Source organism: Bos grunniens, chromosome 1 (assembly GCF_055505025.1).
Source record: "Bos grunniens cultivar Pamir isolate PY7600 chromosome 1, Bosgru_T2T1.0, whole genome shotgun sequence".
NCBI lineage: Eukaryota > Metazoa > Chordata > Mammalia > Artiodactyla > Bovidae > Bos > Bos grunniens.
The window spans coordinates 73804122-73874412 of NC_141165.1; the positions used below are offsets into that span (position 1 = coordinate 73804122).

At 39.2% G+C, this 70291-nt stretch overlaps 1 protein-coding gene and 2 long non-coding RNA genes across 11 annotated transcripts; 1 reads left to right on the forward strand and 2 right to left on the reverse strand.

The window, feature by feature from the left end:
- Positions 1–3960: 3960 nt before the first annotated feature.
- LOC147379626 (uncharacterized) lies at positions 3961–14465 on the reverse strand. Its single transcript, XR_015162328.1, has 3 exons — positions 14158–14465; positions 13939–14021; positions 3961–4135 (listed from the first exon to the last, which is right to left on the reverse strand). It is a non-coding gene; the product is annotated as an uncharacterized LOC147379626 (long non-coding RNA).
- A 4694-nt stretch (positions 14466–19159) lies between these two features.
- On the reverse strand, positions 19160–23364 carry LOC147379627 (uncharacterized). The gene is made up of 2 exons (XR_015162352.1): positions 23050–23364; positions 19160–20544 (listed from the first exon to the last, which is right to left on the reverse strand). It is a non-coding gene; the product is annotated as an uncharacterized LOC147379627 (long non-coding RNA).
- Positions 22220–59736, forward strand: KLHL24 (kelch like family member 24). 9 transcript variants are annotated; one of them, XM_086396156.1, is made up of 9 exons: positions 22220–22936; positions 26876–27009; positions 28610–28651; positions 31121–32101; positions 42770–42954; positions 44113–44231; positions 47794–47982; positions 48904–49092; positions 54717–59736. In XM_086396156.1, the coding sequence occupies exons 4-9, from the start codon at positions 31182–31184 to the stop codon at positions 54915–54917; spliced, it is 1803 nt and encodes a 600-aa protein (XP_086252282.1). In that variant the 5' UTR covers positions 22220–22936; positions 26876–27009; positions 28610–28651; positions 31121–31181; the 3' UTR covers positions 54918–59736. The 9 variants fall into 9 exon arrangements, with proteins under 9 accessions (XP_086252282.1, XP_086252275.1, XP_086252320.1 ...); XM_086396149.1 differs by having other exon boundaries at positions 22220–22433; XM_086396194.1 differs by having other exon boundaries at positions 22220–22433; positions 26876–27005.
- Positions 59737–70291: the final 10555 nt, after the last annotated feature.

Below are 70291 nucleotides of genomic sequence, written 5' to 3' on the forward strand. Positions count from 1 at the left end.
TTCCTGTAATATTTTAGGAGATCCTAAAAGTATGTCTGACAACGTTCTTTAGAAGGGAGAGAGGTATTTATTACTGGCTTTGAGCATTTGGCCAAAATTCTGAGACATCAGAAAAATCTCATTTCATACCCTTTTATATAAAGAACCATTCAGTTATATTTCTTGACATGGTTATTGGTTACTTCAGCGTGTTCACATTAAGAAAAATTCACTGAACTGTGTGCTTATACTTTGTGTATTTGGGTTGTTGTTGTTGTTTTGTTTTTGTTTTGTAGGTTATACCTTCACAAGGAGCTTCCCTGATGGCTCAGCAGGTAAAGTATCTGCCTGCAATGCAGGAGATGCAGGAGGCACGGGTTTGATCCCTGGGTGAGGAAGATCCCTTGGAGGAGGGCATGGGAACACATCCCAATATTCTTGCCACGAAAATTCCATGGACAGAGGAGGTTAGTGGGCTACTGTCCATGGCATTGCAAATAGTTGGACATGAATGAAGCGACTGAGCACACACATACTTGCATAAAAATTTACTTACAGGAAATGATCCTGAACCCATGGTGCACTGAATTTTGTGCCAGACCTTTTACATATCTTATCTCATTTAATCAGGTTGACTGTCATTTATTAAGCACCTACTATATTTTCCTGTGGTCATGTATGGATGTGAGAGTTGGACTGTGAAGAAGGCTGAGCGCTGAAGAATTGATGCTTTTGAACTGTGGTGTTGGAGAAGACTCTTGAGAGTCCCTTGGACTGCAAGGAGATCCAACCAGTCCATTCTGAAGGAGATCAGCCCTGGGATTTCTTTGGAAGGAACGATGCTAAAACTGAAACTCCAGTACTTTGGCCACCTCGTGTGAAGAGTTGACTCATTGGAAAAGACTCTGATGCTGGGAGGGATTGGGGGCAGGAGGAGAAGGGGATGACAGAGGATGAGATGGCTGGATGGCATCGCTGACTCGATGGACGTGAGTCTGAGTGAACTCCGGGAGTTGGTGATGGACAGGGAGGCCTGGTGTGCTGAGATTCATGGGGTCACAAAGAGTTGGACATGACTGAGCGACCGATCTGATCTGATCTGATATGTCTGCACTGTTATATTCTTTCTTTTTTTATATATATTCTTTCTTTTAATGTTTATTGAGATGTATAATATATATACAGAATATGTTCAGTTTAACAAATAGTTACAAAGTGAACACACATGTAAGTACCACCCAGATTAAAAAAATACATTGCCAGCATCCTAGAAGCCCTTTTCCTGATAACAATCCCCTGCAATATCCTTCATATGAATTATTTGATTTAATCTTCACAAACAATCCTGGGAAATTATCAGTGGTTGAGGTTGCAAGCTGGAAAATTCCCAGTGCTCACCTAGATCTGGGACACATTTGAGTCTGATCAGGCAGAATTTGGAAACCTCACTAAGCACCTTGGTCATTTAGCAAAGACCCCAGAAGGGATTTAGGTCTTTCTCTGTCTGACCTATTTTACGTAATAGAATGCCTTCCAGGTTCATCCGTGGATCAAGCATCTTAATCAGAAATTGAAGCTTAAGTCCCTGTTTATTTTCTATAATAGTAGGTTCTGCTCTGCTCTCAAAACCCAGAGGGTGGACCAAGCTCCTGAGGTCCAGTTCCTGGATGTATAGCTCCTACATTTTTCTGCTTATTTCCTTAGCTCTGAATTCCTAGACGTGCCTGGCCACTGGCCATTAGAACTTACTTCTTTACTTGCTCCATCCTCATGAATCCCTAGGCTCTGGTTCCAACTACCCAGGATGTGGCTCACTCATTCAGTCTACAAACATTTATTGAGCACCTACTGTGTATCAGGCACTAAGCAAGGTGTTGAAGATACAGCCATGAACAGGACAGACATGGTCACTTTCCTAAATAAGTTGTAGTCTCATGGGGGATACAGACAAGTCATAAGACACTATGATCAGTCCTATGCACAAGCAAGTCCAGGGGCCTTTGAAAGTGCAAAGGGTGGATGCTTAATTTAGACTTCAGGTTTAGGAAAGACTTTTCAGAGGTAATAAAATCAAAACTGAGACCTGAAGGATGAGAGGAGTCAGTCAGAAGGACAAAAAGAGTAGTAAAAGTTGTAGGCCTGAAGTTCTCAAAATGCGTTTCCAGACCAGCAGCAGCAGGATCAACTGAGAACTTGTTAGAAATGCAAGTTTCCAGACCTACAAAATCAGAAATCCTAAGTATTGGGCCCATAAGTATTTGTGATTCTAAGACACCATATAATTTAAGAATCACTGGACTTCCCTGGTGGTCCAGTGGCTAAGATTCCACACTCCCAATACAGGGGGCCCAGGTTCAATCCCTGGTTGGGGAACTAGATCCCACATGACACAGCTAAAGATCTTGCATGCCAAAACTAAAGAGCCTGCATGCTGCAACAAAAAAGATCCTGCATGCCGCAATGAAGATCGAAGATCCAGCATATCGTAATAAGAAACAAAACATCAAAAGGCCTGGAGAGATTGTGGCTTCCTTCCCCTACAAAAGAATCATACCCCAGTTATGAGAATGATGATTGCAGTGCCTTATCTGAGATGGCAACTCCAGGCCCAGTTCAGTCGAGTGACAGAAAAACAGAATAGAGAAGGACTACCATTCATTAAGGGCTTCCGAGGTGGCGCTAGTGGTAAAGAACCTACCTGCCAATGCAGGAGACATAAGAGATGAGGGTTTGATCCCTGGGTTGGAAAGATCCCCTGGAGAAGGGCATAGTAACCCATTCTAGTATTCTTGCCTGGAGAATCCCATGGACAGAAGAGTGGGCTTCAGTCTGTAGGGTTACAAACAGTTGGACACGACTGAGTGACTAACACTTTCACTTTGTTTCAAGGGACTTAGGCTTTCAGATGCTGACCTAATCATATCTATAAACAAACCATAACCATGAGAATAGTCACGATATATTACTAAGAAATATAAAAAAGGCGGAATAAAATTATACATACAGAGTGATTCTAATAATTTTTAAATGCTGAATAAAAAGACTAGAAGGGAACACACCAAAATGTTAAAATAGCTTTCTTCCCATCTAATACTCATAAAACAGGTCAAATTTAAGAGAATGATTTATGTGACAACATGTTTTTTATTGCAGGGGTCCCCAATCTCTGGGGTCTAATGCCTCATGATCTGGGGTGGAGCTGATGTAATAACAATAATAGAAATAAAGTGCACAATAAGTGTAATGAGCTTGAATCACCCCAAAACCAGCCCCCTGACCTGGTCTGTGGAAAAACTGTCTTCTGTGAAACTGGTCCCTGGTGCCAAAAAGGTTGGGGACCACTGCTTTTTAGTACTTTAACAGAAAACTAGAAGCAACTTGAATACTCAGCATAATGAAAAGGGATAAATAAATTATATTTTGATCATGTGATAGAATGTAAAGCAATCATTCAAAGTGACAGTTTAAAAAAGTTTTTTTGTCAAATCCTTGGCTCTGGCCTGCACACAATCTGCCCCCAGAGGCAGGGCCCACATATACTTCCAAAATTACGGTGGAAGGCAGGGTCACAGAGAACAAAAATCACCCATCTTTTCTGGGGCTTCCTGGAATTTCACTTCCAGATAAGGTCTTAGCTTTCCTCTCTAACAGAATTCATACCACTGTTTTAGATATAAACATGGACCCAGAGAACCCCAGACTAACTGGGGTTTAAACAGATTTAAACAAAAGGCAGTCTGTTTAGATCTCATCTCGTGCCAACTTATCCCCCAGCACCCTATCTGTCATAGATGATGAGTTTCCTCTAAGGAGAAATGTGACCAATTAACCTCTGAATCCTGGAGCAGAACATCTTCATTTTTCATTCTCAATCGTGACATTATCAATGGCTACCCCTTGTTCTGCACCAGGGCAGGCCAGCCATTGGACTCTCTATACCCAGAGTCAGCCAGCTGTCCCCCAACAAAATCTGATGCATCATCTGCTTTGTAGGTAATTGTATTGGAACACGTGCACACACAGTATAGTTGTAACCATGAGAACAGTTGTAAGGACTTCCCTAGCAGTGCAGTGGTTAAGAATCTGTGCTTCTACTGCAGGGGCCTGGGTTCCATCCTGGTCAGGGAGCTAAGATACTGCAAGCCATACGGTAGGCCTTAAAAAAAGAGAGAGAGAGAGAGAGAGAATAGTCACGATATTTGTTAAGGGAAAATGTGAGGAAAAAAATATGTATATACAATGTGATTCCAGTCTTAAAGTGCATAATGGAAAGAATCAAATGAAACTTATCAAAATGTTAAATAGCTTCTCTCTCATCTCATGTAACAATCCAGCATAGTAATTATGTCTATTTCACAGTTGCAGAAGACAGGTGACTGTCTTTGAAAAGTGGAATTGTGAGTGGCTTATTCCATATTTTTACACTACTTTCTATATTTTATATAATTCCACCCCTCATTCCTTTCCCCAGAGGTGGGAGGCTGGGTCCTGCAAGAAAAATCCGAAGTTGATCCCTGATGCACAAATGAATGCCCTCTGCCAAAGGACCAGCCTGCCATCTGTCATGAGCCTCTGGGGAAGGGAGGGTACAGGCAGGCACTGCACTTCCCTGAAAGGTCTGGTTCCCTGAAGGCCTAGAAGGACCATCCTGTGGGTGCAACTGTCTGTAAAAATTAATTTTCAAATTAAATTTCAATTAAAAAACCTGAGCCATCCCTGATTAACTCAACTTAATCCAGTTTCTTTTTTAAAGAGAAAAAACTTAACCCAAGGAGAGCTATGCCCGAAATTTGGAAATTTCCTGGTGCTGTCTCTAGTCCTCCAGCCTCAATTTCTGCCTTATCCACTCCCCTGGCTCAGAATCTGTGTGTAAACCAGAGAACCCAGCTTCCCTCTGATGGTTTACTAATCTAATGCCTCTTTACGACCATAGCTCACCCGGATCCTGTTTGAGCCTGTTGTGACCCAGCCCTTGGCTTCTGCCAAGCCCCTGCCTCCTAGCTCTGCCCTTCTGGCTGCCCACCCAGCCAGCACCCTCACACCAGCTCTTGGTCCTGCCCTCAGCACACAAGACAGACACAGCATTTTGTTAGTGAAGGTAACAGTGTGGAGGAGTCAGATTTTACTTCTGGTGGTGACATCAGCAGGAGTTTGGGTAGCTCCTGGCTACAGTTAATGGCACAGAGACTCCCTCAGACAATTTGAGTGCTCAGCAGTTTTGTTCTTTCTAGCTCTTTGTCTGCACTTGCCACTGCCACACTTTTCCCACCAAGCTTTGCTGTTACCATTAAGTATCTCAAATAGAAGTTCTCTGATTCTGAATGGGGTCAGACCCATCAACCAGACCTGAAGTCCCCCAGCTCCCAATAGTTCTTCAAAAAAGGTTGGAAACTTGTGAAATAAAAAAAAAACGAAAGGTCTTAGCACTGCCCGACTCCCTGCTCTGCTTTATATTCACCTCTCTCTCAGCTGCAAGTTCACCTTACACTCCAGGGCAAATTTCATTCCTGAGCAATATGAGGTGCCTGGACCAATAATTCAATAATAACCAATAATAACCTCTACATCCTTATCTTGTGGCCAGTTCTACTCTGAACCCGCTAATAGAATGGGAATGATTTGTAACCAAATCCTTGCCTTGGAACCTCAGACAATCTTGATCCTCGCTTCTTGGGTTCCCAAGTCTACACCAGCCTGGCATCCCAGGGATATCAAGGCAGTTACCTTATAGAAGAGTCATGTCTCAGGTATCTTGACAGGTACTACTGACTACTATTGTTGGTTACATCTTGCAGCCCGACTGTTCCCTTACGTGGTCACAATGTTTCACCCATCATCTTAGTCATTGTCAACTTTAGTATCTGTTTTAAGATGTGCATGCGTGCTCAGTCACTTCAGTCGTGTCCAACTCTTTGCGACCCCATGGACTGTAGCCTGCTAGGCTCCTCTGTCCATGGGATTCTTCTGACAACTGAAGTAGGTTGCCATGCCCTCCTCCGTGGGATCTTCCCTACCCAGAGATCGAACCCATATCTCCTGCGTCTCCAGCATCTCCTGCACTGCAGGGAGATTTCTTTACCCCTGAACCACCAGGGAAGTTTTATGATGTAAGTTTTATCATTATTCAAGTATAATGAGGCCAGCACAGGAGGAGGTGATTGCCATTGAAAAGATTGTTGTTCACAGTTCCCAAAGGGGTACATTGTGCCAAACACGGCCATGTGGGGGAGCAGAAGGGTTGATGAGGAGTGGAGGAATTGAGGGGAAAATGTGGGCAAGAGCCTTCATTATGGTTTTCACAGGAAGGAATAAAGGTAAGCAGGTTTAAGGTTGGCTAGTTTGAATGATTTCAGTCAACTCTGGGGCACTGGGGCTGTCCTTAGTTGTCAGGTACATAGCCCTGGGGGGATTAGGACAAGGGAACAGTGGCCCAAAGCTGAGTCCTGTGAACACCTAATAAAGCAGATGGTTGGGATATAATCTTGAGTTGGTTGGTTCGCGCTTCCAGGAAATTTTTTGCTATTGGTAGGGATTTGCTAACCCTGGGAAGGACAGATGGAGAAGGAAATGGCAACGCACGCTGGTATTCTTGCCTGGAGAATCCCTGTGGACAGAGGAGCCCGGTAGGCTACAGTTCATGGTGCGGTCACAGTCGGATACGACTGAAGCGACTGAGCACACCTACTCGCACGAAGGACAGAAGCTCCCAGTGTCAGCAAAGCTCCCAAAAGCATCAAAATAAAGAGACTTAACCCATCCCGATGCTTAATACACATCCTCACTAGGTATTAATTAACTGTCACAGTTAGTTCAATTGAAACTGAGTAATATTTGAATGAAAGATTTAATCTTGTTGCCAATTTCTCTTTAACAAAAAGTGAAAGGGAGGAATATAAAAATAAAATGAAAAATAAAAAATAAGGGAACACTGATGCTTTTGAACTGTGGTGTTGTTGGAGAAGACTTTTGAGAGTCCCTTGGACTGCAAGGAGATCTAACCCATTCATCCTAAAGGAGATCAGACTTGGGTGTTCATTGGAAGGACTGATGCTGAAGCTGAAACTCCAATACTTTGGCCACCTCATGTAAAGAGTTAACTCATTGGAAAAGACTCTGATGCTGGGAGGGATTAGGGGCAGGAGGAGAAGGAGACGACAGAGGATGAGACGGCTGGATGGCATCACCGACTCCATGGACATGAGTTTGAATGAACTCAGGGAGTTGGTGATGGACAGAGAGGACTGGCATGCTGCAATTCATGGGGTCGCAAAGAGTTGGACACGACTGAGCGACTGAACTGAAGAAATTTTTTAAAAAAACAATAAATTTGTCCTGGGATTCATGTCTGCAGAGTTGATGAGCCTAAATCGCCGTCAGTTTGGGAAGTGATATCTAAGCATGTAGAACTCTAACTCATCTCAGTAATAACATGCTGATATAAGCCAGTTCCACACTGCAGGTCAGTGTCATTGGGACTGCCAAGAGGTCAACCTAGATCAGAGAGAAGGAAATAGAAAGCCGCCTATTAAATGGTAATACACAAGAGTATATTTTTCATGTATATATTATTAAATATTCAAAAATATGTATAAATAGCTATAGAAAGTAAGAAAGTGCTAGTCACTCATGCCCAGCTCTTTGTGACCCCAAGGGCTATAGCCCACCAAGCTCCTCTGTCCATGAATTCTCTAGACAAGAATACTGGAGTAGGTTGCATTTCCTTCTCCAATAAATAGCTATAGATACACTATAAATACAGATACAAAGAAATAAAAGATTGGAAATATATTGCTAGCACGTAGCTCTCTTTGGGTTGAAAGATTATAAATGATATCCAATTTCTTCCTTATCCCTCTCAAGTTTTTTACAGTTGGCACATAATACTTTAAAATTTAGAGGAAAGGAACTTTACGAACTACGTATTTCTTCTTTCTAAAGCAAGAGATTAATAATGAGAAGGTAAGAGGGAGAGTGAGAGCCAGTACTGTCATAATTCCCTAGGGCATGTGATTATGTACTCCAGAAGTTCCTGAGTTGAGAAGTAAAAATAGGAAGAGCTGGGGTTAAATTTGGGGAAGCAATGAGTCTCATAAGAAGGGCTGTGAGCAGGGCAAACTAAGGTGAGGCACAGGAGTGGGGTGACTTAGAGGGAGGGTGGGGCTGCAGGGACAGGTGGCACTGATCCAGGAATTCAGCCGGGAAAGGCTTTGGGGAGGGTGTGGGAGAGTTGTTTTAAAGGTTCAGGCGAGGACCCGAGTTCAGTTTGATCCCAAAGGAAGCAGCTGCGTCCTCCCCAAATCCCATTACCCTATCAAGCAGGCTTTTCACTCTCAGAGTTGGAACGTGATTTCTGGTCATTCGTGACCTCTTATATCCACCCAGCTCTTTCCTAAAGAGTTCTATATGCCCCCAGGAATGTCCTGATTTGGGTGCTTGTTAAAACAAAAGAACTTTTCCACTGAAGTCCTTTCAATCAAAAAAATTCACAGATTTTTTCCTGTACTTCTAAAACTAGACAGGCCTCTAGAAATACTTTAGCCAAACAACTTCATGGGTGCAAAGCACAGTGCTCCTTTTACAGATGAGGAAACTGAGACCCCAGGAGATTAGGTGAGGTGTGCAGTGTGACTAAGTTATGGCAGGGCTCCCTAGGACTCCTCTTTTTTCTGTGTATTTTTTCCATTACCCCATGTTGCTTCTTGTTAAACAGATCTTTGCGAAGATTTGTCAGTGCATCATCATGTCCTGTCATAATAGTAATTATTATTATATTTTACAAAATAATATCTACCATTATGTCCTGATTGAATAATACTTAACTGTTTGTTGGGGTCTATGTGCCCTTACCAGAAGCAGCCATTTAATTCTTATAGGAAGACAGTATTATTATATTTCATACAAAGAAGCTGAATATCAGAGCAGTTAAATAAACCATTCACTATCACTGTGTCAGTGGTAACAAAGTTAGGATCTGAACCCAGTCCATCTGAATCCAAAGTTACCTTCTTGACTCTCCATAAAGAAACACTGTTGGGTATATACATGAATTGGAATATTATCCAGCCTTAAAAAGGAAGGAAATCTTCTATGTGCAACAACATGATGCATGTAAAGGACATTACACTAAGTGAAAATAAACACAGAATGATAAATACCTAATGACATCACTTGTGTGTGGAGTCTAAAAAATGCTGAAACTAGAAGCAGAGAGGGCTTCCCTGGTGGATTAGCTGTAAAGAATCCACCTGCCAATGCAGGAGACGCAGGAGATGTGGGTTCAATCCCTAGGTTGAGAAGATCCTTTGGAGAAGGAAATGGCAACCCACTCCAGTATTCTTGCCTGGGAAATCCCATGGACAGAGGAGCCTGGAGGGCTACAAAGAGTCGGACATGACTGAGCATGCAGCCACATGTGGTGAGAACACTTAACATCTACACTTTTAGCAAACTTCAGGTATACAGTAAAATATTATTAACTATATTCATGTTGTCACATGTTAGATCTCTAGTACTTATTCACCTTGCATAACCGAAACTTTACCTCCTTTGATCCACATCTTTCCATTCTGCCACCTTCCAACCCCAGCTCCTATCAGAACCATTCTGTTCTCTGCTTCTATTGTTGTTGTTTAGTTGTGTCTGACTCTTGCAACCTCATGGACTGTAGCCCTCCAGACTCCTCTGTCCATGGGATTCTCCAGGCAAGAATACTGGAGTAGGTTGCCATTTCCTTCTCCAGGGGAAATCTTCCCAGTCCAGAGATCTAACCCACATCTCCTGCTGTCTCCTGCCTTGGCAAGTGGATTCTTTACTACTGAGCCACCTGGGAATTAATAGTCATTTATATACCTTCCCCTTCCCACCTGGGAAGCCCCTTCTCGCCACTTAAGAAAAGGAAAAGAAGCCGGGAAAGGGGTGGCAGGCACCATGTCCAGCTGCAAAGGTGGTAAGAAGCCCCTGAAGCAGCCCAAGCAGGCCAAGAAGATGGACAAGGAAGATAAGGTGTTCAATCAAAAACAGAGGAGCAGAAGAAACTTGGAGAGTTAAAAGCAAACGCTGCAGGGAAGGGCCCCCAGATCACAGGTGGAATTTAGAACCCTGGCAAAAATTAAGTTGTTCCTTGTGCCTGAGGTGATGATGAGTTTTAATTCTATTCCTGTTTAAACATTTGGATTCCCTGCCATAACCGTTGCCACCTATAGCTAGAATGAAGTGTTGTCTTAGAATCTATTATATGTTTAAGAATAAACGTCTGTGATAAAAAAGGAAAAGAAGAAACCAGTAACTGTCTGATGTTAATTATGGTTAATATGTTAATTATGTTAAATATGTTAATTAGCTTGATTGGGGTAACCATTTCACAATATATATGTACATCAAATCATGAAACTGTACTGTCAAGTAAATCCCAGTAACATTTTTAAAATAAATATAAAAATACCTTGTACTGTACACACACAAAAAATATCTTTGACTGTACAGACAAAAAAATATTCTGTTGGGGCCAATCTCTCAAGGAGCTGATTCTCCATTAAATTCAGCATTCCTTAAATTTCTCTCATTAGTCAAATTGTCTTTTCTTCAAATAAAATGACAACATTTAAGCGTCTTGAACTAAATTCCTAAACCGGATTCATTCTAATCACCTCCATAGAGTTACTAGGATAAGAATTTTTACCTTGGCTTTGTTTTTATTTCACTTGAGTGTACAAAGTACTATTATGATGTATTACTCTAATATAATAATTATTTGCACACTCAAGGAAATAAAAAAGGAACCCAAGGTGAAATTTTATGAGAAGCCTAATGGAGAAATCATAGATACTCCCTTGTGTTTGTTATATTTTCCAATAATATGGCAATCTTCAAATATTTCACATTATAAAACATCACCTCTGGTATTTAAATTGATAAATAAAAAGCAAGGTGCCCTCCAATTCCTGACTAGTGCTGGGGACAAAGATCATTCAGAGTTCATCCTGAAAAGCATCTAAATTTAGAGATTTGCTACCGGAGCAAAACTTTCATGTACCAGTAATAGAAGCAGGCAGCCTTTCCAAAATATGTTAAGTATGTGTTTGCGATGCTGTCATAAACAGGGTCAGAGAATCTGTCCCTGTGTGCTGGTGACCTGGGAGCCCTCACAGTTTTCTAGGCCAGTTACAGAGAGATCTGGGGCTGGAAGCAAAGGAGATTGCACAATAGTTAGCAGGGTGCTTAATTTAATCTCATCAGTTAGGGAAAGGCTTTTTAAAACTTTTTTTTTTTTTTAATTTGAAACATGTATATTTGTGCACAGTTGTTTATTTGTCTTTTAACGTCAAAAGCTTATTGAGGGGCTTCCCTGGTGGCTCAGTGGTACAGAATCCACCTGCCAACGCAGGAGACACTGTTCCACTCTTGATGCAGAAAGATCCCACATGCTGCAGACCAACGAAGTTCGTGTGCTACAACTACTGAGCCTGTGCTCTAGAGCCTGGGAGCCATGACTACTGAGACCAGGTGCCATAACTACGGAAGTCCGCATGCCCTAGACTCCATGCTCTGCAACAAGAAGCCACCTCAATGAAAAGCCGGTGCACCGCAACTAGAGAATAGCCCCTGCTTACCGCAACTAGAGAAAAGCCCATGCAGCAACAAAGAACCAGCAAAGCAAAAAATAATTAAAAAAAAAAAAAAGCTTACTGACAGAAACAAAAAGGTCTCCCTCCACCCCTACTCCTAGTCCCTTGGTCTACAACTCAAAGGTAACCATGGTTTAATCTCAGTGGTCTTTGAGTTTGGATATTGTATGACCAGAAGCAAACCGCTTTTCTACATCTTAAGGGCAATCTCTTTCTTTTTTAAATATTACAAATGCCCAGACAAAAGAAGTTAGAGGACAGGATCCTGGTGAGTGTTCAGAAAGTCTGGTTTTGGGTTCTGGGTTTTCTAAATCGCTTCATTTCTTCATGTTTATTTATCACATCTAGATTATAGAGGTTATGAGTTCTTCCACTCTTCCTTGCTCTCCTTCTTTTGCCTACCTAAAGCAAAGGATAAGGCATTCCTGAGGACATAGCTAGAATTGGTGGGGGAAGGGACAGTAATAATACAGTAATAATTTTGGTTGCTGTTCAGCACTTATTATATTCCAGGAACTGTATTTTTTTTCTCATTTTGTCCTCATAACAATTCAATGAGGTAGGTATTTGTATCCTCATTTTTTTACAGATGAGAAAACTGAGGAAGAAGAAGTAATTTACTCAAGGATATATACAGGTAAGAAACAAAGCTAAATTTTGAACCTAGACTCTTCAAGTCTAAAGCCCCAGTGGAAATACCTGAGATTTCAATTCTTTATAGGGAGACAGAGAATATAACTGTCAAAGTGCTAAGCTAGGTAAAGAACTGAAAAATGATATAGCATAAATTAGGGTGCTCCTGGATTAGCAGTGTGTGGGAACTGCTCTGGAACCTGCATTCAGGTTTTGGGGAGGTTGCATTGTTCACAACAGATGCTTCTGATAGCCTAAAATGAGCACAGTGATAGGCACGCTTACTAAACTGAGAATTCTTGGGTTGGAGACAGGTGTGCCAGCCTCAGCCAACACAGTTTCTTAAGAAACTGGATGGAAAAAAAAAAAGAAAGAAAGAAACTGGATGGAATCTCTCTAGAACAGGAGATGTCTGCTGCAGATATTCGTGGTTAGGTCCAGCCCTGTTTATACCTGCTGAAAGATTTCTGGAAGGCTGCCCATCAAGCAAAAGGGAACCAAAGATGGACAAGACACACTGTCAGAAACTGCAGGCATTTGGAAGGACAGTGCCAGAGCCAGCAGAGGAAGATCAAGTTGGAGTTAGTACATGCCTCTTAAATGTCACGGGGTGGCAAGAAACTGGAGATGGAGGCAAAGTCTGCTGGGACCAGCAGCAGGAATTCCATATGGATTCACAGCCACCTATGACTGAGACAAGATGCTAAGCAGCACTAGAAGTGGCATTATGATCATTGTTTAAAACAGGCAGACACCAGAAGCAGAAGACACTTTCTGTATGTGTTGATACTGTTAGGGGAAGTACACTGATTGAAACCGCCCACCCTGGCCAGGCACCATAGCAACCATTTGTATGAGTTGTTTTATGGCAGGAGATCCTGATAAGGAGTATGGAACTAATAAGCCACCACCAACCAGAAGAGTTCGGGAAAGGTCGAAAGGAGACACCGGTTGTCCGTCCACTTCCCAGAATCCCTCTCACTAGCATCCATCTTGGCTGAGCGATGCGTGCGCCACCAGGAAAGACTCTGAATTAGAATGATTGGCCAAAGACCACCCAGAAACTAATCCCATCACCATAAAACCCAAGACTGCGAGCCACGCAGCAGAGCTGTTCTCCTGGGTTCACTTACCCTACTGCTCTCCACCCGGGTGCCCTTTCCCAATAAAGTCTCTTGCTTTGTCAGCACACGTGTCTCCTCGGACAATTCATTTCCGAGTGTTAGACAAGAGCCCAGTTTTGGGCCCTGGAAGGGGTCCTCCTTCCTGCAACAATACCTGAGATGGTTTTGCAGCAAGTCATGTGACAAGGTGCTATGAGGTGTCCTTTGGCAAATCAGGCCTACCTAGAGCAGTCAGGGCAGGAGTCACTTCCAAAACATCACATTTCTTCAGAGACCAGAGGGCCCACCCTAATTCTCATAACTGAGGAAGTAATCAAGGAAGAAGAGAGGGGGTGAAATCATATGTCCTTGAAAAAAAAAGTGAAGTCGCTCAGTCGTGTCGGATTCTTTGCGACCCCATGGACTGTAACCTACCAGGCGTCTCTGTCCATGGGATTCTCCAGGCAAGAGTACTGGAGTGGGTTGCCATTTGAAGCGGAAACAAACAGGGACTGGCATCCTGTGCCAGGAGATGCAAGTATGCCCCAGTCTCCTGAAGTCAGAGTCCGGGGCTCACGGTGATAATCAGTCATCCTTACCTGCGTGTGCTGTGGCAAGCTTGGTCACAAACAGGATCCAAGGCCACCTAGGTAACAGTTTCTGGCACCCCATTGACTTCAACCTGTGAAAGATGATTTCCAGAAGAAAGCAAGGATTGTCACCCTCCCACTCCATTCCCAGAAGAAACACTTTTGTTTCAGAAGGAAAACTCAGGAGAGAGGGTAGGGAGCTGACTTTCCAGGTGACAGAAAACTCACCTCTTTTCCCAGATCTCAAAATGGAAAATTTTCCAACTATGTCTACCTGGTTAAATCCTAATGCTATTATGTTTGACCCTAAGGTTTAACTGGCCTAGTGGGGTCTATGGCTGTCTCGGCTGGAGTGGGACAACCCTTCCTGGTAACTATAGAGCTGGAGAGAGTCAGATCTCTGCATCCAAAAGAGCTGCAGAGATGAGTCACCTCTCTTACCAGAGAAGGGAGAGGGGTGGGCCTCAAGACTGGAGAGGCTTAGGTGCCATGAGCAAATAGTGTACTGTGTTCACTCATGTCTGCACTTAGCACTCTGAGGAGGTATTGTGTAACAGACTAGCTGAGGTGTTAAATGCGTCTGTGGAGGAAAACAGGGTAGGGTGGGGCATGCTGAGATACTTTGTTATTTATGGTAGTCTCAGTCTTCTGAAGAATGGAACTCTGTTGTTTGAAAGGTGATGAGTGTGAATAATGCAAATTACTGAAAAAGAGATGGAGGCAGAGGGCTAGAGGGGATTGTCTAGGAGGAAGAGATCACGTAGAGATCGTGGAGAGGGAGAAACCCCAAGATTGTGGCTGGAGAAAGGCCCAGAGAGAGGGTGTGTGGTGGGAAAATAGAAGTAGCTGGTACTGAGGAGGAGCGCAGGTGAGGCCACAGAGATGTGCAAGGGGAATTGTTATGGAGCTGTGTGGTGTGAGATGCCATGTATTCTCTCTTTGTGAAACCCTCTTTGTGAAAACCTCTCTAATATCTTTGCTCTTCAGTGCTTTGCAGCTGGGGCTTTTATTGCAGGAGTGGCACAAATGTGCTAAGCACAGAGCTGGTTGAAGAATCCAGTTGCATTCAAGGGCTTGGTATAAATACAGTGCTAGTGTCACATTATAAAGGATGTGGGAGGTGTGCACAATTTCATAACAGGTGAGGGAGAGAGGAGAGGATCAGAACAGTTGGCATCAGAGTGAAACCTTAAAGGACGACCAATATTTCTCCTAGAATTAGAGATGGAGAGACTTCAAGTGCAAGGGACCTAGAGCAGAGGCAGGGTGGTCTAGAGGCAGAGTGGTCTGGAAGCGTGTGGTATGTTTAGGGAGTGATGACTTACTACCTCCCAACCATCATCTCCATGGGGAAGAGGAGCAGGCTGGAGTGCAATAAAGCATGGCTGGAGGAACTCTGGATGCTTGGCCACCTTCAAATCATAAAGGCTGTCATGAACGCCCTGGAGAGTAAAACATGGGCTTCCATGTGGGATGTGCAAGAAGACAAAATAGAGAGCACTATGCTGTATCCCTGGAAGGAGAGGAAACAGTTCTGAAAACTGTCTGATTCCCCTCACTCTTGAGTAGCTGCCTCCTTCAAATGACTAAGCTGACCTGGATTGTAAACACTACATAAAATATATCGTGTTATGGGACTTCCCTGGTGGTCCAGTGATTACAGCTCCACGATTCTACTGAAGGGGGTATGGATGCAATCCCTGGTTGGGGATCTTAAGATTGCATGTGCCATAAATTTTTAAAAAAATTTTTAAATAAAAATTAATAACTCATGTAACAATCAGTTTCAGCAGATTGTGCTGGACTTGACAGCTCAGCTTCTATTCCAGTCCCACCTGAGGACAAGGCCACCAGTGGTGGTGCTCACTGATGTGCAGGGTAGGCATAGATCCCAGGGCCCTCTACCAACCTCGAAAGCACCTCTATTCTGGGGGTTGCCTGAGGAGCTCCCCACCCACCAATAGGCCTGTCTCTTGAGGCTGCTGTCCTGTGAGTTCCCTCGCTCCCTTCCACTCTCAGTGACTGATCAACTCGCAGCCATTTGCCCCAAGAGAATCTGAGGACCTCGCCGTGCAAATCAGTTCAAGTGGATCCCAAGTGGTCTCGAGGCACTTTTTTTTTCCCTCTCAAGTCCCCTTAACCTAAGAAGTAGAGATCCACCTGCCAGTTAACAGATACATACTGAACATCTGTTGCTGCTGCTACTGCTAAGTCGCTTCAGTCGTTTCCGACTCTGTGCGACCCCATAGACGGCAGCCCACCAGGCTCCCCCGTCTCCAGGCAAGAGTACTGGAGTGGGGTGCCATTGCCTTCTCCAACTGAACATCTACTAGGTATCAGTTCAGTTCAGTTCAGTCACTCAGTGTGTCCGACTGTTTGCGACTCCATGAATTGCAGTACGCCAGGCCTCCCTGTCCATCACCAACTCCCTGAGTTCACTCAACCTCATGTCCATCGAGTCAGTGATGCCATCCAGCCATCTCATCCTCTGTCGTCCCCTTCTCCTCCTGCCCCCAATCCCTCCCAGCATCAGTCTTTTCCAATGAGTCAACTCTTCGCATGAGGTGGCCAAAGTACTGGAGTTTCAGCTTTAGCATCAGTCCTTCCAAAGAACACCCAGGACTGATCTCCTTTAGGATTGACTGGCGGATCTCCTTGCAGTCCAAGGGACTCTCAAGAATCTTCTCCAACACCACAGTTCAAAAGCATCAATTCTTCAGCGCTCAGCTTTCTTCACAGTCCAACTCTCACATCCGTACATGATCACTGGAAAAACCATAGCCTTGACTAGACGAACCTTTGTTGCCAAGTAATGTCTCTGCTTTTGAATATGCTATCTAGGTTGGTCATAACTTTCCTTCCAAGGTGTGTCTTTTAATTTCATGGCTGCAGTCACTATCTGCAGTGATTTTGGAGCCCAAAAAAATAAAGTCTGACACTAGGTATACTACAACACAAAATGAATAAGCCATCATCCCTGACTTCAGGAATTTGAGAGAGTACTCAGTTGGGAAAGGCATGTAAATATAGTTGACCCTTAAACAACAAGGATTTGAACTGCAAAGATCCATTTATATGCAGATTTATTTTTTGCAGTGGTAAATACTGCAGTACTACACCATCCAGGGTCGGTTGAATCTGTGTATATGGAAGCAGGGATACAGATAACAGAGATGTGTGGAGGGCTGACTATAAACAGTACACAGATTTTCAGGTGCACAGAGAATGAGAGCCCTTAACTCCTGCATTAGGGTGATGTCACACAATCAGTATGATAACTGCTGGGAAGGAGGTAAGGACCAGCTGCTGTGGGAAGACAAGGGGAGATATTTAGCCCAGAGGGCAATGAGGAGGACTGGAGGGTTTCCAAGAGAGAGGATCCACACGCTGACTCCTGGGAGGAAAAGCAGGAGCTAGCCTAGTAAAGGGGGTGAAAGAGAGGAGAGAGTATAAGAGGCCTAGGGAGCAGGATACAGATGGGAATGGTCTGGAGACAGACAGCAAGAGCTCTTTGGGCAAGAGTCCTGTGGGAAGTTCACTGAGGCTGGTGTTCAGGATTCGGAGTGGGGCCTCAAGGTGCATCAAGAAGAACCCTAAATACACTGCCAGGGAGTTGGAACTTTATGATGGCAGTGAGGCCCCACAGGTGCTTAGCTGCCTGCCTACCCAAGAAAAAATGAAAAGCCGTCCAAGAAAGTAAGTTGTATACTGTTAATCTTATCATTCAATAATAAATACATATCTTATAACATAAACATTAAATAATTATTTAACCATAAATTTATGATATTGGAAGGATGCAGAATAGGGATGACAGCTCCCTTAGTAGGAAATAGCCATATGTCATTCCCTGGTGGCTCAGACAGTAAAGAATCTGCCTGCAATGTAGGAGACCTGGGTTCAATCCCTGGATCAGGAAGTGCTCCTGGAGAAGGGAACGGCTATCCACTACTATATTCTTGCCTGGAGAATTCCATGGACAGAGAAGCCTGGCTGCAGTCCATCGGTTGCAAAGAGTCAGACATGACTGAGCAACTACACTTTCACTTTCATATGGAAAGATAAATGTAAATATCAGAATAGGTCAAACTGGTTACCTATGGTAAATCAGAACTGAGGAAGGATTGGAGACAGAACTACTGTTGCACTATTAGATTTAAAATATTTAACTCTGTAAACCGGAGAAGGCAATGGCACCCCACTCCAGTACTCTTGCCTGGAAAATCCCATGGACGGAGGAGCCTGGTAGGCTGCAGTCCATGGGGTTGCGAAGAGTGGGACACGACTGAGCGACTTCCTTTTCACTTTTATGCATTGGAGAAGGAAATGGCAACCCATTCCAGTGTTCTTGCCTGGAGAATCCCAAGGACAGGGGAGCCTGGTGGGCTGCCGTCTATGGGGTCGCACAGAGTCGGACACGACTGAAGCGACTTAGCAGCAGCAGCAGCAGCAACTTTGTAAATACACTTTTTAGAAAGACAATTGTGTACCTATATTTATATAATTATTTTTAAATGTGTGAATGCCAGCCTCAACACGTAATAACTGAGTGACCTCAGCCATAAAAAGGAATGAAACTGTTCCATTGGCAGAGATGTGGATGGGCCTAAACTGTCATACATAGTGAAGTAAGTCAGAAAGAGAAAAACAAATACTGTATAATATCAAGCATATGTAGAATCTAGAAAAATAGTACAGATGACCTTATTTGCAAAGCAGAAATAGAGACACAGATGTAGAGAACAAACTTATGGATACCAAGGGGGAAAGGAGGATGGGATGAATTGGAAGATCAGGATTGACACATACACACTACTATGTATTGGATACAACAGATAACTAATTAGAATCTACTGTATAGTAGAGGGAACTCTAGTCTGTCCTCTGTGAATACCTAAATGGGAAGGAAATCCAAGAAAGAGGGGATATGTGTATACATATAACTGATTCACTTTGCTGTGCAGCAAAGTGTAAACCAATCAAACTCCAATAAAAAGTAATAATTAAAAAAAATGGGGGGAACTTCCTTGGTGGTTCAGTGGTTAAGAATTTGCCTTGCAGTACAGAGGACGCAAGTTCAATCTCTGGTTGAGGAACTAAGATCCCACAGGCCAAAGAGAAATAACCCCATGTGACACAGCTAGAGAATCCATGCTCCATAACGAAAGATCCCACATGACTCAGTGAAGATCCTGTGTGCTGCAACTAAGACCCAATCCAATCAAATACATATTTTTAAAACATTTTAATTTTGAAAAAACAACTGAGTGACCAGTGCTAAATCCTTATCCTCTCCATGGCTTAACTTCTTCACCTGTAAAATGGGATAACACTCTCTTGCTGGGTAATTATGAAGATTAAAGGATATATACAAAGTACTTAGCACTCTGTTTGCAGCTTAGAAGGAAACCCAATAAATGGTAGGTAATTTCATTTTTAATAACAGATGGAAAAGAGGACTAAAAATCATGTTTAAAAGGCCTGGACACAAGCCTTCTCAGATCAGATCAGTCGCTCAGTCGTGTCCGACTCTTTGCGACCCCATGAATCACAGCACACCAGGCCTCCCTGTCCATCACCAACTCCTGGAGTTCACTCAGACTCACATCCATCAAGTCAGCGATGCCATCCAGCCATCTCATCCTCTGTCGTCCCCTTCTCCTCCTGCCCCCAATCCCTCCCAGCATCAGAGTCTTTTCCAATGAGTCAACTCTTTGCATGAGGTGGCCAAAGTACTGGAGTTTCAGCTTTAGCATCATTCCTTCCAAAGAAATCCCAGGGCTGATCTCCTTCAGAATGGACTGGTTGGATCTCCTTGCAGTCCAATGGACTCTCAAGAGTCTTCTCCAACACCACAGTTCAAAAGTATCAATTCTTCAGCGCTCAGCCTTCTTCACAGTCCAACTCTCACATCCATACATGACCACTGGAAAAACCATAGCCTTGACTAGACGAACCTTTGTTGGCAAAGTAATGTCTCTGCTTTTGAATATGCTATCTAGGTTGGTCATAACTTTCCTTCTAAGGAGTAAGCGTCTTTTAATTTCATGGCTGCAGTCACCATCTGTAGTGATTTTGGAGCCCAGAAAAATAAAGTCTGACACTGTTTCCACTGTTTCCCCATCTATTTCCCATGAAGTGGTGGGACCGGGTGCCATGATCTTAGTTTTCTGAATATTGAGCTTTAAGCCAACTTTTTCACTCTCCACTTTCATCAAGAGGCTTTTGAGTTCCTCTTCACTTTCTGCCATAAGGGTGGTGTCATCTGCATATCTGAGGTTATTGATATTTCTCCTGGCAATCTTGATTCCAATTTGTGTTTCTTCCAGTCCAGCGTTTCTCATGATGTACTCTGCATATAAGTTAAATAAACAGGGTGACAATATACAGCCTTGATGTACTCCTTTTCCTATTTGGAACCAGTCTGTTGTTCCATGTCCAGTTCTAACTGTTGCTTCCTGACCTGCATACAAATTTCTCAAGAGGCAGATTCTATATTACCAGTATTTACACCTCCAATCACTGGAACATGCATGTCCTCTTATTTCATAAAGGCTTGACTGTATTCATAAAGAAGAGAAAGAAAGTGAAAGTCGCAAAGTCTTGACTGTATTCCTAAAGAAGGAAGAGAAAGAAAGTGAAAGTTGCTTTGTCCTGTCTGTCTCTTTGCGACCCCAAGGACTATAGTCAATGGAATTCTCCAGGCCAGAATACTGGAGTGGGTAGCTGTTCCCTTCTCCAGGGGATCTTCCCAACCCAGAGATCAAACCCAGGTCTCCCGCATTGCGGGAGGATTCTTGACCATCTGAGCTGCAAGGGAAGCCCAAGAGTACTGGAGTGGGTAGCCTATCCCTTCTCCAGAGGATCTTCCCGACACAGGAATCAAACTGGTATCTCCTGAATTGCAGGCAGATTCTTTACCAACTGAGCCATCAGGGAAGCCCTTAGGGAGAAAGAGAAGTTGTAATTCTGATATCAGAAACCAAAAACTAGTTAAATGTTTCAAAATTTGGAGATACACTCAACTTTGAAAAAAATAGTGGAAACAAAAAGAGAAAATAATGTCTTTTGGAGCACCTGCTTCAGAAAACAGGGATTTGTGATAACTTTGATTTGCACATGAGTGTAAAATAAAAACGTAATCTTTGCCAACAAAGGTCAGTATAGTCAAAGCTATGGTTTTTCCAGTAGTCATCTACACAACGTGAGCACTGGAGCATAAAGAAGGCTATTGTTGTTGTTTAGTCACTCAGTTGTGCCTGGCTCTTTGTGACCCCCATGGACTGCAGCAGGCCAGGCTTCCCTGTCCTTCACTATCTCCCAGAGTTTGCTCAAACTTATGTCCATTGAGTCAATGATGCAATCCAACGATCTCATCCTCTGTTGCTCCCTTCTCCTCCTGCCCTCAATTTTTCCCAGCATCAGGTTTTTTGATGGTGGTGCTGAAATTGCGGTGCTGGAGAAGACTACTGAGAGTCCCTTGGACAACAAGGAGATCAAACCAATCATAAAGGAAATCAATCCTGAATATTCATTGAAAGGACTGATGCTGAAGCTCCAATACTTTGACCGCCTATTGGGAAGAGCGGACTCACTGGAAAAGACCCTATGCCTTGAAAGACTGAAGGCAAAAGGAGAAGAGGGCAGCAGAGGATAAGATGGTTTGATAGCATCACCAACTCAATGGACATGAATTTGAGCAAACTCCGGGGAGATAGTGGAGGACAAAGGCTGGCATGCTGCAGTCCATGCGGTCGCAGAGTTGGACATAACTTAGCTACTAAACAACAACAGCCCAGGATGACACAGGTGCCAGTAACAGATTTACAGAGAAATTTGGTTTCCCTGCGCTGTCTAGCTACCAGGGTTCTAGTCCCTTTCACTTCTCAGGTCCTCATATTTCCCGATTGTATACCAAAGGGTCAAATGAAAAGATCTCTGAGCCCAGTCCCCCAAAATTTAGAGTTCTGAAAACTCTTGGTTATGAGATTTTGCTTTGGGACGTAGCAATAAACACCTGACTGAGTTTCCCACAAGTCTCCTAAGACGTATGTATTTCCTTAACCGGTATCTACCTAAAACTGCTTCTGAATCAGCAGCCCTTGGATCGGATCTTGTTAAGCCTCGCACCCGACACCCGAACTATAGTGGGAAATCCCAGCGGCAGAGCGGCCACCCTCGGAATGGGGACTACAGCTCCCAGGGTGCCCCGGGACGGGGGCGCCCCTTCGGATTGGCCAGAGGTGCGTGACGCTTAGTGTTTTGGCCCGGGCGGTCACATGTTTCCTTTGTTGTGAGCTGTGGAAGGGCTGGTGGCTTCAAGAGACGCCGGCGTTGGATAGAGTGCTGCGCCGCCGGCTGCTCAGGGACAGCGGGGGCCGCCGCTGTTGGCCACTGCTGCTGGCTTCTTCCAGCCTTCGCCGAGAGGTACCCGGGGATGACAGATCCGGGACTGACCGAAAGACGAGGAACCGGCCAGAGCCGGGGGCGGAGGGGCGGCCCAGGTCATGCCTACGGGGGTGTCTGCAGGAGGGAAGCCAACGGCCGCCGGCCTCTCGAAGCCAGAGAAGGAGGGTCTGAGGAGAGATCGCAGCTGGGACTGCAGGGCCCTTGTCTGCGGCGAGGGGGGGTCTCTCGGAGTCTCCTGGGGGTCGTCAGGCCCGGTTCCGTAACGACACTCTGAAAGGAAGGGCACTGAAAGGCTGGCATTACCGCCCCGGAACCGCGACGCTGCTGGCGCGCCCGCCGGGGGGCGGGTTGGGAGGGGCATGGCCTCTGGGGCGGGGGCTAGCAGGTGCGGGTCAGTCACCCCGCCGCCTGCGGGATTAGGGGCAGCTGGAGAACAGGGCCGGGGGAGAGGGGTCTCGCATGTTGTGGATGGGCTTCGAACGGAGCGCTGCTCTTCTTTAACCGAAGGAAGCGCTGAGAATGCAGAGTCAGAAATCAAGCCTTCGCGTTTGGTGGGGGCGACAGTTTGTTCCAGACTGGGAGGACTGACGGGGTCAAGGTGGGTCCCAGGGCTGGGGGCCAGAGAAGTCCTTTTAAAGCGGTTGCGAAACGTGCTCGGCGCCGTCGCCTGACCGTTACCCCCGCCCCCACCGCCCGGGAGCCTTTGTTTACCGCTGCTTGCCGCGGGGCCCGCGCCGGGATCCGGGCCCTGGAACTACAGCCCCGCGGGAGCCGAGGCGGGCGGGGGAGCGGGGGAGCTGCTGACGGGAGTCCCCGCCTAACCTCGCCTCCTTCCCACCACTCCAGGCTTGGGTTTCTTAATTTAGTTCCTAACGGCCCCGCCCCCAGGCTCTGGACTCTCGGGGCAAAGACTGTTAAGGCCGCGAGGATTGGGGCCCTGCGGGTGCTTGAGGGCGGGACGACGGGGCGTCTTCTGTGTGTTTATTGGCGGGTGTCTTGTCGCTGGGTGGACGTACCCAGGCTGTTATTACCCGCCCCGCTGAAGGTGATCTGGAGGACACGCGGGAGCGCGCGCTTGCCTCTTCTGCAGCTGAGGCCAGAGCGCAGCTGCCGGCGGCGCGCGCTTCCGCGCCCGAGCCTACCGGCGCGAGGACCAGCTGCCCCGCCATCGTTGGGTGGCCGCCACGGCTTCTGTCTGAGCTTGTAGGCAGTTCTGGGGCCCGCGGAGGACCAGATAATTAACCTTCTTTAACTCGGTCCCCTAGTCCGCCCAGATGGTGGAAAGAGCCCTCAGGCGAATTAGTGTTTCCCTGTTCTGTAATAGCGCTTCCCTGGTGGCTCAGACCGTAAGGAATCCGGCTGCAACGCGGGAGACCTGGATTCGATCCTTGGGTTGGGAAGATCCCCTGGAGAAGGGACCGGCTGTCCACTCCAGTATTCTGGCCTGAGGCCTGGCAGGCTACAGTCCATGGGGTCGCAGAGTCCAGTACGGCTGAGCGACTTTCACAGCACCCTAACACCACTTTTTAGAGTGCCTCACAGTCAACTCCTAAGGCAGATTGACTCTTTCTCAGTTAATTTTAGTGGAGTTTAATGATTAATCATTTGCTCTCTTGAATAGCTTTTTAAAAATCGTGTCTTAGTATTTGCAGCTAAGACCGTTTAGGCCCACTAGCGAGGTTGGTTTTTGTTAAGTACGGGAAATAGATTAAAAATCTGCCTCCTGTCACCTAAAATGTGAAATTAGAATTCTGTTTTTTTTTAAAGATAGCTTTGTATGGCTGAGTCCTTTCTCTGTTCACCTGAAACTACCACAACTTTTTGTCAATCGGCTGTACCCCAATACAAAATAAAAAGTTTAAAATTGGAAAAAAAGATACCTTGATAATATCCTCCCTCCACCCCCTCCAGAAAGTGAATTCTGTACCCGGGTTTAGATGAGTTGTTCGTGGAAACAAACATCATAGCTCACTCTTCTATGATGACAGTTATAAAATCTATAAAAACAACTGTTTTAGCCACAGTGTATTGAAGATGTGGTTTTCCTAATCTGATTTAATAGGATACTAGGGTTTTATCAGATTTTTTTTTTCCCTATAAATCTGTAGGAATTCACCCAAGAAAGTACATTTCTGTAGAAGGTAGATTGAGTTCCTTGGGTGAAGAAAGAATTGCATTTGAATAGTTCTCGTTGGTTATGCTTTCTTAATTTATTTTTAAAATTCAAGTTGGAATGACTACACCAAAAGGAGCAGCCTCTGTGATCCTGAACTGCCTCATCGCTTGTGCATTGAAGGCATTTAACATTTCTAAATAAGTACAAGATGGAAACCTCTAACCTTTATAAAAAATAAAACCACCACTCATAAGCCTTCTTATCCAGACAAAGCCTGTGACTTAGTCTCTAAACAGGAAGAAGAAATAATATTCTGAGTTGGAGCTTACTATCAGCTTTAATTTAAACTTTCTTGGCTTTTGTCCAAGTTGCTAAAACTACTTAATGCCTTTTCAAAAACATTGTTTTAGCTTCCTTGTTTTTTTTGCCATTTACTTAAAACCCAAAGGTCAAGCCTGTGAAAAACAAAAAATACTATTTATTAAATGAGGGACTGCAGTTATTTTTGTATATACTTTTTTCTTACCTAGGAATTTGGGACATCCTTTTTCAGTAAATATTTAGGTGTGAACTGTATAAAAATGTAAATAAAATATTCTAGTATATCCTCATAAGTATATGAAATATATAAGCATATATATTTTATATGATTCTGTTTTGACTAAAACAGTATATGGCCACTTGACAATTGTTGACAATTTGAAACCTTTATTCTTTCTCCTGTTAAGAATGCTAGCTAAGCTGCTGCTGCTACTAAGTCACTTCAGTCGTGTCCGACTCTGTGTGACCCCATAGAAGGCAGCCCACCAGGCTCCCCCATCCCTGGGATTCTCCAGGCAAGAACACTGGAGTGGGTTGCCATCTCCTTCTCCAATGCATGAAAGTGAAAGGGAAGTCGCTCAGTCGTGTCCAACTCTTCACGACCCCATGGACTGCAGCCTACCAGGCTCCTCCGTCCATGGGATTTTCCAGGCAAGAGTACTGGAGTGGGGTGCCATCGCCTAGATTTTTTTTAAAAAAAGTTTGTCACTCTGCCTAAATTTATCACCTAAGGGCTACCATTTTTTAGCATTTGGCACATGTTAAAGTACTAAATTGATAACTTAAGAGTCATTAGGCTTTGCTCTTTACTCAGTGCTTTCTAAAACATACTTCTGCAAATCATTTGTGTTACCACAAGGTAGATAAAAATCACTGACTTAGAAGTGCTTTTGTACATAGAGCAGCCATGTAGTAAAAAATTGGATCTCAAACTTGTTCGAGTGACAGAGTACCGGATGGTGTCCTTGTAGATTTAATTAATTCTAATAGAACCAAAAATATTTTTGCTAAAAGAAAACATAACTATATTATATATCTATAGGTCTTAAGATTTTAAAATAAAACAATGCATTAAATACCTAAAGGAAGCACGTTTCTAGCAAGATAAAACCAAAGACATTTAAGCTTACATGACAAGTAGGTTTGGTAGGATAGCTTTAAACCATGTATGATGTCTGATAAACAATTTTTTTCTTCCTTTGGGGTTTGGGAATATTAATAGCCAAAAGTTTTAAAACAAGGGAGAAAAACTGAATGGAGAAATTCAATTTTTTTGTTCTATGATATGAGAGAAGACAGTATTCTTTTTTCAGTTATAGAACCATAATTGTTTAGTCTGACACACTATTTAAGCACTCCTAAATTTTTCATCATTGGATATCTTTTATTTCTCTTTCTCTCATTAAAGTAATAATATATTGACTATTTGAGGTTCATGTAAACAAGGAATAATAACTTGGTATCATTCTAGACAAAGAAATGTAAAGCTTTTGTTGGTTTCTGGTATTGTATGGGTGTAAATAGGTTATTGGTGGTTTCAGAAGAAAAATAGAAATGTTGAAAATAACACCTTGAAGACTGGACTTTAAATATTGCATTTGTAAAATTTGTTTCGGGAACCACTACTCCAAGAGTAAAGTTTTAAGTTGAAAGTTTAAGAGTATAAATTTAAAGTGGCCGTTAAATGGAATGGTTCAAATAAATCAGCGTTTTAGAAAATGGGGTGAAAAAACTTCTTGGTTTCAGATAGTTCAATGTTAAATATGGTTTTCTAGTAATTTTTAAATAACGAATATCTATGTTACAGTATTTTCTGGCTTTCCTTCTGTTGAGCTACTGTTTATCTTTAAAGATAAACCTTTTATTCATTAGTCTTTTTGCTGTCTCTGCTGTGTTAGTCTTCACTTAGAGTTCAGTTTGAGAAAATGGGAGTAGTGTGGAGCATAGCATGTAGCTAGTGGCAGTTCATTACCACAGGTTGTTGGACCATGTTAGTCAAAACTGTTGGTTTCCTTTGCCATCTGGAATTTATTAGTCATTGTAAGCCCCTTACTAATCCATTCGATTTTAAGGCTGATAGTAACTTCTTTCTTTGTATAGGGTTCCTGTATTCTAAAGGAAAAATAAACTTGATTGCAGTACAACTACATTTTAAGATCAGTTCTGATACTATATATCTCCTTTGGACTTTGTACACTGACCTCCCCTGTCCCCTGGCCTTAACTATTAGGTTGGTAAGTATTACCTAAAAACCCTCCAGAAAATGCCCAGGTGAATTGCCTTGCCCTTCTAGCTGAAACTCCAGTACTTTGGCCACCTCATGCGAAGAGTTGACTCATTGGAAAAGACTCTGATGCTGGGAGGGATTGGGGGCAGGAGGAGAAGGGGACAACAGAGGATGAGATGGCTGGATGGCATGACTGACTCGATGGACGTGAGTCTGAGTGAACTCCGGGAGTTGGTGATGGACAGGGAGGCCTGGCGTGCTGCGATTCATGGGGTCGCAAAGAGTCGGACACAACTGAGCGACTGATCTGATCTGATCTGATCCGTTCCTTAAGGTATAATTCTAGACTAGATCAGGCATGAGAGAATCTATTCCAGTTTGCACTCTAGCAGAAACAATTTGTTTTCTGCAAGAGAAACATTGAGAATTTAAATCTATTTTAGTATCAATCTTTGAGTTCTTGTTAGATTCTAATCTTAGCCTACTCCACAGCATCTAAAATTGGATCTGAATCCGATATTCACCACCCCAGTGCCAGACAGAGGGGTAGGCTCTCTAGAATTGTTTCTTGAATTGACTTGAGTAGGCTCAGGATTTTATTGTTTTCAGATTTAACAATCCCCTATTTTGACCAAGTTGACATATTCTTTACCAAAGTACACACAAGTTAGACTGACTTCTACAAATAAGGAAACAAGGTAACATTCACCTCACAGTCAAAGCTTAATCCAGGTATGGAGATGTGTGTTTTTTAATACATGCAGAAATCAGTAGTTTGTATCTTGGTTTTTGAGATCAACATTTGAATTTGCCTAAACTTGTTAAGAATTTATGAGTTCTATTTATAAATATCTAGGCCAGAAACCAGAAGTACTTGTAGTTAAATACTGTTGGTATTCTGTGCACTGTTCAAGGTTCCAGTATTTTCTCAGAAGCATTCCTCTCTTTCCAACATACGCACACAGAGTTGTGCTGAATTGGTTGATTTCTACAGGTACTAGGGTCCATAAGATAAAGAAACAGAAGAAATATACATTTATATATTAAAAGATGTAATTATTTGATAAGCATAATGATTCTGTATGGATAATCTAGATAACAATTAAAAACTGAAATGTTTTTTCCTGAATTTCCCAAAATACTTGAGATTTTCTTATTGATTTCATAGGTACATAAAATACAATGACTGAACTGTTTGCCTTGAGTAATATTGATAAACCAACTCAGAATTATTTAATGACTGCAGATTCAAGTGAAACTTTATTATCAGACATTCTTCAAATATCCAATGCAGAGTTACCATAGGAATGTTTCATCATCTCAACTCCACCATTGTTTACTCATCTTTCATTCAAGAAACCTTACTGCAGGATAAAATTGTCAAGAAAGGAATTGGATAAATAAGGAAACTGTTTTAGGTATAGAGTAAAATTTTTAATTCACTGTAAGGAATTGTTAATCAGGATTGGTTTTTTATGCAGAAGTTAACTTCTAGTCACAAATTGAAATCTATTAAAACCTTTTTTCAATGTATTAGTAAATAATGCCAATTGTACATGAAGTAATTACTATCTGACTTATATGTTGCTGTTCTCCATTTATTTTAGGTGTGGAAAAACTGGGGCTTTGATCAAGCAAATGCTGGAAAGGTATTATATTTATAATGTTTATAAACTCTTAGCATCGTTATTAGGAAATATAAATCATTTTCCTTTAACCAGAGGTCACTTAGACCACCTGAGTAACAGGGAACAAGATCATATAGGAAGACAGCATCACAGTCATTTCTGTTACCAAATAAACTATCGACACACTCCTTTCTAACCCTTACAGATCTCCTCAGTCTCCCTTCTACAGTTTCGCCAGTCCCAGGGACACTGAAATAAGTTATCTCCATTCATTTTTCTGGAACATAGGCCAAAACCATGTAGTTTTTAAATCTACCTAACAATTTAAAACTAGGTCTACAACATTTATGAGTTCTACAGTTGGAAGTAAACTCTAGAATACCCTTAACCAGAAGAATCTATCTTAAAAATCTTCCTTTCAAGTGAGAGTGTAGCTCTAGGAGTAAAGCTCCTGAAGAAGATGAGGGAGAGAAAGAAAAGGATACTAGCTTTTCTAGGCAAATTGTGTGACTTTGGCAGTCAGTCATTGAGACTCCAGTCACCCTTGCATCCACTAAATTATGTAGGTATTATTTTCCATCATTACATTTCTTTGGGACAAGTGTTTTCCTCTTGTTTTGTCCAGAGATGCCTACTTATTTGCTACCTTTTAGTGATGGGAATAACAATGCTTTGATATCTGCTAATTTTTTAAAAGAACTCAGTCAATTTTATGTTTAGTGGCAATCCACTCCAGGACTATTGCCTGGAAAATCCCATGGACAGAGGAGCCTGGTAGGCTACAGTCCATGGGGTCGCAAAGAGTCGGACGCGATTGAGCGACTTCACTTTCACTTTGTTTATATATTAGTTCACTTACGATAAATCTTAAACCTATACTAGATACTGTATTTTGAAATGTGATTAAACTTGTCTTTACTAGTTAAAATACTTTGTGTAAAACGGGAAAATGAAATCTACTGAATTACACCTGGAAGCCAAAAAGATGCTCTGAAATGTCCCATATTCCTAAGACATTCTTGTGTAAATCGTTTAGTCTGTCATCATACAAAGAGTTTATATTTTATGGTGTTGTGGACTAGTTCATGGAAAAGTTCTCAGAAAGTCTAGAGAAAGTGAGGCTGCCCAAAAAGCCAGGAAAAAGTTGCTTGAAAGGAAACAGCCCAGATCTATGAGATAGTCTCTTTTCCATACAAAGCAGTAGACAGATGTCTTGTTGCTGTTGAATGCTTTAATAATGAGTGATTTTATAGCTGTTCGTGTTTTCTGGTAAAGCAGTGGAAGACCTCTTGGCAGTCATCTATCAAGGGAAATAGGCATGGGAATTAAGAAGCTGAAAATAACATAAAAGACCTTTAACTCATATAAAATTTTAAGACTTTTATTAATACTACTCACTCAATATGCTATTCCCAAACTTATCAGATACACATACTATAAGATACCAAATAATGAATACAAGATACAGTAAAATTATTGGATACAGAAAGCAGAGCATCTTTTCATTTATGTTTCTTTCTTGTCCGTTTTAGCCAAAAGGGAAATTCTTAGTACTTGCAGTATGTTGTTTTGCATTCTGAACATAATTTAATTTAAAGTTTGAGAAAACAAAAATGTTTGCAGGCAGAAACCAATTACAAGTACATTTTGGATCACATGGCAACTTACTGAGAAGTGAAAAGAGTAAAAGGAACCTCCTTAAAAATAAAAATTTAAGCCAATTGATAGCTGTAGTCCAGTGCCTCAACCCATCAGTTACCTATTCATAGCATTTCTGAGGCAGACTTGAGGTTGTTTCTTATTAGGGAAAGGGAGGAGGGGATAAATAACATATATTTAAGAAAATACGGTACTATATCATTGTAGTGCGAATTTGGGGGAAATAAAGACAGAAGATATATCACGTAGCATTTAAATATATGTATCTCCTTTTTTCTATGCCTAGATGCACTGATACAAGTATTTTCTATTAATACAGCATTGAACATCTTTAGGTAACTCTTCCCATATAATCTTGATTATTTCCTTACGATAGATTGCTAGAAAGGGACTTAATGGTCAAACAGCATACATATTCTTAAAGGCCATTGATAGATACAGATGAATTTTTCTGTAGCAGCACTATATTAAAATAATAAGTATTTATATTAAGATTTGAATTCAGTCAAGTTCTGTGTCATACAGCGTTCTGACATAGCTCTACCTTCAGTAGATGAAACCCAGTTTGTAAAAGGGAAACAGAAGGTAATATATTAGTAATTCACAAAGTATGTAGTATCCTTTCAACTAGGGGGTTTAAGGAGTACTATTGCAAATTGCCCCTAATGTTTTCATTGTATAAATTTTTATCAATCTTTATCAAAATGAGATAGTGCTCTATACCCTGTATGAAATAATGTAATTTTATTGTGTTTACATCAAAATGAAATTATGTAATTGGAGTACTAAAACTTTTTACATACTGAAATGTTTTAATTTTTTTACTTTTAGCCACATAAAGAAAATCTGTAACAGTTATTTCTCAACAATTATATAGTCAACTGATGTAACAATGGTACTAATATTGGGACGAAGACTAAACAGAGAGGATCTCGGGGTGCGTGATTCACCAGCAACAAAGCGTAAAGTTTTTGAAATGGACCCTAAATCTCTGACAGGCCGTGAGTTTTTTGACTTCTCTTCAGGATCATCCCATGCTGAAAACATCCTCCAGATATTTAATGAATTTCGAGATAGTCGTTTATTCACAGATGTTATCATTTGTGTGGAAGGAAAAGAATTTCCTTGCCATAGAGCTGTTCTCTCAGCCTGCAGTAGCTACTTCAGAGCTATGTTCTGTAATGACCACAGGGAAAGCCGAGAAATGTTGGTTGAGATCAATGGTATTTTAGCTGAAGCTATGGAATGTTTTTTACAGTATGTTTATACTGGAAAAGTGAAGATCACTACAGAGAATGTACAATATCTCTTTGAAACATCAAGCCTTTTTCAGATTAGTGTTCTCCGTGATGCATGTGCCAAGTTCTTGGAGGAGCAACTTGATCCTTGTAATTGCTTAGGAATCCAGCGCTTTGCTGATACCCATTCCCTCAAAACACTCTTTACAAAATGCAAGAATTTTGCATTACAGACTTTTGAGGATGTGTCCCAGCATGAAGAATTTCTTGAACTTGACAAAGATGAACTGATTGATTATATTTGTAGTGATGAACTAGTTATTGGCAAGGAGGAGATGGTTTTTGAAGCCGTCATGCGTTGGGTCTATCGCGCTGTTGATCTGAGAAGACCACTGTTACATGAGCTCCTGACTCATGTGAGACTCCCTCTGTTGCATCCCAACTACTTTGTTCAAACAGTTGAGGTGGACCAGTTGATCCAGAATTCTCCTGAGTGCTATCAATTGTTGCATGAAGCAAGACGGTACCACATACTTGGGAATGAAATGATGTCTCCAAGGACTAGGCCACGCAGGTAAGACTGATGTGTATTAACTACAACATAATTAGCAAAAGTTTTTGTTTTTTTAAAATATTTTAAAGCTTCCTGAGTGTAATCTCCATGTAGTCATTTATATGTATCATCTACATGTGGTTTTATGTAATTTGAGATTTGTTTTGGATTATAACTCATTAGAATTTCTCCCAATGAAGACTAGATTCAACAGTAGCACTTTTCGTTATTGTTGTTCTGAGCTATAAGACGGTATTGCAAAGGGTCTTTGGAGCTAGCATGTTTCAGCCTATATCTTCTTAACCTGTCTTAAAAAGGTTAATTTTTCTTAACCTTTATAGGGTACCAAATTTATTCTACGTTTTCCCAAAAGATCTTTGGAAGTTAAGTAACTAAAGACTGTGTTAGAGTTTGTTGGACTGCCTCTACTTATAAAAAACAATTTGTGTATTCACAGACTAACCTTTTTCCTAATAGACAACATGAAATATAGAGATCAAGTAAGTAAGTTGATATACATTGAGGGAATTCTCAGATGTAAAATCAAGGTTTCAGATCTTTTCTCATTGCTGCAGTTATTATATTTAAAATTATTTGAAAATGAAAGTCACTCAATTGTGTCCAACTCTTTGCAACTCCATGTACTATACAGCCCATGAAATTCTCCAGGCCAGAATACAGGAGTGAGTTACCATGCCCTCCTCCAGGGGATCTTCCCAACCCAGGGATCAAACCCAGGTCTCCCACATTGCAGCAGGATTCTTTACAGCTGGGCCACAAGGGAAGCCTGAGAATACTGGAGTGGGTCACCTATCCCTTCTCCAGGGGGTCTTCCCAACCCAGGAATCAAACCGGGGTCTCCTGCATTGCAGGAGGATTGTTTACCAACTGAGCTATCAGGGAAGACCCATTTAAAACACCTGTAGATTTTAATTCATAAACTATAGAAAAATAATCTCTGTGCCTTAAGAATGGAAGGAACAGTATTAAAGATTTTACTGTGAATAAGCAAAAATCGGCTGTTGTGAGACATAGTAAAGAATCTTAAATATTTTTCTAATAGAGCTGACTTTTGGTGTGTGTGATATAAAATACATAATATAAAATTTGCCATCCTAACCGTTTTTTATTGTTAAATAGTGCTAAACATATTCACATTGTTGTGCAACTGGTATTTATTTTCCCATACTATCTTCATTTTGCCTATAAATCTATTATAGCATAGCTCTTAAACCATATTTTTAGCATTAATTTTGATTATCAAAATTATTCCCGTGTTTTGGAATGTGATTAAAATTCAGCATGTTGTGAGATCTCATGTTTTTAATTATAATTCAGCATATTATGACCTGTCTTTAAAATCTACACTAGTTTGGATATAACAAGATTTGATCTGTTTCCTCATAAGTAAAATGAGATTTATGATAAACAGTGCTTATTTCACAGGTTTTGCTGTTGAAATTATTAAATGCAATAGTCTTAAGGTACTCAGCATAGAAGGTGGTACATAGGAAGTGCTTTAAGAATTATGGCTATAGTGTAGTGTTAGTATGACTCACTTTAAGAAAACTTCCAGTACTTGACAGTCTGAACATTTTTACAAATGAGATACAACATTGAGTAACTATTATTACAAAAATTAATGTAATATTTCTTTGTATATTAGGTTTAGAGTGCATTTTTTCTTCAAAGTCACTTGACTTTAGTTAAAAGTAATTGTTTTATAAGAAATAAATATAAAATATTTTACTCCTAGTCTTTTAACAAAGAACAAAAAACTATTAATTTTATTCTATAAAATATACTGATTTTTTAAAAGTTGTTTTTAGGACTGTTAAGAGACTTCAGCTGAGCTTAAGAATGTAAGACCAGAGTTCTTAAATTTATTAATTAGGAAAACTAAACAGCTTTGGGGCTGTTCCAGAACTTTTCTGGACAAACTGTATCTCTCCAAGGGGAGAGTCGTATATTTTTCCAAACAGAATCCCCTGTGGCAGACAGAATGATTTGGGGTCAAACATGGTTAATAGTACCTATACCCAATACCTTCCAGTACTTGGAATAGGATTAGAATAGAGACCAAAGAATATGTGCTGTAGAATCAAAATTATTTATATTAAAATTACTTATAAAGATATGACCAGAATGAAATCAGAGTGCAGCCTAAAGGTAATTAGAATCAGATTATAATTAGAGAATTTTCTGATTTTCTTAGTTATTCAATTTACAAAAATACAGTTTTACATCATATTTTTAAGGGAACCAATCCATTTCATACAGTGAAACACATCTGTATATATATAAGATTATGATACCACTTTTCTCTAGGAGACTAGCAGAAAAAAAATAAAGCTGTAGTTATATTGAATTTTCAGACTATTATAATAGCAGATAATTATTTTATATAAATTTTATATTTTATGAATTACGTAAGAACTCTAAAAAGGAATGCTTTATTGTAGAACTCTGCTATCACCTGTCCTTTATATTCTGTCCTCCACTTATCTGTTACTACATTTAGTACTAATCACTAGGAATTTCCTTATCTGAACAATATGTATTCTTTGTAGAGGTTCTCATCTTTCTGAGAAACTACAAACTTCTTTGTAAGAGAAGTGACATCTCCACCTCTTCAACTACAGCTCATTCTGACTTCTCCAGTCACTCTACTGAAACTCCTCTCAGTCAGGTCATCTATTTGTTCTTTGTTAGCCTCTTTTCAGTCTTTATTCACCTTGATCTCTCTTTCAGATTTGACATTTTTAATTGCTTAAATCCTTCTTGAAACTCTCTTCTGATAGCTTCAGGAGTACCATTTCCCTCATGGTCCTCTTCTTCAGTACTCTTTTTCAGTTTGATAGTGCTTTGTCTATTGTTTGAAATGTTGATATTCTCTTGGTTCACATCTCGTCTTGCCTTGATAGTTTCGTAGATGATCACATCTATTCTCATGGTTTTGATTAACATGCTTACTATTGACTATGAAAACTATATCTCCACCCCAGGCTTTTTCATTCATTTATTCCATCATTCAGCTAATGTTTTTTTAAAAAAATAATATGTATAGTTACACATATATATATATTTGAAGATGCATCTTTAAAACAATAACATAGCCAAAATAAATCTCACAGTTAAAAATAATTCTTTCATAATATTTAATATCCAGTCCATATTCATGTTTCCCTAGTCTTTTCCAGGCTGTTCTTTAATTAACTTGAATCCAGTCCAGGACTAGTACAGGTTCATTGCATCTGTTTATTTCCATGAAGTCTCTTATTCCAAAGCAGTTTTTCATGAATCTTACTTGTTCATGGGCAAGTTGTCCAGAAAAATACTCCATGATGTGTATTAGTCTGGTCACTTCCTTGTGATATCACTTAGCTGCATTTAGCTGTTTCCTGGAAACTGAAAGTTAGCTTCAGCTCAATGGTGAATAGTTAAATACTTTTTTGCTAGAATTCATTCTAGGTAATGCATGTATCACATTGCATCACATTAGGAGAAAGACAGCATAACTGGTTGTTGTACCATTAGTGATATAAAGATTAGCTGTTGATTAGGGAGATGACAGTCCAAACCCACCACTGTATAGTTAGGTTATACTCTCACAGCATCCGATATTTCTTTAGTGTTTATTGTGTGCCAAGTATTCTCCAGAGCTCAAGCCATACTGGACAGTGATACCTGTATATACCCATGTGTCTCTTAAATGACAGAGAAAACCCCAAGATACACTGTATTAAAAACAGAGTGTGAAAAAAATTTAAAAACGAAAAAAAGAGTGTGATGGCAGTTTTCTAGAAAGAGGACATAGAACATAAGACCATAAAAGCTTTGCTAATCAGTATTGCCAGTCGTAAACCCTGGGTCCATAAAGAAAAAGTAGTGGCGATCTATCACAGAAGTAAAAAGCTTGAGAATAGCTGTTTTTATTAATATATGTCATGCAACTTTAAATTCCTATACTAAGGTATAGCACGTTTTTAGTGAACACCTAGTGCAAGCTTCATGGCGTGTTAAGGGCACTGGCTTCAGAATCAGGGAGACCTGAGCTGCAACCTACCTCTGCATAACTAGTTAATTCTGTGACATTGGGCAAAGCACCTTAACTTCTCTATGTGTCAGCTTCCTCATCTGTAAACTAAGCATAATACCATCTACCCTGTAGGATTGTTGTGAGGATTAGAACTACTGTGTGAAAAAGGCATAGCCTAGTGTTGGACACAAAAATGCTTAATAAAAATTATTGCTAGTTTCATGAATAATCAAAATACAGTTAAAATTTGCACTATACTTTTACAGAATAGGAGATAAAGTTTGAGAGACATAAATGCTTGCTATCAAGTGGTTTAAGTATAAATTGTTCATATCTACAGAAAAAATCTGCAACACTCCATTAAACAATAGAGATAGCTATGATCTAATAAGTTCATCATTTTGAGTTTGGAATTGGTTAATTTAGTACTTGTTTCTTCTAATATTTCCTACTACTCTTGTCTAATAAGCAGTTACTATATAATGAAAATAGGAACCTATTGCCATAATGAGGACAGGGTTCAAGTTCTTATTGAATAAATCAACGAGAAGACCAAGGTTAAGTTTTTTTTAAAGAAATAATATTTTAGAATTCAATGTTCTGAGTTTCTGTTTGTTTTTCTTAAGTGATAATCTGCTATATTGGATTCATGGTCTACCATTTTTATACGTGTTAGTTCATTGTTATTTTGAATGCATTTTTATATTACAGTACTGTGTAATGTCAGAGTCTCCCTCTACCTGACCCTTGATATATCAGTATATATATATAACCCTTTCATCCCCAAAGGATTACCAGTTTTTTTCACTCTTTTTAAAAATATTCTTTGTATACAGAAGTGTGTGTGTGTCTGTCTCTGTGTGTACATGTGTCCCTACTATTCTTTATATAGATGGTAGTATATCTTATTTTTACCTCCTAAAAATATCTTGGAGTTTCTTCTATATCAGCACATATACGTCTTTATTCCTTTTTTTTTTTTTTTTTAGCTCTTCATTATGGAAAATTTCAAATTCACTCTTTTTTAAGAGTTGTATAGTATCACACTTATGGATACTATAAATTATTTAATCCCTCTCTTAATGATGTACATTTAAGTTGTTTCTAGATTTTTTTTCATTGCAAACAGTGCTCAGTGAATACTCTTATACATATGTCTGATAAATTACAGCATAAATTACTAGAAGTGAAATCACTAAGTCATAAAATAGGTGCATTTTTAAAACTTTGCCAAGATATTGTAAAAATTGACTTCCAATTTATACTTTTCCAAAAATATGAAAATCCCTATTTCTTCACTCCTTTCCTTACACAGTATTGTAATAGTTTTTATAAATTTTTGCTACTCTGGAAAAGTGAAAATTTGTACCCCATAATTTTTTTTGCTCAAACTTTAAACTATATTTTGTATTGGGGTATAGTCGATAAACAGTGTTGTTAATTGTTATTTCTTATAATACTTCCTACTACTCTCGTCTAATAATTAGTTACTATATAATGAACATTGGGTTGGATGTATTCTTTCAGATCATGTTTTTCTCTGGATATATGCCCAGGAGTGGGATTGCAGGGTCATATAGTAGCTCTATTTTTAATTTTTTAAGGAACCTCTATACTGTACCAGTTTACATTTCCGCCAACAGTGTCGGAGGGTTCCCTTCTCTCCAGACCCTCTCCAGCATTTCTTGTTTGTAAATGTTTAGAGGATAGCCATTCTGCCAGTGTGAGGTGATATCTCATTGTAGTTTTGATTTGCGTTACTCTAATAATGAGCATGTGTCCCATAATCTTGATTTGCATTTCTTTCATGTGAAAGTTTGAGGTTTTCCAAGTTTGAAAACCATTTATAGGTTTGTTTTTTTCTCCACTTCATTGGACTCTAGTGTATCAGAATTCTGATTGGAAGTGATTGAAAAGGGCGTTAGCATAGAAGGGAGATAGATGTTTTAAAAGAGTATAAGAAGGCATTATCTTGTAGAACCTAAGGGCAGATGTTCAACAGGACTTACAAGAAGACTGGAACAGGCTACTGAAAATGCATCAGAAATCTAGCCATGCCCTATCTCTGCCTCTTACCTCTGCCTTTCTCTCACTGCTGCTGCTAAGTCTCTTCAGTTGTGTCCGACTGTGTGCGACCCCACCATTCATGGGATTTGATTTCTATATTACAAGGTCAGTCCAGAGACACTGAATGTCTCCCTCTCATGTGGAAAGATAATCTCTGATCCAGACAGCCTTCTCTGGAGAGTTACCTGTGGCCTTGGAGTAGGATCATGTAGCAGGAAATTGATAGCTGAAATTCTTGTCCCATATGTAAGAGCAGACAAGCTGATAGTGGCTATTAATAGTAAGGTGTGGATTTTCTCCTTTGTTCTTTCTTAACTTGAGGCAAGAGGAAGGGATGGAATAATTTGTGTTCATTGGAGACAACAAAAAATAATATCCATGTTTCTGCCTAGGAGGTAACACTGTAGCATTCGGCTTTATTCTTCCCTTTTATTCTCTAAGAATTTATTATTTCTTTTACAAAGTTGTAATCTATTTCATATCATAGTCTGCTGTTATCATTTATTTAATATTTTCATGACATGAAATCTACAGTACCATAACCATCCCACCCACATTTAAACTCTTCCTGATTTTTTACCAGTAAATGAGATAAATATCTTTGTGACTATATGAGCATACCTGTAATTAGTTCCTGATAATAAATTCTTAAATAATTGCTTCTTTTAAAGAGTAAATATTTGAATCTTTCAATTGGTACAACTATTTCCTTATAGAACCCATTTTCCCTATTCCAGTTTCAGGTAGAAAGCCTTACCACACAAGTTGAAACTGTCCTTATTAAGTTTAGAAAGCCGTATGGTTTATGGCTGTCATAAGTCTCTTTACGGGGTCATTTATATACATTTATATTGATAAACCATACCCAGTGATTCCTCTAGGCTCAGGAACTTTTGTTTTTTGGATACAGTAAGATCAGACTATCAGGGAACAGACTTAACGTTAATTATGAGGGACTGATTAATTTATCTTTTAGTTTATATATATTTATTTGCAATAAGAAATGGAACTGTCAACTGTTCCAAAAAATGGAATGGTTCAAATGGAACTGTCAAAAAATATTTTAAGTCAATGTAGCCAGCATATTCTCTTACTATGGGCAACTTACCAGTTGGGAAGCCAACGTTTTCAAAGATTGTTTGGAAGCTAGTAGACCTTTAGAGCCAGACTCTTCCCAGCTAGTATAGTTTGAGGATGTCTCTCAAATCTCACCCAGCATAAAATATTCTTACCAAAGAACCAGTAATGTTCAAGTTAGCTTAGTTAAGCTTCTCCTTTCCTTTAGACGAGTTACTTGAATGGACACAGAAAATGTTTGCCTCTGTGATTACTTACTCTTTCATTCATTTGCTCATTCATTTATTTATTGTATATAGGGCTGATCAGTCCCCTCTTTTGATATATAGTTAATACATTGAGTTTAGTACTGTCGTATTCTACACACTAAAGAGTCATTTGGTCTCTTTAGGGCTTTTAAAGTCTCATATCTCCATTTGAATTCATTATTTTGGTGCAATGACTCGGTATTCAGGTATTTTTGAGTCTTGAAATAGACTGTGTCACTAATATCTCTCCCTTCTTCCTTCCAGCTTCCCACTATATGGAAACATTTCTTTTTGTGTTTTCTAAATGTGTTCAGTCATTTTTCTTATTACCAAGGATCACCCTTAGACCCCTTTTTGTTGATGAAAATTAATTTGGCAGTTCATCTGTCCCTGGCATGTTTGCATTGACAGTAAGAAGGTCTGTTATTTTGGCCAGCAAGTCTTTCTGAGGTTCTTAACTGAACCTGGCAATTACTATACATTTTGTTCATATGGTTTAGAATATTTTGTGGATTTATAATTCTTTTCCTTTCACATAAATCAAAGAATATGATCTTTTAATTTAAACTTTTCTCAAGTTTATGATAAAAGAGTATGATGACTTTTAAAAAAGTATTTACCATTGTAGGAAAAAAATAATTTTATCGCACTTTCCTAGGAACAAGTGGTGAGACTTGTTTCAAATTTCAATACTCAAGACTTAATACTGCTTAATACTTAAGCTGCGAATATTTGTTAGTTTGTTACAGCAGAAAATGAGAATTTTCACTTTAAAAGATTAATAAAGTAACATAGTCTCTAAAAATAGATTGCATGGGTATCTAGAATTTTATTCATCCTATACTATCATCTTGACTGCTTTTTTATTCTCCTCACCATTATCAGCTGCAGCAACTCATTTCCTTTAAGGCAATCATCTTCCTGCCTGAGATAAGTATTTTTCCAAGCTCAAGAAATAAAAATAGCTATTAAATTGAGTTAACACTCTCTAATGAGAACACCAGACTTGTCTCAAATTAAGTTAAAAGCCATTTGGTTGCAAATGAGACCTTCAGTTAGGCAAAACTACTAGTTTGCTGATCCTTTCAGATACATAGACACAGGCACTGAAATAATCCTTTATTTAGTAAGACTAAACGTTTTAGCCATTAGCTTTTTGTGCTGTTTTCTCTTCTTGTCCCAAGGTGCAAAACAACAGACAATGTATGTTTATTGGGCTAAGAAGTCTTGGAAAACAAAGCAAATTCAAGAAAAGGGAAAGTATAAAACAAGTAAAATGCTACACGTGCATGCTAAGCCTCTTCAGTTGTGTTGGACTCTTTGCGACCCTATGGACTGTAGCCCTCCAGGCTCCTCTGTCCATGGGATTCTCCAGACAAGAATACTGGAGTGGATTGACATGCCCTCCTCTGGGGGATATTTCCAGCCCTGGGACTGAACCCGTGTCTCTTACATCTCCTGCATTGGTAGGCGGGTTCTTTGCCACTAGTGCCACCTGGGAAACCCAAAGAAAGTATAAAACAAAATTATATCAAAATTACCTTAATTTTGTATTAAAACTATTAGGAGTGACTCAAACCCAGTAACAGTATTTAGCAATTTTTGTTTTGCTCAATCAATAGGTAAGACTTTGAAGACTAACACATGGGTTTGTCTTAGAAGTATTTTAAGTAAGATTTAAGGAAATAAAACTAATATGGAAAGAAGGATATCTTCTGGTCATTAGTTATACTACTAAGTGGCTGGTGCTATCTACTATTTACTTTTAATATTTTCATTTTGGAATTATTTGGAAAATAGTAAATATTATTGATAGTATTTGAGTCCTTCTGATAATATTTTACTATATACTAGATTAGGGTTATATTATTCGCTGGGTTCTTAAAAGTAATTTTTATTGCATCTGTGGACAGAATTCTTTTCTATGATATTTATTTCTGATTTTATAATGGAAAAAGTATGCCTGGCATGGACTGACTAGGTGAATGATTGTTAGCTGAAATAACTGCAAGTATGTATAGCTAGAATATCTTAGCAGCTCTATCAAAGGGATGTACCAATGCTACTTAATTCTGTTTTTTCCTAGTGAAATTATAAAACATCACACTGACTAAAACTACAAATAAGTGTTTTAACCTGATCTTTTTTCCTTCATTTAAGAGAAGAGGGATTGTTAAAATTTTTGTTTGTGAGATTTAACATTGCAGCAGCCATAAAATGTAATTACAAGACTTTTTTATTTCCATGAGCCTTATGAACAAAAAGAAAAATCTTGGCTAAGCTTTTAGTTTTTCCTGTCTCTATCTTAAGTTTAAACTACAAAGTAAAAGAAGCCTGTAATTAATGTAAACCTCAGGATTCCCTTAGGGCACTTAAAAGTTATCTTTTCCACTCTAAAAGTAGCCCATGCTCATTACTGTTTTGAAAATTTGTGTTGATATAAAGGAGGAAGCCACACAATCGAGAGAAAACCATCATTAGCACTTTGCTGTGATCTCTCCAGACACATTAATTACATAGTATTGATCAGACTTTCTGTACAATTTTTCATCTTGCCTTTTTCCTGTAGCATTCTTTATTATAAGCTCTGTTAACATCTTTGGAGACCACCTAGCCTTTTCAGTTGGATTAAGTTTACTTAAGTTTAAAAAAAATATATTTAGGGAAATCCTTGGCAGTCCAGTGGTTAGGACTCTGCACTTTAACTGCAGAGGGCGTGGATTCTATCCCTGGTCAGGGAACTAAGATTCTGAAAGCCATGTAGTGCGGTTAAAAAAAATTTATGTTTCAAAATGATATCTGAACAAATACATGTATTGCTCTAAAGGATACTTAACTTGTACTGTGAATTTGTCTTTTTAGAACTAACAATCTGATGAAAAAGCACCATTTTCCTACACTTAAAAAGTGCATTGTCTTATCTTGTGTGGTTATGCTTATCTGAATTGCCGTTAAGATTCCATTTGAAAGTCATCCTTAATATTACCAGGGTTCCAGTTCAATTAGGTATAATCTTTGGACTGCTACTCATAGAAAAAGTACCCATAGAAGTTTCCTGTGAAAAGATTATGTTATTAAACTCCTTATAAATGTTCTCAAAGTAAATAACTGATAGCTTCTATTGGTTGGCACATACTCAGAAAATAAATTTAACTTTATAATAATGTTCCACTTTTTTTATGACAACGGTATGCTTTTAGGAATTTAAACAATCGAGTGTGTGTTATTATTTATGCATTCTTATAATAATTATTTTAGGTCAACTGGCTATTCTGAGGTGATAGTTGTCGTTGGAGGCTGTGAACGAGTTGGAGGATTTAATCTTCCATACACTGAGTGTTACGACCCTGTAACAGGAGAGTGGAAGTCTTTGGCTAAACTTCCCGAATTTACCAAATCAGAGTATGCAGTCTGTGCTCTAAGGAATGACATTCTTGTTTCAGGTAATAAAGAATTATTACGTAGCTACTTTTAATTTAATCACAGCTTGGCCATTTGAAACCATTACAGTGTCTCAAAAGAAAAGAGTGAAAGTAGAGATGCCCTCTTTAATCAGATCATATTATACAACAAATAAAACTGAAACTGACTTATTGCTCTTAAAAACAGGTACAAGATAATTTAGAATAATTTAAAAAAGATTCACCAGAAAATGTCTTTAACCATATCATTTTTTAAAATTTATGTTATTGATTTCTTGTTACTAATTTCTACTGAACAACAAAGTGATTCAGTTATACATATATATTATTTTTCATATTCTTTTCCATTATAATTTATCCTAGGCTATTGACTGTAATGCCCTGCACTGTACAGTAGGCCGTATTATGTTTTAAATGCTCGCAAACGCATATAGAATATGTACAGTTTTTAAAACTTCTTTACTCTAAGAACACAGTGAAATATATAAAGTGAAGAGTGCTCAGAATTAAGCATCTCTCATCCACCCATGTTTTCTGGAATTCTCCCCAAAGTTTATGAAATAAGATTTTTCTTAAAATTCTTAACTTGAACTTTCATTATAATACATGATATGTTACCTCTAAAGTCAGACAGACAGTAATGTGACAGACACTACAGTGTCTCTAATTTTAAATTTGTTAATTAAACAATTTTACCAGTTTTGCAGGTTACTCTGTTATTACACATTGAATAATATAACAACACATTATTTTGTGTAGTGGTATACAAAACGGCTGATTTTTTTAAATCTTTCTAGAATAATTCTTTTGTCCAGGTGCTTCTGTTCTCTGACTCTTAAATGAACAGTCTTATACATTTGACCATAGAATAAAATGTAGAATAGTAAAATTGTAAAATTCTACTATTCTACGTTAAAATTAGAATAGTAAGTTTCATATTCTACATTTTATTATTTGGGGCATGTAATGATTATTTCTCAAAATAACAATGGACAAGGTTAAATCTGCTCTGTGATCTATTTCCATTTGAAGTTTTAAGGGTCTTTGTTTTATTTATTGAACTGAATCCTTAAATTCTTGGACTGGGTGAATATTTCAGTATTTTCATTATTTATGCCTTGGGCATAGATCCCTTGGTGATATACTTGTTAGTGTGTGTGCAATGTTTTGCATTTATAGGTGGAAGAATCAATGGACGTGATGTCTGGATTTATAACTCACAGTTAAATATTTGGATCAGAGTTGCTTCTCTAAATAAAGGCAGATGGCGTCACAAAATGGCTGTCCTCCTTGGTAAAGTAAGAGAAACCACTTTTTGTTATTATTGCTGGTACCTTTCCAGAATAAATACCACAGATGAATCCTTCATTTTACTCACCCTCTGGGTATTTTGGACTCAGCTTGTATTTCCTTTCATTTCTAACCTCAGTACATAAACTGAAGATATAAACAATTTGACACTGTACTTTTGAATGGATATTTTGTTCTCCCAACTTGGAATTCATAGCAGTGCAGCACATTTCTTTTCTCATGCACCATTGGCTTCTAAATGCCTGAGAAGCGCTCGAAAATAAAGGAGTACATCAAGTACAAAAACAGGCCAGTGTCTAATCCAAGCAGTCTTTTTCCTTTTACTGACTTCGGCAATCAGGCCAAGATATATTTATCTAGAGTCATATTATTTTATCTTTCTTATTTATACAAGTAGGGACAAAGCAAATAAGTGTTAAGATAAACTCACCAGCTTATTTTAAAGCAAACTTACTACTGGCTGCAGCTAATAAATATAAAAAACATATAATCTGATTCTGGACCATTCACTGTCCTTAGGAACTTTGAGAATCACTGGTAGACTAGTGGCAACTACAACCAGTTTTTCTGAGTTAAATTAATATAAGAAGCTGTTACATAAGCAGATAAAAATACAGCTGTGTAACAAGGGCTCACTTGGATTCTTTTCCTGCCTCCGTCTCTATCAGCTCCTCCAAAGCCACTTCAGATTGCTGAGCAGTCTAAGTATAAGCAACATAGTTGGCTTGCGCATTTTTTTTGAAGTGTGGTTGATTTACAGTATTGTGTTAATTTCAAGTATATAGCACAGTGATTCGTGGTTTAGGGGTTTTATTTGTTTGCTGATTATATTCCATTATAGGTTATCACAAGAAACTGAATATATCACACATAACATTTTTTATTCGTCCCCTGTTACCCTCTACTAAAATGATTGCTACCTCTTAAGCCCTCTCGTGGAGGCATTTTAGAGCCACCAATGAGAAAGCAGAACTGCTCTAGTTGGAACAGAGATGATGCCAGGAACCCTTCCCACTCAGTCACCTATCAGTTCTCATTCCTTCCCTCTTATCTCCCCACAAAAGCGTCTTAAAAACTCTGTACTGTAGAGCTTCTCAAAGTGCAGTTTGAAAGCTACTGTTAATTCCTAAGGGTACTGATCTAGTGTGCTGCTGCCACTGACAAAACTAGTGAAATAATGAGGACCTTAAGGTAGGTGTAATGAAAATAAAATACTAACAGTATTTTCTAAAACCACTGGTTTGTTAATAGAGTTTTGGTAGCTATATATCAAGGATGACAACATAAAAGGGGCAGGTTGAAAGAGATGAGGTCAGACTAAAAACATTATAATTCTTTATTCTGAACAGAGAAAAGCATATGAAAATGATTGATGTTCCAAACATCATTTATGGATTGATGAACACAAATTTACTTGATAAATATTAGTATACTTGACTTGAAGTTACCCAAAACTTAGAAGCACTAATTCAAAAAATAAAAAGATTCCTTCTGTCCTTCCACAGCAAGTACTCAATTCATGGAAAACAGTTATTCCAAAAATTACATTCAAGGCTGAATTCAAACCTATAAAGTTATTTAAAGCATAAATGTTTTCTGTTAAGGAAACCTAGGATGGTTTGGAATATAGTATCGTAGAGCAAGAAGCAATCTTAGAAAATATTTAATGTAACTTTTTCAATTTATGAAGAAACTGAATCCAGAGAGATGGAGTCATTTGCTCAAGGTTGCACAGAAAGTGATAAAGCAGGGGCAAAAGCTCAGATTTTCTCAATCTAGGAGCCTTTTATCTTGAGGCTCATAGCATATATTTTTAGTTTATGCATGTAGTGTAGTGTTAAAGTTTAACCCTCAAAATTATGTGATAGGTACTATTATTTTATACATTTTCAGATTGAGGAAATTAAGACAGAGTTTGAGAGAGTATAGGTAAACTGCCCAAGCAAGGTCTTATGTGCAGTGGCAGAGCCAATGTGGACTCTACCTCTCCTGACTTCAAAGTTGTGCCTTTAAGTACTATATTATACCTCAGTTTCTGTACCCCTTCTGTACCCCTATGACCTTGAATAGGTTACCTAACCTCTCTGGGTTATATGGTGTGGGGAGAACAGACCCACCAACAGATCATTTTAAATGTGAGAAATGCAAAATTGAAGTAACATTGGCTGCTAAGGAAATTTGCAAGAGTACAGAAAGATAGATTGTGAACATACTTGAATGACAATGTGTAAATATAAAGTTTGGCCTTGACCATTTGGCATTCATTGTTAGACTAGTAAAAGGAGTTGATGAGGTATTTTAGGAAGATTAATCTATGGTTTAGAGAGTACAAGAGTGGAGACCAGGAGGAGATTGAGAGGTATGAAATGATACGGACCCTGAGGAAGGATAGTGGCAGCGGGAAACAAAAGGAAGGGACAGATGCGAGAGATGCTGTGAAAGAAGGCTCAGTAGAACTTAATAGTTAGATATAGATGCAGAGAAAAGTTGATGCTGCTGCTGCTGCTGCTAAGTCGCTTCAGTTGTGTCCAACTCTGTGCGACCCCATAGATGGCAGCCCACCAGGCTCCCCCCGTCCCTGGGATTCTCCAGGCAAGAACACTGGAGTGGGTTGCCATTTCCTTCTCCAGTGCATGAAAGTGAAAAGTGAAAGTGAAGTCGCTCAGTCGTGTCCAACTCAGCGACCCCATGGACTGCAGCCCACGAGGGTCCTCTGTCCATGGGATTTTCCAGGCAAGAGCACCGGAGTGGGGTGCCATTGCCTTCTCCGAAGTTGATGATGATTGTTCATTAAAAGAATTGTAGATATTAAACTGGAGAGCTTCTATAGGTTAAAGATTTCTTGTATATCTCATGATGCTTAATGGATTATTCTGCATATAGCTGGTTTAATAAATGGCCTGTTGATCACTTGTCCTACTTCCTCATATTTGTGAAAAGAAAATGTATATGAAAGCTCTTTGAAATATACAGTCTAGAGTTCATTATGTGCCAGGTACTTTTCTAGGCTTTATAGGAACTAAATTAAAGAACAAAATAGGCCCTGCCTTCAAAGATCTCACAGTCTAGTAATCCTTACCTAGTATTTTAGTTTCTAGCTTTATTCTATTTTAGAGCTTTAGTCTAGCTTTATAATATTCAAATATTTTCACCATACGTGAATATGAGTACTTATGCTAAATCCTATAATTCTCAATGCAAGTAGTATTGCTGCTAGTGGGATAAAGATTGCTTCTTACTTCAAGCTATACATGTCCTTTTGTGCATAAAGCAGAGATATACATATAGTACATAAACACATATACAATGTATCTATGGTATTAAAACTTTCATTGAACGGGGCTATTATGAAAAGAAATGTCTAAAATATCTCCTTGGTGGTAGTGAGAGGATGATAATTTTTTAAAAGGTCCAGAAACGGAGCTAAGTATATTGCAGTTACAGTCACCAGGAACTTTTAAAGGGAAGAGATCCCTTAATTCTTTAGCCAACTAGTTAAAAATTCAAACTTTTGATAATTAAGATTTTTTCCATGTATTTTACATGTAGGTATATGTTGTTGGAGGCTATGATGGGCAAAACAGACTTAGTAGCGTAGAATGTTATGATTCCTTTTCAAATCGATGGACTGAAGTTGCTCCCCTTAAGGAAGCAGTAAGTTCTCCTGCCGTGACCAGCTGTGTGGGCAAATTGTTTGTGATTGGTGGAGGACCTGATGATAATACTTGTTCTGATAAGGTAAGCCATGTTTTCTTGCAGAAATAACCACTGATATACACAAGAAGAGAAATACAAATGGCCTAACAAGTAGGTAGTTTGGTTCCCTAGTGTGAAAGGCCTTTTAAAAATTGTCTGGTACTTTATACTTTGGGAGGAAAACATTGAGTTTCAGGTTACTAAAGTGAAATGGTTTACAGAATCAAAAAATTATTTGTTCAGAATACAGTTAGTAAGTGAACTAACAAAGGGTGAGACAGTAACCAGTTATACTGCTTTCAAATGGGTCATTTTCTGTGTACTTTGAAAATATTGTTTAGAACAAAGATAAGGGAAGAAAACCTCTCTAATGTAAACATAGGATGGCTCAAAGGTGCTGCAGTTCATTAAATTCCTGGGACAATGAGCATGTGCCATACTGACAGCTCTGAAAATACCATGTTTATTCTGGAGACAAGTGTCTAATGCCTGATTCATTTAACAATAGTTTACTAAATTTTGTCAATCAATAAATTTTTTCTCAAATTTTAATGTCAAAAGTTACATATTTAGAATTCATTAATTCAGAACTTGTGATAATTTAAAGTATAGTAAATTGAGGTTCGCTTGTATTCTTTTGAAGACTCCCTAAATATGTAAAGAAATTGTATTCAAATTGAGGCATACTTATCTTATGTAACAGAATTTTTTAAAATCCAGACATTAATTTTAATGGGAACAAAGCAAACCTGGTAGCCATTCATCCTAGAAACAATCTGTGCTTGTCTGTCACTCTGTTCTGCTTGATAATTCAGATATTTCATTCTCAAGCCAGCCTCCCTTAATTCTATGAATTAATGGAATTTTATTTTAATCATATTTTTGTATATTGGCAAACTTTTTATTAAGTAAATTTGCATTCTTGTTGAGAAATTTTAATTAAATGTTTCTATATATTACTAGGTTCAATCCTATGATCCAGAAACCAATTCTTGGCTACTTCGTGCAGCTATTCCTATTGCCAAGAGGTGTATAACAGCCGTATCCTTAAACAACCTGATATATGTTGCTGGTGGACTGACCAAGGCAATATACTGTTATGATCCAGTTGAAGATTACTGGATGCATGTACAGAATACATTCAGCCGACAGGTAATAACATAAAACAGACCAAAAGAAAAATCAGTGTAGGAGAGACCAAGTATAGTACCAATATGAATATACAGTACTGGACACTATTTCATGTACACTTGGATTATTTCACAGTTCTTTCAAAGTTCCACATACAGCATATGGTGTACTTGTTTTGAACTTCTTCCAAGGAATGGATTATTGAAATAACTTTTTACTGTCCCGTGGTAAAGTAGGTACTGTACTTGGTATGTTTGGTTTTTTTCCCCCTTGACCTTTTTCAGACTCCTGCTCCAGTTCTTATCCCTCTCTGTTGTACATTTCAAAAGAGAAGAAATGCTCCCAAACTGGTTTCTTTGCTTCTGCAGTAAGAAATTAGGTAACATGTTGTTTTGTTATAAAGAAAATGGCTGCACTTGGTTCTCTTTCATTCACACTGCATTTGTACTCTTTACTCTGCTTCTACCCCACCCCAAAAAGGCGTTCCCTTGGCCTTTTAATTCATAATTCTACCCTCCTTCCTTCCACCATCAAAATGTTTGATGGCCCTGACGCTGGAAATCTGGCTCGACCCATACCACTTTTGAGGTGTTGTACCCACAAAGGTCATTACTAATAATTTTCTGAGTCTTATTCATGTTCTCTTGGTTTTTTTCTACCCAACCCTTAAATATGGGTATTGCCTGAGCCTCTTTTCCCTGCCCTTTTCCCAGTTTATACTCTATTCCTGCTCAGTACTGATGACTTCAAATCTTATTCTCCATTAAAGCCTCTCTCCTCTGCTCCAGACTCAAATTTCCAACTGCCTATTTAATATGTTCTAAGGCTTCAAACTTAAAACAGAATTCACCTTCTTCCCTAAGCTTACTTTTTCTGTTCCCAAACAACCTAGTGGGTAGAAAAACTCTGTTTCTCCCTTATTCACAACACTTCTGACACCAGATATGTGAGTTTATTCCCGTACCAATCAACTCTCCATCTCCAACTGGTGTCTTACAGTTCAATTCAGATCTGACACAACCTGAAGTTAGCTTCAGATTTTAAGGACTCAATCCCACAAGACTGCCACTGCTTCAGATGCCAGTCACAAGTCTCAGGTTGTCACCAGTACTTCTGAGCAGTCAACTATAAATCAAGGTTTTCACAGTCCCCCCCATGAATTCAGTAATTTTCTCAGGAAAAACACTTACTTATGTTTACAGGTTATTACAAAGGACAGAGATGGGCAGCCAGATAGAGAGGTACCCATAGTCAGGTCTGGAAGGATCCCAAGCACAGAACTTTCTGTCCTCATGGATTTGTGGTGCTCCATCCTCCTAGCACATGGATGTGTTTACCAACCTAGAAGCTCTCCATGTCCTATTTTTTGGGATTTTTATGGAGGCTTTATCATGTATACATGATCAATTATAAATCAATTTCTAGCCCTTCTCCCCTCTCCAGAGAAGGGAGAGTGGGGGAGAAACCTTTTTCAAGCTTCTAATGTCTTGCTTTTCTAACCCATTTTACCACTAGTATCTGTTGCTTGCGTTTGCTATCCAGATGGTATGTGTTCTTGCCTTTGTTCATTCTATCCACTTAGCCTTTAATGCCTTTTCTACCTTATCTACTTGTCTTTCAAGGACTACTGCATAGTTACAACAATCTGAGATTGCCCTGTTCCGAAATAATGCCTTTTCTTTCTGATCTGTCACTATACCTAACCTCTATTAGTAAATATTTATTGAGTAAGTAAACAAATAGAGAATGAAGTAACAGAGGGTCCTAATGTTAAGACAATTTTATATAAAATATAAGAAATATAGACTGTAAGGATAATGACTAGGGTTTGGCTATAACACTATTTTTCTGAAGCTGTTGACATTGAAGTATAGTCTCCAATTAGTAATGTATTCAGAGTAACATTGCCTCAGTTGATGAAAGGGACATAATAGGATCTTCAGTTTCATGGTAAAAAGGGAACATAGTCTTTTGTCCTTCTTATATCCCATTTAAATAAAATGAACTGCAATTCTCTAGTTCATTGTCCTCCTACAAGAGACAGGTGAGAATGTGCCCTGCCACAGAAGAACCCTTGTTATGGTCACGTCCATTTGCATGACAAGTGTTTACACTTACTTCTAAGTTTTTTAACCAAAGCTTTTTTAAATTGGTTTATTACAGTGAATATTTTTAAATATAGTGCGTTTTCACTAAGAGCTTCTATTCACTGAGAAGTTGACTGTACTATACAAAACAATAGTAGAGCTTAGGAAGATAACTGCTGGCATCTAGCATAACACAGGGCATATCAAAAACATGTTTTTTAATTGGAGGCTAATTACTTTACAATATTGTGGTGGTTTTTGCCATACATTCACATGAATCAGCCATGGGTGTGCATGTGTTCCCCATCCTGAACCTCCCTCCCACCTCCCTCCCCATCCCATCCCTCAGGGTCATCCCAGTGCACCAGCCCTGAGCACCCTGTCTCATGCATCGAACCTGGACTGGCAATCTATTTCACATATGATAATATACTAAAGAATATATCTTTAAAATGATTGAGATAAAATTAAGGAAAAACAAGAGGACATATATGGCACATTTTCCTTAATTAGACAGTGCCTGATAGTGACTTCAGAAATTTCAAGGAACATTTAGATCAGAAGTGTATTAAATCTATATTGAAGTCTTAAGACTAGTATGTCGGATTCATTTTGATATTTGGCAAAACTAATACAATATTGTACAGTTTAAAAAAAAAAAAAAAAGACTAGTATGTCAAATCTCTTAATTTTTGTTTTATTTTTTCTCCCCTGGGCCATTCTTAAAACCAGTACCTCTAAATGTATCTATGTATGTATTATTGATAGGCAGGTTTTGAACCATCTGTGAGTCTTTGCCTACCCTTTTAATACTAATCAAATGAAAAATGATGAATCAACTATTTCATGAAATCTACCAATTTCATGGTAGAAAGCTATTTGAACAGTTTTAAAGTGCTTAGAATATCGAATGACCAGAAAAGAGTTGAAAAATGAGCTCTTTTTGTGCAGTCATAATGGACCCAGCATTTTTCCCTGCTGTACCTTGATATTTTCATGCCTTTTGACATTGCATAATTCCTAAAAGCCACAACTTGATATTATAAACATATTTCACTTTTTAATTTTTATCAGGAACACATTTTTTTAATTGTGAAATTTTTTTACTGACGAAGTATTTTTTTAGCCTTCTTCAGTGGACTAGGTATTTAAAATGTCATTAAAGTTTAGAATAATAAATCTGATTCTTTTTCTTTATTGGCATTTTAATGATTCAGCATTATTTAAAAATAATAATAAAAAATAATTCTGTATTGTTGGCATTTTAATGATTCAGCATTATTTAAACATAAAAATAAATAATAATAAAAATAATAATTTAAAAAAATAATAATTAAGGAGAGAGGTATGTTTTACAATATTAAAATTGTGTTTCATTTAAGTCATGAAAAATAACATTTAAAACTTAATGTGTTATTAAGTTATTTTTATTAGTAGCTGTCATTACTCTTGAGACTAACATAGAGTAAAATAAACTACTATGCAAGTCATTTCCTGATACGAGTGAATATCAGTTTTGAAGATTGCTTGTTTCAATTAATTCTGAGCACTATTTAAGAAATGATGTTAATAACAATATCCTATAATTATATAGCTTAAGAATCATCATCCAAATGACTATAAAGTTCAATAGTATAAGCCAGCTTGTACTTGAAAACTAAGGATATTGTTTTTTGTGGTATTTAAAACTTTCAGAATTTCTAGAAAGAGCTCATTGTGCTTTAATTGAAAAGTATTATAGTTTGGCACATAATTGATACAATTCATAGGTGGTATTCTACATAAAAATTTTGTCATTCGCTAGTGATAATGGGCCAAGTCATTTTGGGTGTATATAAACTCTAATGTAGGCATTTTTAAGTACTCACTTACTCTTCTAGACCCAAAAGTACTATCCTCTATTATATAAATCCACCAAGGTTTAATTTTTTCTACAAGAGTGAAATTTATATATAGCAAATCTAATCAAGTAAAAATGTTTGTTGTACTCACTGGTAGAATCTATCCATTGCTGGCTATGTGGAAGCAGGATAATAATATACAATAACTGTCTGAATTAATATGAAATTTAAATAGAAGAATAATTGACCTGCAGCATAAACAGATTTATGCAATAGACAGTTTTAGTGTAATTTCTTTTTTTAAAGAATCACTCATCCTTGCAAAATATATATTATTGACAGATAAGAGTAAATTTAGCTAAGAATATCATTGTGTAGAAAGTTAACTATAAAATGTTATTTGGGGAGTTTCTATACCCCAATCAAGGCACCCTAGTAACAGTGCTTTCTTAATCTGGTTATAACTCTCTCATTCATTCAACTTGAGGGTAATCCCATATAACTAATAATGTTCCTATCCCTTGATCATGTAATAGACACTTTTTATAGTAAAGGACTGTCCTATAATATTATGATGGTTGTATCATTATAAAATTATGAGGTCCTATAACAGGAGAAGCAACTCTTTAAGGATATTTTTGTTCAACCACCATTAGGTTAACTAAAACCCTTTTCTCAGCCACAACCCCCAGTTTACTGCCCATATCTTGACCCCAATTACTGACATTTACTCTGTTTTAACACTCCCTTCACCCATGCAAATGTGTCTAGTATTCACACATAGAGCAGGAGTTGGGCAAAAGGGAACTTATTTCTTTTCTTCCTTTTGACTGTGTTCAGTTCAGTCGCTCAGTCGTGTCCGACTCTTTGAGACCCCATGAATCACAGCACGCCAGGCCTCCCTGTGCATCACCAACTCTCGGAGTTCACCCAAACTCATGTCCATCGAGTCGATGATGCCATCCAGCCATCTCATCCTCTGTCGTCCCCTTCTCCTCCTGCCCCCAATCCCTCCCAGCATCAGAGTCTTTTCCAATGAGTCAACTCTTCGCATGAGGTGGCCAAAGTATTGGAGTTTCAGCTTTAGCATCAGTCCTTCCAAGGAACACCCAGGACTGATCTCCTTTAGAATGGACTGGTTGGATCTCCTTGCAGTCCAACAGACTCTCAAGAGTCTTCTCCAACACCACAGTTCAAAAGCATCGATTCTTCGGCACTCAGCTTTCTTCACAGTCCAACTCTCACATCCATACATGACCACTGGAAAAACCATAGCCTTGACTAGATGGACCTTTGTTGGCAAAGTAATGTCTCTGCTTTTGAATATGCTATCTAGGTTGGTCATAACTTTCTTTCCAAGGAGTAAGCGTCTTTTAATTTCATGGCTGCAATCACCATCTGCAGTAATTTTGGAGCCAAGAAAAATAAAGTCTGACACTGTTTCCACTGTTTCCCCATCTATTTCCCATGAAGTAATGGGACCAGATGCCGTGATCTTAGTTTTCTGAATGTTGAGCTTTAAGCCAACTTTTTCACTCTCCTCTTTACTTTCATCAAGAGGCTTTTTAGTTCCTCTTCACTTTCTGCCATAAGGGTGGTGTCATCTGCATATCTGAGGTTATTGATATTTCTCCAGCATGTCTAATTTTACTTTTCCTTTTGCTGCCAAATTCCTTAAGGTCAATAGTTAATTTTTTTTTTTAATTTGGTTCAACAGGAAAACTGTGGTATGTCTGTATGTAATGGTAAAATATATATCCTGGGTGGAAGACGGGAAAATGGAGAAGCTACAGACACTATTCTCTGTTACGATCCTGCCACAAGTATCATCACAGGGGTAGCTGCAATGCCCAGGCCAGTGTCCTATCACGGATGTGTGACTATTCACAGATACAATGAGAAATGCTTCAAGCTCTGACGCCAGCGTACCTCACCCAGGAAGCCACAGCAATCCAAGATGAGAGGTTTTAAAAACTCCAGAGTGGGAACTTGGTTTATCTCCTTTATGCCATATGCACAAAAAAACAAAAATAATAATTGTCGTGCCTTTCTCCCCCAAATACCAATCTTTTAAACTGTAATAAAGCCTTTTCTGTAATTGGGGAAAAAAAAGGTAATAGTTTTGAAGGTAATAGTGGTCTTTGCTTGGGCCGTGAGAGTGTACCTTTGTGAGTATTTGTAAAAAAAAAAAAAAAAAGCCTATGTGGCATAGGAAATAATGTTTGCCTGCATACCATTTAGGAATTTGTGAATGGTCTCTTCATTTATGTATGTTTATCTGGAAGACTGTTTATTCCTTATTTTGTCACATAAGTGTGTATGTGTGTGTATATATATGTAGAAAATTGCATGACAAGTTTTCATTTAGGTCAAATCATGTAATGCTTAGAATGCTTAGAATCATTCTAAGGAGGGAAAGACAGTTTTAAAAATCTTTTTCACTAAAAAATACATCCAAATTGATTAACTTTATTATGTTTTTTTTCTGTAATTGATAAAACAGTAATGACAACAATCTGAGTATCATAAAATACTAAGTTATTGTGACTTCATTCTTGGAATTGCTTTCTTATATTAAAGATATTTTGGGGAGAAGATACAAAAGCAAGTCCCCCTAAAATGGGGATTAAAATTAAAGATTAGTTCCTAAGAAAAAGTTATCTAAGACCCTTGAAGGAAAAATGACCCACTGTGGCTCTCAAAAGTATTTATGTATCATCTCTAAATCCTCTAAGGGAAGTGCCTTTTCTTAAACCTGGCAGAAGAGCTGAAATCCACTTTGCAATATTATCTTGTGAAAAACAGGGACAGATTTTCTCCCTAGCCCAGTAGGGTTTGACCTCATTGGAATGGTGCTTTGGGTGAGGACCTCTTCCTGGTTATCCTGTTTTCTTGTGAACAGCTAAAAATCCTGGGAGTCTCTACTGTTAAGCTGCCCTTAAAGGATAAAGCAGGGACCACCTATCTCAGTGGGTCCATATTTCTTTTAAAGTTGACTATCTGAAGAAACTAACAGTAGTAGTAGCAGTTTTCTAAGATAAATCTTCATTTGGTACCCACTGTGTGAAATGTCGATCAACATTCTCACACTTCTCTACATCAAATTGCCTTTGTCTAGATGTTTCAACTCAAGTTTATAAAGCTTGCTAGTTTTCAGAGAAGAGAGTGAAATTTTTTTTTCTAAGGCAAATGGGATGGCAGGAACTACAGCACAAGTGATTGTTGTTATTCCTGGGTAAACAGATACAATTTACAGTATTTTAGGGATGTTCCAGGTAGCCTGCTCTCTTTCAGCTTCCCAGGCATTATTGTCATCTCACATCTTAATTATATATTCCTTGCCATAGGAGAAATGATGCAAATACGTGATTATAGTGTCACCAGGTTTTTGTTAAAACCAAAGTAGTAATCAAAAACCTAACATTGATAAACTTACTCTTCTTTTCCCATTTTAGAAGATACAGAGATTTCAAATACACTATACAGTATCAACTTTAATGCCTAGCTGGATTGTGAATTCTGAGGAAAATTCTAAAAAACTTAACAAATTTTAGGGAATTTTTATTTTTCAAATCATAATTTGAAATTATCTGTACCTTTTTGTGATAATTATCAAAGCAATTCATAAGCCAGTTTTCTACCATTTTAGTTGAAAGACAATGGTAGATACAATTGGGAAACCTGTTTTAATTTTAGAGTAAGCATCTACTTCTGCATCATACCCTTTGTAGGTTATGGAACCTATTTAGTTCAGAAATTCTTTGTGGTGTGTGAGATAATGTATGAGAAAAGTGTTGGTAAATGCTGAGGACTATACAAATGATACTTGTTATTTTCATGTGTATTTGTAAGGTCATGCCCATCCGTAAATATAGACACTTTCTTACAGAAAAGCCTTTCTCAGTGTAACCTATATTTTAGTACTTTTGTAAGTATTAACTATTTACTTGTATTTTGTTATATGTTTATTTTTAATATTCATGTGTTTATTATAGTAAATTTGAAATGAAATCCTATAAACCAGAATTTGTTTAAACATGGACCTTATGCCAATATTTTTAAATTTTTTTCTCTACATAATTAAAAACCACATAATTAGGTCACCAAGAACTTAGCTTGAATCCTATGAAATTAAAGTAACAATTTTTAAAGTTACCCAACAGATACTTTAATTTCCTTTCACTTCCTTTACTGATTTTTTTATAATGAGGTTAGCATAGATAAAATAATGAAGAATTTTAGGGTATAATTAGTATATCAAAAGGGATTTATCAACAAAATCGGTGTCAGATTATATTCATACTGTCATCACATAGCTGACATTTTCTTTTGGTTTGTGATGCTCATATAAGCCTTTGGGTTAGGTTAGTATGTATATACATGTGTATATATGTAGATAGATAGTATGCTCAATCTACACACATATATACAAAAACCAAGAATTTCAGCAGTTTCTGGTTTCTGATCAGAGAAAGGAACATAAAGTAAAAATTAGTTGATCTTACTAAATTCAATTCCAGACGTTGTTTTTTTTTAAATATTGGGCATCTCTAGCGTGCTCTTGTACATACGAAAATATATGATGAATATTATTATGATGACTCATACAGTCAGAGTCTATATAACGCATACAATTTACAAGATCAGGAAACAAATTGGAGGGAGATACAAGTTTGGTAAACATAGCCATTGATACCTCAGTGGGAAAGGAATTCAAAAGTAGGTTTTGTGGATCAAGAGAAATGTACTTTTTTTTTTTTTTTTCATGAACTTTAATCATTTTTCATGTGGTTCCTATATGTGAGTGAGCTATAACGTGATCTAATTTTTACAACAAAAAGACCTTCCTCTTCTGTTCTAATCTTCCCACTGACTTTACTGCACAGGTATGAAATGGTAGCCTATTGGATCTTTAGTAACTTTTTTTTCCCCTAGATGACTGAAACATAGGTATTTACTCCATTTAAACCAGGTGTTTAAAAAAATGATGTAAATACTCAGGGTATTAACTTGTCATTTTTGCCTAATTGGAGTGTTTAAAGTGCCATATCTAAGCAACTTTCAGTTCATAATTCTAGAGTAAATTCAGTTTGGTAAAGGGGCTTCACACGTGGTGGTGGTTAAACATTCACTTTTTTATATTTAGATGAAAATGTTTGTGGACTGATACATTTTCTCTTAGTGAATACGAATTGTTTATATATCTCTACTGTCATACCCTTTTTGAAACTCAGGAAAGACAAAGGTTCAATTCTACTACTTTTGTCAGTATACAAACCAGGTGTGTTATTTTTCCTGTTGTCTGGATATGGCAATAGATTTTTTAAAAAGAAAGGCTGTGAGAACCCATACGTGAAAAGAGAGGATTGAATTGTTTGTGCCTTTTGTTTCTTGAGATTTATATGTGGAAAGGACATCATCTACTCCAGACTGTATTTTCAAAGAGACGAAATTGCTATTTATGTGGTGCCAAGTGATAAAATAATGTCTCTTAAAGGCTTCCTGTGGACTGCCTTTATTTTCCTAAGCTCAAGACACCAGTTAACCTCAACATAATTTTGGCCTTTATTAGAATTTCTGTGCATTATATTGAAAGCTAGGTTTACATCACCTCACCCCATTATTCCTTTTAGTTACATAAATAAATTCACCATACCAAGAAACCAGAATGGGGCAATTTGGTTGGCCTTTAAGGCAACAGGTTTGACTAGCTAGCTATACTTACTGTCACATCTAATGCTAGGTATCAGAAACCACTTGAGCCGGAAGTGTGAACTGATAATTCCAGAGACATTGTCAACGTACTTCATACTTTTTTAAAAATGTTTTTTATGGATGTTTTACATTTGTGTGATTGCCTTAGATATTAAATTAGTGCTAAAGATCATCATTAAAAATTTTTTTAAATAGCAGTAGTTGTAACTTATTTTATATATTGTCCCAAAGAAAAGAATTTGTTTTAATGTTTTCAAAATAACTGCATCTGTATTTGCTTATGTGCCTTAAGTTCTCTAGTTCTGTTTCAACTTTTTTTTTAATCTAAAGTTTACCTTAGATAAGTTCCATACTTATTTCCTATAAATTGCTCTTAAAATGTTTAATGAGCATCAACTATGTGGTTGCTTGGCAGGAAGGAAAATGTTAAGAAAGTGGTTTGGTGTTTGGAGTTTTACTATATTTGGGAAGGTTTTTTGTTTGATGCCAAGCTGCTTTTTAAGATTTTAAGAAAAAATCCTTGTAAACATCATCAATATCTATATCCAGTGTCAAAAAAGTAAATCTACTTACTCTTGTTCCATTCTTAGGTACTGTTTTTTTGTTTTTTCCTCTACAGACTCTTTTTTCATTTATCTTTTTTGAAAAAGTTCTTAATCTTTCCTACCCCAATACCTACCCCATGGTTTCTTTATTTAAATCTTGTTGAAAGTCTCTGGAGCTAATCTAAGACAACACAATTATAGAGTTGAACAAAAGCGTACTGTGCTTTACAACATGTACAGACCTTGGCAGCCAGATGTCATTTGCTTTCAGATGCTCCAGTCTTCACAGTTAAAAAAAAAATGCTCCTTGTTTCTTTGTTTTCATCAGTTGCGGCACACTAATACTTTCATGTCTCGTCTAAAATATACTTTGTGCATAGTTTTTCTTTAATTTTTAAAAAGTTGTATCTAATAAAAAAAATGTCTTTTAACCATTATTACTTGACTACAGTTGTATTAAATTTTATTTACCAAAAACTAGTTGTTGTGTCTTAAATATATTCAAGTGGTTGTTTGAAAAAGGAATGGGGGAAATTACAAGTTAACATATGTGTTTATTGGTAAGTCCACAAAGTAACTAGAAGGCCAAACAAAAAACTGAAAACATTGGTGTGTGTGAGGAAATGGTGGCTTTTTTTAATGATTTTTTAAACTTAATTATGAAAGTGATCCATCACATTTGCACTGTAGTATTCTTTTGATTTGGCTCTCAAAAATACCCCTATAGTAGTATCAAGGCTAAAGAACTTAAATTTTATTCCAGGTATTGAAGAGAGGGTACATTGTTCACTAAAGAGGCAATGTCTGACTTTACGTTAGCAAAAGTAAAATCTTGAGAAGGTGCATTACAGAAGCATAAGCAGCACTTAACTTGTTATACTTAATTTTTAAATTGTGCCATGAAAATAAAAAGGCAAGTTAGAATGTGTCTTCCCCGAATGAGGGCATGGCGACTCAATCCACTATTCTTGCTGGGAGAATCCCCATGGACAGAGGACCCTGGTGGGCTACAGTCCATGGGGTTGCAAAGAGTCGGACATGACTGAGTTACTAAGCACAGCAAAGAGTGTCTTAAATGGCAGAGCTGTTTTCATTTCATTCATTTCCTCTGCACCCACACCTAGAAAGTGGATAGTGCTCTGCCATAAAGCCGTTTAACCTCTCTGAGCCATACTTACTTTGTTCTAGGAAATGCACTCATAATACTCAATTTACAGGCTTATGGGATAACCGTGTATGTTGAGTTCTGGCACAGAAGAGAATATAAATGTTGGTTTCTTTTCTGCATTTTGTTTTTAGAACAGAAAATGCAGTCAGGGAAGGAGTTGAAAAACTTGTTAGCTTGTATTTGGAAAATCATGGACAATGGGTAAAACGTAGAAGCGTCTTCTAATTAAAATTTTCTGTTGAAAAAATAACCTGTGCTGTTAACAATATGAGAGGGGGAAATGGGCTAAAACTGCCTCTGCCTCTCAGCCATTAACTGTTCAGTCACTCCGACTCTTTGCGGCCCCGTGAATCTCAGCACGGCAGGCCTCCCTGTCCACCAACTCCCAGTGTTCACCCAAACCATGTCCATTGTGTCGGTAATGCCATCCAACCATCTCATCCTCTGTCATCCCCTTCTCCTCCGGCCCTCAATCTTTCCCCGCATCTCAGGTGGCCAAATAATTGGAGTTTCAGCTTCAACATCAGTCCTTCCAGTGAACACCCAGAGCTGCCTGATGTTTAGGATGGACTGGTTGGATCTTCTTGCAGTCCAAGGGACTCTCAAGAGTCTTCTCCAACACCACAGTTCAAAAGCATCAGTTCTTCGGTGCTCAGCTTTCTTTATAGTCCAACTCTCACATCCATACATAACTACTGGAAAAACCATAGCCTTGACTAGACAGGCCTTTGCTGACAAAGTAATGTCTCTGCTTTTTAATCTGCTGTCTAGGTTGGAGAATCCCAGGGACGGGGGAGCCTGGTGGGCTGCCATCTATGGGGTTGCACAGAATCAGACACGATTGAAGTGACTTAGCAGTAGCAGCAGCAGGTTGGTCATAAGTTTCCTTCCAAGGAGTAAGCGTCTTTTAATTTCATGGCTGCAGTCACCATCTGAAGTAATTTTGGAGCCCAAGAAAATAAAGTCTGACACTGTTTCCCCATCTATTTCCCATGAAGTGATGGGACCAGATGCCATGATCTTCGTTTTCTGAATGAATGTTGAGCTTTAAGCCAACTTTTTCACTCTCTTTCACTTCCATCAAGAGGCTTTTTAGTTCCTCTTCACTTTGTGCCATAAGGGTAGTGTCATCTGCATATCTGAGGTTATTGATATTTCTCCCGGCAATTTTGATTGCAGTTTGTGCTTCATCCAGGCCAGCATTTCTCACGATGTTCTCTGTATATAAGTTAAATAAGCAGGGTAACAATAATACTGCCTTGACATACTCCTTTTCCTATTTGGAACCAGTCTGTTGTTCCATGTCCAGTTCTAACTGTTGCTTCCTGACCTGCATACAGGTTTCTCAAGAGGCAGGTCAGGTGATTTGGTATTCCCATCTCTTTCAGAATATTCCAGTTTATTGTGATCCACACAAAGGCTTTGGCATAGTCAATAAAGCAGAAATAGATGTTTTTCTGGAACTCTCTTGCTTTTTCAATGATCCAGCGGATGTTGGCAATTTGATCTCTGGTTCCTCTGCCTTTTCTAAATCCAGCTTGAACATCTGGAAGTTCATGGTTCACATATTGCTGAAGCCTGGCTTGGAGAATCTTGAGCATTACTAGAGTGCGAGATGCGTGCAATTGTGTGGTAGTTTGAGCATTCTTTGGCATTGCCTTTCTTTGGAACTGGAATGAAAACTGACCATTTCCAGTCCTGTGGCCACTGCTGAGTTTTCCAAATTTGCTGGCATATTGAGTACAGCACTTTCACAGCATCATCTTTCAGGATTTGAAAGAGCTCAACTGGAATTCCATCACCTCCACTAGCTTTGTTCGTAGTGATGCTTCCTAAGGCCCACTTGACTTCACATTCCACGATGTCTGGCTCTAGGTGAGTGATCACACCATCATGATTATCTGGGTCGTGAAGCTCTTTTGTGTACAGTTCTTCTGTGTATTCTTGCCACCTCTTCTTAATATCTTCTGCTTCTGTTAGGTCCATACCATTTCTGTCCTTTATCTAGCCCATCTTTGCATGAAATGTTCCCTTGGTATCTAATTTTCTTGAAGAGATCTCTAGTCTTTTCCATTCTATTGTTCTCCTCTATTTCTTTGCATTGATCGCTGAGGAAGGCTTTCTTATCTCTCCTTGCTATTCTTGGGAACTCTGCATTCAAATGGGTATATCTTTCCTTTTCTCCTTTGCTTTTTGCTTCTTTTCTTTTCACAGCTATTTGTAAGGCCTCCTCAGGCAGCCATTTTGCTTTTTTGCATTTCTTTTTCTTGGGGGTGGTATTGATGTCTCCTGTACAATGTCACTAACCTCCATCCACAGTTCCTCAGACACTCTGTCTGTCAGATCTGATCTCTTAAATCTATTTCTCACTCCCACTGTATAATCATAAGGGATTTGATTTAGGTCATACCTGAATGGTCTAGTGGTTTTCCCTACTTTCTTCAATTTAAGTCTGAATTTGGCAATAAGGAGTTCATGATCTGAGCCACAGTCAGCTCCCAGTCTTGTTTTTGCTGACTGTATAGAGCTTCTCCATCTTTGGCTGCAAAGAATATAATCAATCTGATTTCAGTGTTGACCATCTGGTGACGTCCATGTGTAGAGTCTTCTCTTGTGTTGTTGGAAGAGGGTGTTTAGTATTAACTGTTAATAGAGACCAAAAAATAAAAAGGCATGCCTTCCTCCTGATTATGTTGGGGGTCTTGATTATTTTCTGTATGATCTTTGACATCTTTGGGGAACCTTGCTGGCTGGAGAGAAACTGTTCCTCCCAGAACGAGCTAATTCCTATAGGCAATTAAGCAGCTTGTTAGTGAGCCCAGTTTTCATACATATACCAACTAATCTCCTATCCAAACCTCCAACTGCCTCCTTTAACTCTCACACATCAAGCCAACATTTCCTGTGCCCTAAATCACCCTGAGTCCAGATACCAGACGACTAAGAACCACCCACTATGTTCCCAAACGAGCTGGAATTATTCAAACTAGCCAATCCTAAACTCTTTACCCTGCCATGCCTTGACACTCCCATGGAAGCCCCAGTAAAGACTGATCTCCACTTTCTCCCCATTTCTTTCTGCCTCCTGACTGACACTGATGCTTCCACCCTGACCCTGTGTGACATATTGTGCCTCTTGATTCTAGGGGAGCTGTGAATAACATTGAACTTTTCTTTCAATGGCATTGACCACTTCTTGTCACACAGTCACCTTTATAATGACTCACAAATCGTGTTCATTTCTATGGTTTAATAGCATACTCAGTACAGAGATATTAGTACTTACTGTTTTAGTAAATAAAATCACCAATTCAGGTTTTCATACAAGAGCCTAAATATACATTAAAACAGGATTTTTGAGCCATAGTTTTATAAACATAATAATCAATGCATACAGTATGAAATATAACCAAAATGCCAATCACTCTGAAGAGTCAAGACTTTGAATACTCATGTCTTTTTATTTAGAGAAAAAACACAGTTGTGTGATAAAGGAGGAAGAAAGATTTTAGAAGGTCATATTGCTTAACATACTCCATTCTACTGAGATGTGGATGATAATCAGAGTAAGAATTAATAGGAATTCAGTGTCTGCGGGTGAGTAAACAGGAGGTAAAACAGACAATGCTCCAGGAAGCTTTCCAGCCTGGTGGGACAGATACGGAAATAGGCCTGACTGATCTCCAACCACAGGGAGCGTAATTGGCCAAATGATGCCACAGTTGCTGGCCTTGAGATCCATCTTGCATTTGCACTGAGGCCACACCTCCTACCAGCTGCTTTAAGCCAATGACTTACAATAGAAATTTGAAGGCACCCTTGTTTCTGGGAGACGGATCTCTTCTGAAAGTGGGTTTGGGCTCCAGGACTTCCCTTCTTTGTGCAATCTTCCTTAGACTACGTGGGAAGGTAAGATGCTATCCAACCTTCTTTCCCTCCTTCTTCACTTGCTTCTGGAATCTAACAGCTCTCCTAGCCTTTTCTCTCTTTTCCTCCCTGTTTTCCCTCAAAGGGCAGGTTTTTAAAATTCTTACACATTTGATCTCATCTTGGCATGTGCTTCTCAGAAGACATAGGGCAAACATAAGTGGTATTTGGGGAAAAAACTTCCCTATGGAATCATTGCGTTAGAAAGAAAAAAAAGATAAAGTTAGCACTGTGGAATGATTTGGGCTTCCAAAGGAGATGGACTGGTGGTAAAGAATCCACCTGCCAACACAGGACATGCAGGAGACACAGATTCAATCCCTGGGTCAGGAAGATCCCCCGGAGGAGGAAATGGCAACCCCCTCCAGTATTCCTGTGGCTCAGCTGGTAAAGAATCCGTCTGCACTGTGGGAGACCTGAGTTCAATCCCTGGGTTGGGAAAATCCCCTGGAGAAGGGAAGATCCCATTCCAGTATCCTGGCCTGGAGAATCCATGGACTATATAGTCCATGGAGTCTCAAAGAGTTGGACATGACTGAGTGACTTTCACTTCACTTCATTCCAGTATTCTTGCCTAGAGAACCCCACGAACAGAGGACCCTGGTGGGATACAGACCATGGGGTTGCAAAGAGTTAGATACGGCTGAGGTGACAGCATGCACGCATGTGGAGTGCTTCACTAACCCTGGTTTTCTAAAAAGTACTAGTTGTTACACTTAAATTAGGTTTGGTGGCACCATAATGTGAAAACAGGTTTTAAAATCAAAACTGTATTCAAATGCCAGCTTTAACATTTACTGCTTGGGTACCTTTGGTCAAGATATTCAAACTTTGTGGGCTTCAGTGTCCCCATTTCCTACTTAGGCTTGTTGTGAGGATTAAATTAGAATATAAAAGCATGAACTGTTTCAGCAAGTCGCCCTTCCCTGATTGCTATGTATTTCCTCAGTTTACAGAAAGCATCTGGAGGACGAGGGCCTGTCTTACTTGATTAATCCCTCAGCATCTTTGGCAGCAACTGGGAAGAAGAGACCATAGCCTAGTACTTGGCAATGGTGCTTAATCAGGAATGGTTGTCCTTAACAACAGAGATTCTTTCATTTACGCATTCATTCATTTATTTTACAAATACTGGAGTTGTTAATGTGGGTCAGGCAGAACATTTCCTCCGGGACTGCAGTACTGAATGTGAGAGTCCCTGTCCTCAAAGTGTATAGAATGATGGGAGAAGCAGACATATGAACAGACAAATTCTATATAGTATGATAGAGGAACTTACAGGATTCCAGGGACCGAGAACTGTGTATATGGAAATATGAAACCAGGACTTTGCAAAGAGGTGGTATGGTCTCTTCTTTCCAGTTGCTGCCAAGCACTGGGTAAGGTTCAGTTCAGTTCAGTCGCTCAGTCGTGTCTGACTCTTTGCGACCCCATGAATCACAGCACGCCAGGCCTCCCTGTCCATCACCAACTCCCGGAGTTCACTCAGACTCACGTCCATCGAGTCAGCGATGCCATCCAGCTATCTCATCCTCTGTCGTCCCCTTCTCCTCCAGCCCCCAATCCCTCCCAGCATCAGAGTCTTTTCCAATGAGTCAACTCTTCACATGAGGTGGCCAAAGTACTGGAGTTTCAGCTTTAGCATCATTCCTTCCAAAGAAATCCCAGGGCTGATCTCCTTCAGAATGGACTGGTTGGATCTCCTTGCAGTCCAAGGGACTCTCAAGAGTCTTCTCCAACACCACAGTTCAAAAGCATCAATTCTTTGGTGCTCAGCTTTCTTCACAGTCCAACTCTCACATCCATACCTGACCACTGGAAAAACCATAGCCTTGACTGGACGGACCTTTGTTGGCAAAGTAATGTCTCTGCTTTTGAATATGCTATCTAGGTTGGTCATAACTTTTCTTCCAAGGAGTAAGCGACTTTTAATTTCATGGCTGCAGTCACCATCTGCAGTGATTTTGGAGCCCAAGAAAATAAAGTCTGACTCTGTTTCCACTGTTTCCCCATCTATTTCCCATGAAGTGATGGGACCAGATGCCATGATCCTAGTTTTCTGAATGTTGAGCGTTAAGCCAACTTTTTCACTCTCCACTTTCACTTTCATCAAGAGGCTTTTTAGTTCCTCTTCACTTTCTGCCATAAGGGTGGTGTCATCTGCATATCTGAGGTCATTGATATTTCTCCCGGCAATCTTGATTCCAGTTGTGCTTCTTCCAGCCTAGCATTTCTCATCATGTACTCTGCATATAAGTTAAATAAGCAGGGTGACAATATACAGCTTTGACATACTCCTTTTCCTATTTGGAACCAGTCTGTTGTTCCATGTCCAGTTCTAACTGTTGCTTCCTGACCTGCATATAGGTTTCTCAAGAGCAGGTCAGGTGGTCTGGTATTCCCATCTCTTTCACAATTTTCCACAGTTTATTGTGATCCACACAGTCAAAGGCTTTGGCATAGTAAATAAGGCAGAAATAGATGTTTTTCTGGAACTCTTTTGCTTTTTCCATAATGCAGTGGATGTTGCAATTTGATCTGTGGCTCCTCTGCCTTTTCTAAAACCAGCTTGAACATTGGAAGTTCACGGTTCACGTATTGCTGAAGCCTGGCTTGGAGAATTTTGAGCATTACTTTACTAGTGTGTGAGATGACTGCAATTGTGCAGTAGTTTGAGCATTCTTTGGCATTGCCTTTCTTTGGGATTGGAATGAAAACTGACCTTTTCCAGTCTTGTGGCCACTGCTGAGTTTTCCAAATTTGCTGGCATATTGAGTACAGCACTTTCACAGCATCATCTTTCAGGATTTGAAAGAGCTCAACTGGAATTCCATCACCTCCACTAGCTTTGTTCATAGTGATGCTTCCTAAGGCCCACTTGACTTCACATTCCAGGATGTCTGGCTCTAGGTGAGTGATCACACCATCGTGATTATCTGGGTCGTGAAGATCTTTTTTGTACAGTTCTTCTGTGTATTCTTGCACACTGGGTAAGGTAGTGTGGGGTTAATCTAAGAAGACAGGCTGTGGCCTCCAGAGCTTTCTGTCAAGTGAGGAAAAACAGCAGTCGTGGAAGGGCTGCTCACTGTGACAGGGAAATACCATCACCACTAATGGCCTAGTTCGTTGAATTTTTCACTTATCAGCTTTCGGTTTCCGTATACCTACCATTCATAAGACTGTTAGCACATTTGACCTCTGATGCATAATCTTGCTCTGCTATTATCCTGGGGCATTTAAGCATATGGGACCCATCCCTTTGTTCTAGCCGCAGGTCGTTTTGACCTCTAGTCAACAGACCTTCACTCCCATTTACTCCAAGTAACATACAAGGCCATTCCTTGGATCATTTCACCACCCTCTTCCTCTGAAACCTTAAACTCTAAAGCCTTTCTTTAGCCATAAAAAGGAAAAAAATTGGGTCATTTGTAGAGACGTGGATGGACCTAGAGAGTATCATACAGAGTGAAGTAAGAAAGAAAAACAAATATTGTATATTAACACATATATGTGGAATCTAGAAAAATGGTACAGATGACCCTATGTGCAAAGATTAAATAGAGACACAGACATAGAGAACAAATGTATGAATACCAAAGGGGAAAGGGTGGCGGTGGGAGGAGCTGGGAGATTGGGACTGATATATATATACTATTGATACTATGTATGTGCTGTGCTCAGGCTTCCCTGGTAGGTCAGCTGGTAAAGAATCAGCCTGCAATGCAGGAGACCCCGGTTAATTCCTGGGTCAGGAAGATCCCTTGAAGAAGGGATTCCAGTATTCTTGGGCTTCCCTGGTGACTCAGAGGGTAAAGAATCTACCTGCAATGTGGGAGACCTGGGTTTGATCACTGGGTTGGGAAGATCCTCTGAAGGAGTGCATGGTAACCCACTCCAGTATTGTTGCCTGGAGAATCCCCATAGACAGAGGAGCCTGGCGGACTACAGTCCTTGCAGTCGTAAAGAGTTGGACACGACTGAGTGACTAAGCACAGCACAGCACAGTGTCCATGGAATTTTTCCAGGCAAGAATACTGGAGCAGGATTGAACCCTCATCTCTTGAGTCTCCTGCATAGGCAAGTAGATTCTTTACCACTGTGCCACCTGGGAAGCCTATGGATAAAATAGATAATTAGCACATACTGTATAGTGCAGAGAACTCTACTTAATGCACTGTGGTGATCTGAATGGGAAGGAAGTCCAAAAGCGAGGAGATATATGTATATGTATGACTGATTCATTTTGCTATACAGTAGAAACTAATGCTGAGGCTGAAACTCCAATACTTTGGCCACCTCATGCGAAGAGTTGACTCATTGGAAAAGACCCTGATACTGGGAGGCATTGGGGGCAGGAAGAGAAGGGGACGACAGAGGATGAGATGGCTGGATGGCATCACCGACTCCATGGACGTGAGTCTGAGTGAACTCTGGGAGTTGGTGATGGATAGGGAGGCCTGGCATGCTGCGATTCATGGGGTCGCAAAGAGTTGGACATGACTGAGCGACTGAACTGAACTGAACTGAACTGAGAAACTAATGCAACATTGTAAAGCAATTACATTTCAACAAAAATTAATTTTAAAGGAATAAAATAAGATAAAGTCTGTCTTTAGCCACAGTCCTCCTTTCCTTCCATCTCTCTCATTCTGTAACTTTCCTGTGAGCTTATCTAGACTTCCGGTCTTCTAAAGCCTCTTCACGCAGGCCCCTGTGCTACTCATTATCCCTTCCCAGCCTGCATTCCATCATCACAGTGTCATTCCTACACTCTTACCAGCACTCAAAATTTACTCACCCTTTTGATTTCCCATTCCACTTACTCTACCACCTCCAAGTATATCAACCCAATGATTGGCCTTTTCCTCTCCTTCTCCCAAACTATTGATCACAAGTGGAGAACATCAGCTAATTTATACCTCTAAAATTGTGTGATCTCCAGCTGCAACTGGGCAAGACTTCTTGGCCAGACTTCAGCACAGACCTCCTCTCTTCTCTTTCTTCTCTCTATAACAGCTCACTCACCACTCTCCTGATGTATGCCACTGTCTTCTGTTCTTAGCAGTTGATCTTGCTTTCTCCTTCAAAGACAAAGGACATGAAGTAGAACCTCTCCTCCCATACTTATTTCCTGCCCTCTCTGTTCTTCAGGATTTAGGTGTCCCTCCTTCATCTGAACTCTGAATCTCATTCATGTAGCATCTTAGGGAGTTCCTTCTACCTCCTCCTCTGATTTTCATCCTCTCTATGAGCTCTTTCCCATAGCATTTAAACATACTCTAGCCTTTACCATTTTAAAAATCCTTCTGTAGCCCCAAGTTCCTTTCTGACTCTCTGTGTGCTCAGTCATGTCTGAGTTTTTGTAACCCCATGGACTGTAGCCCACCAGGCTCCTCTGTCCATGGGATTTCCCAGGCAAAAAAAAAAAAAACACAGAATGGGTTGCCATTTCCTTCTCCAAGGTATCTTCCCAACCCAGGGATTGAACTAGTGTCTCTTGTATCTCCTGCATTGGCAGGCAAGTTCTTTACCAGCTGAGCCACCAGGGAAGCCATTCTGACTCTACCCTCTTTTTAAAGTCTTTTGAAAGTCTGTAAAAGAACTCTTAAAGTTTTAAAGTCTCTCCTTTGCCTCACTTCTTAATATACCACTATCTGGCTCACATACTCACCACTACAGAAATCACATTTTCCAAGAGCTCCAATTACATCTTTGTAAAGTCCTTATCTTATTTAACAAATTTGATGCTCCTGATAACATTCTCCTATCTTGACTGTAGTCATACTTTTCCTTCTCTTTCATGGGCTCTTCCTCCACCTCTGCCCTAAATTCTCAATCATCTGGCTTTCTTCTTACCCTGTCAGTAATTATCTGGGTAGTTTTTTCCACTGCTATGGTTTCAGTTACAACTATATTAGTTAGATCCTAAATCTAAAT

Bases quoted from the DNA above. Each gene is read 5' to 3' on its own strand.
- KLHL24 (XM_086396156.1), top strand. From the start codon at position 31,182: ATGGTACTAATATTGGGACGAAGACTAAACAGAGAGGATCTCGGGGTG. The intron at 44,232-47,793 runs GTAAGAGAAACC...TTTTACATGTAG, and splicing joins TGGCTGTCCTCCTTGGTAAA to GTATATGTTGTTGGAGGCTA. The intron at 49,093-54,716 runs GTAATAACATAA...TTGGTTCAACAG, and splicing joins AGAATACATTCAGCCGACAG to GAAAACTGTGGTATGTCTGT.